Genomic DNA, 72,089 nt, shown 5'->3' with positions numbered 1-72,089 from the left:
ATTCCTAAAATACGTGGAGGTGTATATATATATATATTACGATGCTTACGGAACTATATTTTCAGTTCTACACTTGGAAAACTAAGAGAAACTTAAAGAGAAAATGCTAGTTAACAAACCCGTTTTTGGAAGAGATAGTGGTTAGTAATATTGGTATAACGTCTTGTGTATAGCTTCGTTTCGGGTGATTCAATATGTTTTGGAAAGGTATTTCATGGTTCTATAACTTTCCTTTAGACTCCAAAATCCATTTTTACTTGTATCAGCTCAAAAAAGGGTGATGAAGTGTAGAGGAGGTATTGCCCAGATTTTAGTTTTGGAAATCTTACACGGACTGTTGTTGGTGTTTTGGTCATATATTTTCGTACAAAATTGCTGTAGGGGTAATTCAAAATTGTTTGAGACCTTGATACACATTTCTATAACTTTCATTGAGGACACAAATCCTGTTTCCCTCAATTATCCCTCCGAAACTAAGCGACAAATAAGACAGTGGGCTGTCCAGATTTCACATTTTGGATAGTTTTGGCGAGTTTGACAAGTTTAACATAAGGTAAGACCTTTCCTTTTAAATTGGAGTTTATGGTATTGTTATATGGTGTATTATACCCCTTGTATGCAGCTGGAAGTTTAGGAACGTCGTAGAAATGCTGGATGTTCGAAATAAACTAAATTGGAATAACTATAGTTAAATTGTCATCGAAGGATAGTGTTGTTCGTGTGAGGTGCTTCTGCAGGGGTTTGATGTGTTGTTGCAGGGCCTAAATATGTTCTAATGTGGGTTAGGGTGCTTCTAGTTGAATCAACACGACCTCTCATTGCGTATAATGAAAGGCGTTACAAAATAAAGGCTAGACGCCCTATTGTGCTACCGTATTTTTGAATAAGTCATTTGGAGTTTATGTTGTATATTGTTGGTCTGAATTGATGCAGGTTGTTGTTGGTTGTCTGTAGGTCTTAGGGACCTAATTGGAAATTTGGATAGGGCACATTATAGGGGAGGTGCTGCCCAATTTTTGTCGACGCCTTAGCAAATAACAGAACTAGTTGGGGAAATGACTAAGGAAATAGATTCCATTAATACTAAGATGTAACCTAGGGTACTGGAAAGTAAAAGGCGTTGATATTCATACTACTTTCATGTTGAATAGGTTCAAAGGACGGCGAGGCAAACAGGATAAGGAATAATTCAGACAAGGTATGTAAATCTTTCTCTTGGCATGTTTTGGTATAAGTTCGTACAACTATCTTTCTTTCCTTTTGGCAATGTTTAGCCTTAAGTGGATTGTTTATGAAGTGCGGGGATAATTCCATTCCCAGGATACCAAGTACGCCTCATAACCCCTATCCAATGTTTAGTATTAGAGTTCCTGTGAAGATTAAGTGTTGCCTAGTAGGGCTTCTATATGTAAGAATATAATGTATGGGATGCTATCTCTCATTCCCAATGAGATGTATTTGATACAAAAATGAGATTACGATTCCATAGTGGTTCACCGCGCCCCATGAAGGGCCGGGTACGAAATATGTATATGAAGATCACCTGAACGAAAGTACAGACTATATAGAGCTTATTCTCTTTCTTCTTTTTGGCATGTCCTTGATTTAGTTGTAAGTTGAATCTGATCTGAACTCCGAGGCAACTCCATTCTGAAACATCTCTTAATTACTTCTAAATATTGAATTCCTATAATAGTCGAACTGTTTCTTTGGAACTCTTAAGTGAATAGTCTTACTTTGGTATATATCTAGGAACCTCGAGATAAATTAGTGTAGCCCCTAATGGCATTTAGAGGGCGGCTAGAATGACTATACTGTTACTCAAATTCTTAGACAATAACTTAGTCCTCTTATATAGTTGAGTCTTGGATAATGATTTAAACTGTGTTTGGTTTCTCACTACTCTACTTGTGTATACTGTAACACTTCTTCTCCGAGTCCCAAGCCGGTTAACCAATTTGTGCAATTCACTGCATTATTCACCCAGTCCCTCGCTAGAGGACCGGCATCTGTATGTATATATATGATGGCCTAGGGCCTGATATTGATACTATGATAATGGCCTAGGGCCTGGTACTGATACTATGATGATGGCCTAGGGCCTGATACTGATACTACATATATGATTCACCGAACCCCTGCCGGGGCCGGCTATATTGAAAATTTGAGCATGCATGTTCTTCTGATTCATAGAGTACTGGTACATGTTCCTGATTTGACATTTTATACCCTGCTTATCTACTTCAGATATGCTTCCAGTTGTATCATGTTATGTTTTACATACTCAGTACATATGTCGTACTGACCCCCTTTCTCAGGGGGCTGCGTTCATGCCTGCAGGTACAGATACAGGTTTTGGGAGTCCGTCAGCTTAGGATTCTATGCAGCTTAGTTGGGAGAGGCTCCATTGTATTGGGGCCTAGTTTTGGTATTGTCCACTGATGTATAGAATTGTTTTGTCCATTCGGGGATACAGCGGGGGCCCTATCCCGCCATATGTTGTTGTTTATATTCTTAGAGGTCTGCAAACATGTATATGTAGGTTGTATATGTCAGTTTGACTAAGCTGGGTCTATGTGAGATATGATATATGTTATTATGTTATGGCAGCCTTGTCGGCTTGCTCGCCCTATCATGTTGTGATATAAAAGAAAAGGGCTACAACTTTATGAAAATATTATCGCCCAATAGGGCTCTGTTATATAATATTATTTTATTTACAGTTCAATTTGATCACAACTGGTAGTTGGGTATATGGGGGGTCTAGATCGGACTCCAGTCATGGCCTACGGGGTTGGGTCGTAACAATAAGCAATATGGCACAGGATGAATGACCAATGTAATAAGAACATGGATGAGACTTAAAAAGCATTTGAAATCATGGTAAAAACAAATGGTCAATGCATCATAAAGTTTCATAGTGAAACTTACATTATTCATATAATATGTGTGGGATAAGACCTTTAACCAACAACTAAGATCATGTGAGCCATAACATGAAATTCGATGTAACTCCCACATTGAGAAGAGAGAGGCTACTTGCTGAGGTAGACTCCGTGAGAACATCATGAACTTCATAAGCTATATAAAAAGTGAGTACATCCCAAATGACTCTAATATGTCAAGTAGAAAAAAGAGTACATCCTCGATGCCTCGCAAATCTCAAAATGATCCAAGTGGTATGAATTCCACTAAAAGATAAATTTAGTGGTAAAATGGGAAACAATACTGCTTTCTCAAAAAATAATGATAAAAACCAATGCATGCACCGAGATTGTATCACAAAACTCATGAGAATGAACAACCAATGCAATGCATGCCATCACCAATATCAAAACAACACATTCAAAGTACATACAGTATGAAACAAGAAGCACCTTATTTCCAGAGCACATAAACTAACCTGGGATCCAACTAGTCCTCGATCAAGGCCTCAAGCCCAAAATACTCCAACCATCTCAATAACAATAGTATAATATGGAACATCTCTACTTTGGAAAAGAAAGGAATTATAAAGAGTCAACAATCGAAGGAGTAACTTAAGAACCTCCACAACTACCTAAAGATAACATTGCAAGGACCAAAGTACCACTAACTCCATTCTACGGCGATAATAAGCATCAAAGAATTCAAGGTCTAACCATAAGATAAGGATTCCATCACAATTATAGGCGCAGTAGGTCCAAGACTCATAAATCCCAATACAACCTCATGCCCTCCGCACTAGCGAATGGAACCAAATCTAAAGATGTTCTCATGAGAAGCCTCTATAATAACTAAGGATCAACCATGTCACGCCTGTCATGCCTCAAGCTTGGGTGAGGAGGACTGGCACTTGGTGCCTTAACAATAAAAGAGATTTTAGCCTTACATACCTTGTGTCCCGACTAGAACTATGTAGTAACATTATTCAACCTTTCCTTTAAGGTTTTAATATACAATAACATCAAATAATATAACTTATATCAGTAGCTAACCAACAAGCTTGGATCACTTTAACTTACCAAAATAGTAGCCGGGTAGCATACTCATAACCCCAATACTAAAAGGGTGATCTTTTCACACAGTCCCTTCTCATCCTGTCTAAAGATAAAATAACCTTTTTATGAGGTATCCTGAAACTCAAGCTTCACAACAACCAAAAAGTAAATAGATAAATAACAAGTAGCCAGCCTGCACAACCCTAAGGCTAGCCAATATATATATATATATATATATATATATATATCAAGGAATGGACCGCTACGACATTATATCAAACACCTAGCATGCATAACCCTTTAAAATTTTTCAAAAATAATGTGTCAACACCCAATTGCCCCATAAATAAAAACAGTACTTTTAATATCATATATAGGTATAAGAAAAATGTCCTTTACCACCAATGAGCCCAATTATCCACCCAATACTGCTCCAAACTTCACCAAATGTAGGCAACCCCAAACGTTTCTATAATAATCAATAAGACTTGGAATCACGATTGCCAATCATTGTCCCATAAGTCTACGCATTAAACATACTTTGAAAACCCTTATAACCTCATATAAAATAGTAGGAGGAGAAATAATTATTGCTTTACATAGAGAGAAACTTCTAGCCCTCTTTCCATGAATTTCTAATAAGATAACTTGTCTCTAACACCCAAGAATAGGATTGTCTATTAAGATTTTACTCTTCTACTCTTCAGAAGAAAATAAAATCACTTAGGAACTAGGGGAGACTATAGAGGGACCTTGGCTGCAAGCTCTTGATCTCTCGTCTTCAATCTCCTTGTAGTAACCTTCAAATTTCTTGAAACTAAGAGAAGAGGCAGACTGTTTTTGGTGAGAACACCTTATGAACTAAGAGGGAGAGAGAAAGAGATATTCTTGATTGGTTATGGTCTGTTGGAGAGAATTTCTTTAAGTGAGAGCATGAAAGAAAAAGAGAATGAAGAAAATATGATCGTTGGTCCCTTTTGAATGACCTCCACAACCCTTACTTACTTCCACATGAAGAACCCTTTTCAAAATTATCTAAAGTGGATCCCCTTCACATGGTCTTATGTATTATAATGTAGGATTTATCCAATTTGGTTATGGACCACTTTTAGAAGTATTTCCCCTTAGCTTTCATGTGTAAGCAAATAGGTGAAACACATAGGTCAAGCCAATAGGTGAATCACATATGTGAAGCTAGTAGGTGAAGCTAGTTGGTGAAGCACACAGGTTAAGCTAGTAGGTCATTTACTTGATTCAAATTTTTATTTCTACCCAAATCTGATCACTTTATTATTCACTTAACTCATTGTATAAATACATGGCCCCTTGGTCTTTATACTCAATTACAACCTTATTCTCCTAAGTCCTAATAGGTTAATCGATGTGAACTTAGTCATACACGCGATGGGAGACATGAGATATTACAAACCAACACCCATTCTATGATACTAATCAGACCGACTACTATAAAGCATCGATCAACAACTCAAAAGGAATTTAACAGTACTAGACTATGGAATAAGAAAGGAATTACCAACTGAAACTAAGGATTTCCTAATACTAAACTAGCCCAAATCTCATATGAGAGTCAATAAATAGGGATAATGAAGAAAATCCTAAACTCATCACATACACTCCTAAAACACATAAAATATTCGATCAACAACTCAAAAGCAGGGGATAACATATCATATGAGAAATCTGTACCTGTACCTTGTGAATCATAAAAGCATGCATGTTCAAATTATATCATATAGCCGGCCTATAAGGGGTCCGGTGGATACATCTGTAATATCATCACAACCTAGTGCCATCATCATCTTATTACCACACATCGTCATATAAATATATACACACGTATCCTGGCCCTCTAGTGAGAGACTCGAGGAATAAGGCAGTGAACTGCGCACGAGAACATACCCCAGCCCGGAACTCAGTGAAAGATATGTCACTGTATACACGAGTAGAGTAATGAGCAACTATATGCAATTTAAATCATTATCGAAGACTCGACCGTAGAAGCAAATTAAACTATCGTCTGAGAATCAAGATTGTTTTGTAATCACCTTAAATGCCCTCTAAATGCCATTAGGGCTATACTAGTTAGTGTTTTGGGGTCCTTAGACACGTACTAAGGTAATGCTAACCGCTTAAGGACTCCAGAATATATGTTTTCATATAGTCCTTACAACTAGGAGCCCGTATATTCATTAAGTCCTTAGTATAGATAAGGTTCAAGGAAAGTAGCTTAACTGTTATAAAAGTTCATTACCCAGAAGTGAATAATAGACACTTAGGAATGGAATTACTTCAGAGATCGCATCATTGTTTACTTACCTCTACGACATGCCAAAAGAAGAGAAAGAATAGGCTTTACATACCTCTTATGGATTCTCCGTAATCGTCCATGTCGTTGTCCTCGAAACCTATTTAACACGGAAGTAAGGCAAGTATTAACAACCTTAGACTTTTCAGCAACTTAGACTACCCACGAGTATTCATAGAACTCGTCCCCTCGCTCGCACCCTCAACTAGTTCCTTAACTAGTTAAGAAGTTAACGAAAATCGGACAGCACCTCCCCTATAATGTGCCCTATCCGAATCCACAACCATATCCTTAGCACCTGAAGCTAACGAACTATATAACCAGCAGCCCATACATATACATATTACGACAACATTATACAATATAAACCCCCCAACAATTCACTCTAAACTAAGATACCAAAACTAGAGTTTTTAATCTTTCTTTCGCGAATTCTTTAATTGCAAAGCGGAGGGTCGTGTGGCTGAAACCAGCAGCCCCTCACGCCCTTATCAACATATATTTCAGCACCACAGCACCTTACCACACGATCAGCAGTCACGCCCTACAAGCGCAACGTATTATTCGATTCACAATTAACTATAGGATTCCAATTTTGCTTATTTCGAACACCGAACTTTTCAAACCTTTCCCCCAACTTCCAGCAGCTCCTAAGGTGTGTAATACACCCTAAATTAACATCATAAACTTCAAATTAGAGGGGAAGAACTTACCTTTCCCGAAATTGGCTAAAACTAGTCAAAATTGTGTCTCGGAACTTTTTTAGCGCAAAGTAACGCCGTGGCAGCTTGCTATCCGATTTTTGGCTGCACCGAATTAAAGTTTTATACTACTAATACTTCCATATCATCGTAGTATATGCTAATTAATTAATTTACGGAACGAAAAATGGGACTTACCTATTTTTCTCCCAAAGCCATCGCAATTTTCTCTCCTTAGCTTTAGGTTTTTTTTTGTTCACGTTGCTTGCTGGAAATTTGATGAATAAATTGAAGTTTGAGATACATATCACTTATATGGATGGTCCCAAGGGGTGACACGTGTCCATCCCCTATTGGGCCACCGTGTCAAAGCACTCCATGTGGGGCTGCCACGTGGAAGTGGGGCCCACCCCCCAAACAGGTGGGTCACCTACTTGACCCCAAGCAGGTGGGTCACCTGCTTGCTTAGGGGCTGCCATGTGTCACCCTCCCATTGGCTGCCCCGTAAATTTTTTTTCTCCTCCTCGTGGGTTCGTAATCTCGTCCTAGTTTTAGAGCCTATGTCGTCCGTTCTACGCAAGCTTGGTGTGTATTCAAATAGCTTAGGTGTATAAAACTTCTAAGTTAGGGGCATACATTGGTAAATCGAGTCCTACGACTCATTACTTAGCCTCCTACTTCTTCCGACTACTCTTGATCTTATGTCCAATATTCCCTACTATGGGGTGTCACATTCTCCCTTCTTAGAATTGTTTAATGGTGTCGTAATTAGGCGGCTCACATGATAGCTTTTAAGTAACTTTAGGAACCTTTCGAGTTCAAGAATGTGGGGTGTAACAAACACCTAATCTAAGGCTCAAGCTACCATACCTAATTTTGCTATTCCAATCTAAAGGGAGCTATGCTGTCTGAATCGATGTCGGAGTAAAATCATGGCCTAATGGCCTCAACTATCACAAGTCTATGGCAAGACTAGTCTAAGCCTAGACTAAGGACAACATGCTCATAATCTATAGAAACTAGTCATAAACAGGGCTATCAGGTGTGGATGATCAATGTAAAACTACACATATGCTTAGAAGTTCCGAACTTCCCCGAAATAAACCTAAGGCATGGTTTCTAAACATCTAAGCATGGTTGATGGCTATCCACCTCAATTTCCAACAATTCCATAAGCAATCACATAGTCAAGCTCAATCTATAGAAAGGGAAGGCGTAGCTTAGCCATACGCCGATCACGCATGCTCTAAATCACAACATAGATTTCCCCTTCCTAACAGCCTTCAAATGCTTCCACTCTATCAAAATATCTACACAAATTTAAAACAGTCATTCTGACATTAAAATTACTAAATTCGAAGATGGACCAATTCTAGAGTAAAAAATTAGAATGTGGGAGCTGGTCTAGTAATCCCTGAATTGAATCCATGAAAAGTTCCCATTTACTGCCCCAAACTTGTGTTCCAAAATGGAACACAATTCCGGGCTCTAAATAGTGGAAAATCAAGAATGCAATATTTTCACAAATTAGGCTTAAAACTCAACAAAGGCAGTAGGTATACAAGATATTTTACCTCAAATGAGGGTTCTCCACAACTTTCCAAGGCCCCCAACACCTTCTATTAGAAATTACACACACTTTAGCCTTTGAATCACCCAAATCTGCCAAGGTACGAGAGAGATATGAATGTTTGAACTTAGAGAACTAAACTGAAAGTTGGAGTTTGAAATAACTCCCTGGTGTCGCAAAAGAGACCACGAAGTTTGCTTAAGTGACCCCCACCAAGAGGCGGACATCACTTTCGCACCACCAGGTCGCTTAAATGATCTGTTGCTTTAGCGTCGCCTGCCCATAGAGGCTTGGTCACTTTAGCGAATAAAATAGACATAGCTAGTGCAAAGGAGTTTTGGCATTGTCTAAATCTGTGATAGGGTGCTCGGGATTCATTCAAAATTCCACGCGCGCAAATAATATATGCTATCCCATAAATTTTGAAATTTTAGAATCAATGACACATTTGAAATTTCCATACATTTTCATTTTAATGAAAAGTGGGCTCCATAGATAAATGCCATTTTTATCATCGAGATTAACTTGAAGCCTTGGGAAGCGCACGAAGGGTCATTCTAGACCTAACTCAATATCCCAGAAGTAATCTCACTAATAGAATTTTCATCCGAGTGTGTTTTTCAAGAATGTTGACCAAAGTCAATCTTAGGCCAAATTTCAAAGGCTTAAACAACAAATGGCCTCAAACTCATACCGAATACCTTGATACTTATGTCGACCATGCTACTTGCATAATTTGGCCATTCTGAAGCTGATAAAACTGTTAGAATTCCATTCATAAGTCATTTACTTTATGTTATGATTGATGTCAACTTTTCATGTTTCAAAAGCTCTAAAATATAAAAAGGGGCCTAATACCCAAACGAACGACCAGACAACCTAATAGACAGTGCCAGCAAGTTATAAATGACTTGAGATAGCTACAGGATTGCTCTAAATGATAAAAATAAGGCATTAAGGTAAAAATGACTTAGTTGGTAATTACAACACCCAATTGTAAAAAGGACTATCTTCTATGAAAGTAAGAGTCAAGAAGTACCTGAAGGCTCAAATAAGCTAGGGAATTGCTCCAACATCTCTTGATTGGTCTACTAGGTAGCCTCCTCAACTAGACGGTGTCTCCAATGGGACTTAACAACATAATGAATCTTGATCGTAGATGTCTAACATTTTTTTCTAGATGGTCGTTAGCTCCTCTACAAAAGTGATACAATCATCCAACTCAACTAAATCATATTGGAGCATACGAGACTCATACTAGAGCATACTGTCATAATATCGATACATGGAAAATAGATTAATAGATGACAATGCTGGAGGCAAAGCTAACTCACAGGTAACCTCATCAACTAACTCATAGGTAACCTCATCAACTGTCCTCAATCTCTCAAAAGGTCAGACCAACATAATGGGGGCTCAACATTCCCCACCTCAGAAATCTCATTATGCTTTTTAGGGGTAATACTCGAAGGTATACTCTTTCACCAATGACAAATCTAAATGATCGATGTATATGATCACCCTCACATGATATAAAGCCTTCTAAATCAAATCTATATCACGTGGCCTCGACTCTATAGACTCAAACGAATAAACCAGAGAGCGACAATGTCTATCATATAAGTCCTCGAATGGGGCCATATGAATAGTAGAGTGATGACTTTTGTTGTAGCCAAACTCTGCCAAAGGTAAGAACTGGTCCTATTGACCCCCAAAATCCAAAACATAGGCTTGTAAAATATCCTCAAGAACTTGAATAGTGCGTTCCAACTATTCCTATAAATTTCTCCAAAAGCTAGATGTGAAATATGAGCCATGGTCTGAGATAGTTGAAATATGTACACCATGAAGATAAGCTACCTCTCGGATGTAGATACGAGCAAATCTCTCGGCACTGAAGAAAGTATGAATCAGGAAAAAATGTGCTGACTTGGTCAATCGATCAATGGTAACCCAAATACTACCAATACCTCTAGAAGTATGAGGCAAGTCCACAATGAAGTCTCTAGTGATATACTCCCATTTCCACTTAGAAATAGGTAATCTCTTAAATTTGCAGCCTGACAAAAAATGCTCGACCTTCACCTACTAAGAACTCAAATAATGAGATACATAGTCTATATTTTTCTCCGCATACTTCTCCACTAGTAATGCTTCCTCAAGTCACGATACATCTTAGCTGTGCCCGAATGAATAGAGTATCTAAAATCATGGGCCTCACCAAGGAATGACTGAATTTAACCCCCAACTCTCGGTACACACAAATGACAATCAAATCTCAAAACCCCATCTAGATCTAAGGTAGCTTGACTGATTTCACCTCTTAAAAATCTACGTCAAAGTGCTCTCAACTCCCCATTCTCGAACTGTCGACCATGGATTCAATCTAATAGAGTGGACTGAACTCCCACATAAGATAGCACAACCCTAGAGTTTGAAATATCAAGTTTAATCATTTAGTTGGCTAAGTGTAAGAACCCAGAATTTGGAAAATAGGAAAATGAGGATCAAAACATGAAATTTCTGAAACCTACAATTTTTAACGCAGATGATGACCATGGAAAGTCATCACAGGCTGTGGTACGCACCACGCCTTGTGGTAAGACACCGTGGTGGTGATTCAGGAACTTAGTCCTACAGGGTGAGGTCCACAACAAGGGACCACAGACCGTGGTGAGCACCACAGGTCGTGAAGCCCTTTGTGTTGACCACTCCCCTAATATCTCAAAAAAAAATCCCAAGGCAAGGACCAAGCCCTACCACCACAGGCCATGTATCCCTTCACGCGTCATGGTAGGTTCTATTGTACTCACTCCTACAGACCAACCTGCAGGTCTTGCATCAACACCATGGTCCACATACTATGATGCACTCCACGTACGTTGAAGGGTTCCATGGAGAAAGTTCTGAAACTCTTCTCTACAATTCCCAAGATTCAAGTTTTAGACAATCTTCATGGATACCACCACGGGCTGTGATGAGCATCACAGACTGTGATAGATCCTTCATGGTGAGTCCAGTTAAATAAAGGTTAATTCCTTATCATTCATTAATGTATATAGATATTTTTGGGACTAGATTCATTACGAAATTCATCCTAAATACTCCTAAGTATATTTCATTCCCTTGTTAACTCACCAAACAACTTTAAGACTTTTCTCTCAAGGTTCCTTCAAGAGTTCATCTTCGTCATCTAATTTTGCTAGGGTTTCTCCAACAATAAGTCTCTTTTTTAACTTTCAAGGTTAAATTGATTAAAGGTATATATGTGTCACGATCCAATCCCGTAGGCCACGACTAAAATCTGACCCAGACTCTCGTATACATAACTATCAAATATAAGGTTTGTACACAAAAACCTATCAAATATAAAGATTGCACACAAGAACCTTGGTGGGTGATTATATTTTCATATACATATCGCCTCTTTCATTTGCGTCATATCAGGAAAGGGCACACAAGCCAACAAGACTGCTATAACAAACTAACATTTACAACACGCCATATAGGCCCAGCTGCAACAACCTTATAACCAACCTACATACATATGTCTACAGACCTCTAAGAATATCAATGGTAACATATGGTGGAATAGGGCCCCCATCATACCCCAAAATAGAAAAGTATGTACAACAGTGGTTCAGTGACAAAAGCTTAGCTCCGACACAATAGAGCTCTTCCCAAGCTTGCTGGGTGGAGTCCTAAGCTAGTGGATCCCCAACACGTATGTCTGTACATGCGGGCATGAAATGCAGCCTCCCGAAGAAAAGGAGGGTCAATACAATATATGTACTGAGTATATAAGGCATAACTTAGTATAAATGAGAGCACATCTGCCATAAGGCTTAGGAGATAAGTATGTTATATAAGAAACCACTATACCTGGACCTATACTTGGGGAATCATCAAAGTATGCATGCTCATATCGTACAATATAGTCGGCCCTTTCAGGGACTCAGTGAATCATATATCTATAGGACCATCATAGGGGCTGGTATCATCATCACCTTATCACACCACATCATTATATTTATACATACGTACCCGACCCTCTAGTGAGGGACACAGTGAGTCAATGTAGTAAACTGTGCATGATTACATACCCGGCCTGGGACTCGGTGAAAGAAGTGTTACAGTATTTACTAGTGGAGTAGCGAGTAACTATATGCAATTTAAATCATTATCAGAGACTCGACAGTATAAGAATACTAAGCTATCGTTTGAGGACTAGAGTAGTAGTGTAGTCATCTCAAGTGCCCTTTAACTGTCATTAGGGGCTATATCAATTAGAATCTCGGGGACCCTAGCCATGTATTAAAGTAAGGCCAGACACCTAAGGACTCAAGATCACATGTTTTCATATAGTCCTTAAGACTAGGAGCCCGCATACTCATTATTTCCTTAACATATAGAATGTTCAAGGAAAGTAGTTCAACTATTATAAAAGTTCGATATCCAGAAGTGAATAAGAGAGACTTAGGAATGGAATCACCTCAGCAATCGTATAATCTTTTACTTATATCTAGGAAATGTCAAACAAGAGAAAGTATAGGCTTTACATACTTTACTTTTCGTCATGTAGAAGACTTACAAGGAAATAACTCAACTATTGCATGAGTTCTAACATCACGAAGTGAATAAGCTTTATGAATCATACTCGGGGTTCTATGAATGGAATTATCCTCACATTTCATATTCAAACCACTTAAGCCTAATACATACAAACCACTTAAGACTAAGACATGCCAAAAGAAAACAAAGATAGCTTTACATACCTCTTATCGATTGCTTTTAACCCAGCATGTCTCATCGTCCTTTGAACCTATTTAACATGAAGGTAATACTAATATTAATAACCTTTAACTTTCCAAATTCTAAATCCATAACCAAGAATACATAGGAATCAATTCCTTATTCGCCTTTCTCGGCTAGTCTATAAGTTAGTTAAGAAGTTAACGGAATTCGGGCAGCATCTCCTCTATAACTCGCCCTATCCGAACTTCCAATTAACCCCCAAACCTTAGCATCCATATTAACCACAACAAACAGCAGCCAATACACAATTACACCACCTCAACATTACACAAAACAAGTCCCAAACAGCCTGCTCAAACTACGACTCCAAAATACAGTTTTCAATCTTTATTTCGTAAAATCTCAACCACACGAAATGGGAAGTGATGTGGCTGAAACCAGAAGAACTTATATGTATATTTAGACATGTTTCCATCCTTGAAACACTACAAAACAACTCCCAATTCAACACCACAATAACAACGACACTAGCCAAACTTTAACCCGTTAGAATATCGTCAAAACAGCCCCTATATGGCCTGCAACATCCTTCAGCTGTAACGTACATATTTTCACGTCTTCAGCTCATATTTACGCATGCATAACATGCTTAAATATTTACCAAAATGTGGGAGAAGAGAATCAAGCCATACCTTGCCAAAAATCAACTTCGGAACCTCCTTAACATGCTGAAAGTTTGTGGGCTGTTCGCATCACTTCTTTGCTTCCCCAAATAGTTATTTTGCATTGTTAAACACCATTATTTAATCATATAAAACCTTAAATAATTAATTCACGGAGCGAAATCGAGGCTTACCTTGGACGCCATGCTTGGCCGTAGCTCTCCCTCTCTAGTTCTAGGGTTTTCTCTATTTTTTCCCAAGCTTAAAGATGAAGAATGAAAACATTCAGCAACTTACATATATATATATATATATATATATATACCCTTTTTAAGAGGGTGACATATGGCATACCCTTAGGTGTTACACATGGCATCCCCCTAGGGCGCCATCTCAGCCCATGCAACCACTCACATACTGCCACATGGTAGTGGGGTCCACCTCAAGAAAGTGAGTCAGCTACTTGGTCCAAGTAGGTGCATCACCTACTTATTCCAAATAGGTGCATCACCTACTTGATTCAAAGTAGGTGCTACACCTCCTTTCGCCTCTTCTGTAGGTTCGTAATCTCATCTTACTTTAAGAACCTATATAATCCTTGCTACTTAAGCTCGATGTGTACTCAAGTAGCTCTAGTATGTAAGACATCCAAGTTGTTAGCTTATGCGAGTAAGTTGAGTCCTACGACTTGTTATTTGGCCTTCAACTCTTTTCTAATCCTTATAACCCTACTTCCAACCTTCATACTTATGGCGCATCACTTTCTCCCTTTTTTAGAGTTATTTGATAACATTATAGATTACCTGGGTCACGTGACAACTGTTAAGAAGTTTAAGAAAGCTTTTCAACGTACAAAAGTATGGGTCATAACAATAGGGATTGATCCATGGGTCCCTTTCACCCATGGAGTCCTAATATTTCTACCCAAAATCTCATGAATTTCATTGGGTCTATAACCCTAGTTTTATGAATTGCATTGTGTTGTTTTAATTATGTTTTAAACTTATTGTGAATGATCATTATAAGTATGTTTTTACATTAATTACATAATTTCAAGTTGAATTATGAATGACCATCCATGAAGCTATTTCACATGATGATTTACATGAATTATGTAAGATCAGGTAAGTCGGAAGGTTGGAACCAATGATCAAAACTCTCAAATCTTGAATTGGACCTAAGTTCATGACTGTCTCTACGAGTCATGGAAGTTTACATGACCTGTACAAACAAGTCATGGAGGGAGTTGTTATGGTTAGTTGGGACCAATATTAAAGGGAAGTATTAAGACTCACTATTAGGGTCTATTCTCCAATAGGCGACTCATAGAAAGTTTTTGTAGGATGACTTCTGAGGCCTCGTTCATGGAATTACTCCAGGACAAGTGTACGACTTGCAGGATGGGTCATAGAAGGTATGACGGGTCGTAAGAACCAACCATCACAAAACTTTAGAGACATATTTTTTTACAGCTTTTGGGACCTGCAGGACGGACGAAGTTGACAAGTCGTGATGAAGATTACGGGTCTAGAAACTGCCCATTTGAAAACTTTAGAGACTCAATTTTTAGGCCTTTTTCTCAGACCTGCATGACGAGTTGTTTTGATAACTCGTCATTTTTTGGATGACCCATAAGAGTTTGTTCTTAGATCCAAATTTCCAGATTTAATAAGGGGTAATTGTATTTTCTAAAGTTCAGTTCAGTGAACCTATACACTTTTATGGACATGTTCAAAGTCTTTAACTATTCAATTCTTCAAATTCTCCTTCTATTCAATTCATTCTCTCAAAATTTCTAAGGTAAGAACAAAATCTCTTAAAGTTTCTTCTTTAAGCAAAAAGCTAGTGTTTCCAATTCTCTACAAGGTTTCCTCTTCAATCCTTAGTGGATTCGAGCAAGGTATGAGAGGATTTATTCATGGACTCTTTTGACCCATGAAGCCCTTAATATTTCTCAAGTTTTCATTCAATTTACAATTGATTATGAACCCTAGTTTTGATGAATTGCATTGGGATGATTTGTTTTCATTTTTAAATGTTATCAATGATCTTTATATGCATATTCTCATATGAATTGCATGATTTCTAGTTGAATCATAGATGTCCAATAAAGCTATATTTTTAAGCTATGATTATGAAGGTAAGATGAGTTTATGGGTTGCTCATGAGTTAAATGATTTTCAATAAAAGTTTTATATGGGTTAAGTTTGAGATTTATGATTCTAAAGTTAGAGTTATGATGATGATTAGAGTTATGATCAAAAGATGATCTAAAGATGGTGATAAGGATAATTCATACTAAAATTGTGGATTATTATGAATTACGAAGTAGGTGAGCTATTCCTAATATGTTTTAAAGGTCGATTGAAAGGTAGATGCTATCTTTCCTTACTATGTTATGATTAAGTTTTAATGAGTTTCCGTTGGGATATTGACTTATCTTCGAGAAGACTTCTAGGAGGGGTTCGGTCGGATAATGCAATTGTTTATCCAAGGGAATCCTAGTAGCAATCTAAAGTCCCAAACTATGTTTTCCACGTAGGTTTCCTTCATTCCCCAGCTAGTTGATCCACATAGCTCAGTTGAGTTGAGTTATCATTGGAGTACGCTCTGGCATGGTAGCCTCCCCTATTTCGATGTAGGAGTCATCAGCCTATCTCAATGTAGGAGTCATCAAATTTTATGTAATAGCTTGCATTGTCTTAGTTGTTGGTTAAATGTCCTATTCCACAAAAGTTCAAGTTAAATCTATAAGATGTTAAGTTAAAAGTTGGAAGTTAAAGTTCTAATGATATGCATTGACCATGCGTTCCTCATGTTTTAAGTTGCTTTTAAATTATATTCATGTTCATTATGATGGGTAATGCATCCTATGGCATATAGATTATGTTCTTCACTTATTCATTAATACCTCATATACTTAGTACATTCAAATGTACTAACTCATATTTTGCCTACATTTTCTCATAATGGAGGGACGGACGACATTCACGATCACCCTACTTGTGGCTACAGATTTGCTTTAGATTTTAAAGAAGTTAGTGAGTCCTCATTCTATTGAGGATAAGTATTTTATTCATGTTATTATTGTTTATAGTTTCTTCTATTATTAGGGTAAGCTAGGATCTTTTCGTAAGACCCCATCTAAGACTAGACTAGAGGTATATTTTGAAAATACTCATTGGTGTAGTCCAGATTGGACGTTTGTAGAGTTGATTTCCCTTAGTCCCATTCCCTACTTAATGATTACTTTCTCTCATATTTATGTTGTTCTTTACCTTATGTATGTTATGTATGCAAGATGGATTATGGTTGTAGTCCCTCGCATCCCAATCATCGTGTTACGACTAGGCCTTTGGTCTAGTCGTGAAAAATTTAGTATCAAAGCACAAGGTTTAGAAGAGTCCTACAGAGTCTAACATGCCACATTAAGTAGACTCTTATTCATTGATGTGAAGCATGCCACATCCATGAATAGGAGGCTGCAAAATGTCTTAGGAAGAAGTCAAATTTATTTCATGATCTATGTCATGTTGTAGAGTGGTTAAGTCTTTTCCCTCTAACGCTTGTTCTTTGCAATTTTCAGAATATGCCTCCACGAAGATACTCCGTTAGAAAAAAAGTGGTTGAAGAGGCACAACAAGCTCCGATTGACTGTATGAATGATTAAGTTTTTAATGTCGAGTTTTGAGCGACCTTTCAATTGCTTGCTCAAACCATTACGACTCAATAAATTGTGAGGTGGTTGCTCCCATGAATCTGAATGCTAGTACGATGGTAACAAGAGTTTGAAATTTAATGAGGATGAATCCTCCATAATTTTGGGGTTCTAAAATTAATGAGGATCCCCAAGAGTTTGTAGATAGCATCTGTAAGATTGTTGAGATCATGAGAATTATCCTGGTTAAAAGGGTGGAGTTGGCTATGTACCAATTGAGGGATGTTTCTCAAATTTGGTTTGATCAATGAAAAAGTGAGAGGCCTAGAGAGATGGAGCCCGTGAATTGGGATGAGTTCAAAGGGGTATTTCTTGATCGCTTCTTTCTATTAGAGTTGAGAGAGGCAAAAGTTCAAAAGTTTATCAACCTTAAGCAAGATGGTATGAGTGTGAGGGAGTATGCCCTCAAGTTTGCTCAATTGTCAAAATATGCTCCATTCATGGTTGTCGACTCAAGAGCTTGTATGAGCAAGGTCATATCGGGTGTGTTAGACATGGTTGCAATGGAATGCTAAATGGAGATGTTGATTTAGGAGATGGATATATCTAGACTCATGACCTATGCGGAACAAGTAGAAAGTGAGAAGATAAAGGTAAAGAATAGGAAGTCTCAGAGGCCAAGAATCAGTGAGAGTGAACTCTCTCATGTTAAGTTTGGAAATGGTAGACGTTTTCATTTTTTCCAAAGGTACTATGACCAAGTGTCTTCTAATGCAAGTACTCCATATTTTGACAAAGATAAGGTGACCAACCCTAAACCTCAAGAAGGTTCTCCTATAGGCCAAGTTACTCCCGCATGCAAGACATGTAATAGGAACCACAAGGGTGAATGTTTAGCCAGATTGAATGTGTGCTATCAGTGTGGTAAGATGGGTTATTATGCTAAGAAATGCTAGGTCAAATATGGTTGTCCTCAAGGCTAAGTTGCTCAAGGTGGAGTTAACCAAAGTGTAGTCAACAAAAAAATAGGTTCTATGCCCTCCTTGGTAGGCAAGAGGTGGAGGAGACTCTCAATGTTGTTACTGGTATGTTATGGTTCTTTTGCTATGATTCTTATGCTTTGCCTTATCCGAGTGCAACTTTATATTTTATTTCCCCTTATGTGTCCATGAGATTTGATGTTAGTCTTGAGATATTGCTAGAACCTCTCTCTATTTATACTCCTTTAGGCGAGTCGGTTGTGGCTAAAAGAGTCTATAGAAGTTATCTTGTTATGGTTTTCCATAAAGGTAACCTATGTGACCTAGTTGAGCTTGAGATGACCGATTTTGATATTATTCTTGGAATGGATTAACTATATGCATGTTATGTTTCAACTTTTGAATGACCCGGTCCTAGAACGGAAGGGTAGTAACTCCATTTTTAAAGGTCAATTCATTTCATACATTAAAGTTCAGAAGATGATTTCCAATGGCTGTATTTATCATCTTATAAGGGTTAAGAATGAGGATTCTGAAGCCCCTATCCTATATTCGGTCTCCCTTGCAAAAGAAGTTTTTGGATGTGTTTCTCGATGATTTACCAGGTGTTTCTTCCGAATAGGAGATTGATTTTGGTATAGACCTTCTTCTAAATACTCAACCTATTTCTATACCTCCTTATCGGATTGCTCTAGCGAAGTTAAAGGATTGGAAGGATCAATTGAAGGAATTATTAGACAAAAGTTTTATTAGGCCAAGTATTTTTCTATGGGGTGCTCCCGTACTATTTGTTAGAAAGAAGGATGGTTCACTACGTATGTGCATAGATTGTCGGTAATTGAATAAGGTTGTCACGACCCAACCCCGTAGGCCGCGACTGGGGTCCGATCTGGACCCCCCGTACATATATCTATTAGCTGAGGTCACATTGAATCATAAATAAGACAATATCATGTAACAGAGCCCCACTGGGCGATAACATTTTCATAAACCTGTAGCCCTTTTCATTTGTACCACAACCCAATAGGGCACGCAAGCCGACAAGGCTGCCATAACATAATAACATATATCATATATCATGTAGACTCAGCTTAATCAAACTGACATACACAACCTACATATACATGTCTGCAGACCTCTAAACATATAAATGACAACATATGGCGGGACAGGGCCCCCGCCGTACCCCTGAATGGATAAAACAATTTCTATACATCCGTGGACAGCATCAAAAACTAGGTTCCGATACAATGGAGCCTCTTCCAGCTGAGCTGCATGGAATCCTAAGCTGACGGACTCCCAAAATCTGTATTTGTACCTGCGGGCATGAACGCAGCCCCCCGAGAAAGGAGGTCAGTACGATATGTGTACTGAGTATGTAAAACATAATATAATACAACTGGAAACATATCTGAGATAGAGAATCAGGGGATAAGATATCAATTCAGAAACCTATACCTGTACTTTATGAATTACAAAAACATGCATGTTCGAGTCATATCATATAGCCGGCCCTTTCGGGGGTCCGGTGAATCATCTCTGTAAAATCATCTCTGTAAAACCATCATGGCCCCAGTGCCATCACCACCTTATTACAACACATCATCATATATTTATACACGTATCCTGGCCCTCTATTGAGGGACTCAGTGAATAATGCAGTGAACTGTGCACGAGAACATATCCTGGCCCGGGACTCAATGAAAGAAGTGTTACGGTATACACGAGTAGAGTAGTGAGTAACTATATGCAATTTAAATCATTATCAGAGACTCGATAGAATAAGAAAGTTAAACTTTTATTTGAGAACCCGAGTAACGGTGTAGTCATCTCGAGTGTCCTCTAAATGCCATTATGGGTTGTCTCAATTATAATCTCGGGGCTCCTAGACATGTACTAAAGTAAAGCCAAATCGCTTATGGAACCAGAAATATTTATTAACATATAGTCTATAAGACTTGGAGCCTGTACATTTGTTACCTTTTTAACATATAAAAGTTTCCATGGAAATAGTTCGATTATTATAAAAGCCAACCTCATAAGCTCGCAATATATTTTCTAGCAGTTGATAGTATGCTCAGTCTATTCAGAAGCCCGAGGTAAATGCGGTATGAAGGTCTGTCTGTGCTCCCGACCTTTTCTTGGACTGAGGTCCAAACGTTAATCATATTTGAAGTTCCTCTATCTGAGATATTAGTTGGGGAACTTCACGGAATCTTACTACTTCCTTGTCAAATAGCTTCACCTAGTTCCAATTGCATAGGTGGTCTTGCTTGGAAGCAAAGGGGTTGATTCGTTAGTCTTCTCGCAATAACCCGCATAGCACCCTACTCTTGAAAAGTTTAGAATAGGTGCGTGGTGACGTTGATAATTTGGGAATCCTTAGCTTCGTATAGTTTTTCTCGACTTTCTTTAGAACTTTAACTGGCCTATATAGTTATTCTGTGGTTTTCCACTCGTTAACTGGTTCTATGTTGAAGAACTGTGGCATTCAAGTGCGTCGTCAATTAGCAATTAGCTAATCCTTCTTATTTTGCTTAAACGCTTGTTACAATTGCCTTAACGTATCTTATAATACTCTGGGTACATAATCTCATATCGTTTCTCCATCACTAGTTTAGATTCCTCCGAAATAAAATTCTTCGAGTGAAAAGGGAGCCCCTTATTGACGAAATGAAGGGTACCTCTTACAATTTTAATTTAGCATAATACGGGTACTCGGTATCAATTTCCAAGACATGTTATAAAGGTACGTTTTATTCCCTTTTCCCTGTTCTAGGAAAATTTCGGCAGAGTTTCCTCTACAGTCCTTACTATCTCAAAACCTGCACGCAGAAAATACCAACAATGCCTCACAAGGCCAACATATATATATTCATATCATATCACAGCCGCACAGGGCTTTCAATGTCATCTCATATCGCAGCCATACAGGGCTTTCAACGTCAACAATAATATAAAAATACCGGACTTACCTCATATGTCTAACTTCAAACTGCATCTGTTGCACTTTCTGTCTGCTTTCCTTTCAGGTTTCAACTTTATATTTCAATACCTTACCTGACGAATATCTTTCGTGGCTTTACTTTACTTACCTACATGCTTTATAACTTTCTATATCGTCAATTACTTTTTTCTGTTGGTGTCATCCTTCTGTTAAGATCCAAGGTTAGTATAAGGAATTTTTCCTATGACTCGGATCTAAAGCACGATCTCAGATGTAGAAGAAATGTAACATCCTAAATGTCCTATAGCTTCCTGTTTATAGATGTGGCGCGCAACACATCGATAACCAAGACTCTATTAGACACGGTCTGCAGACACTTCGAGGACGAACTGCTCTGATACCACTTCTGTCACAACCCAACCCCGTAGGCCGCGACTGGGGTCCGACCTGGACCCCCCGTACATATATCTATTAGCTGAGGTCACATTGAATCATAAATAAGACAATATCATATAACAGAGCCCCACTGGGCGATAACATTTTCATAAACCTGTAGCCCTTTTCATTTGTACCACAACCCGCTAGGGCACGCAAGCCGACAAGGCTGCCATAACATAATAACATATATCATATATCATGTAGACTCAGCTTAATCAAACTGACATACACAACCCACATATACATGTCTGCATACCTCTAAACATATAAATGACAACATATGGCGGGATAGGGCCCCCGCCGTACCCCTGAATAGATAAAACAATTTCTATACATCCGTGAACAGCATCAAAAACTAGGCTCCGATACAATGGAGCCTCTTCCAGCTGAGCTTCATGGAATCCTAAGCTGACGGACTCCCAAAATCTGTATCTGTACCTGCGGGCATGAACGCAGCCCCCCGAGAAAGGGGGTCAGTACGATATGTGTACTGAGTATGTAAAACATAATATAATACAACTGGAAACATATCTGAGATAGAGAATCAGGGGATAAGATATCAATTCAGAAACCTGTACCTGTACTTTATGAATTACAAAAACATGCATGTTCGAGTCATATCATATAGCCGGCCCTTTTGGGGGTCCGGTGAATCATCTCTATAAAATCATCTCTGTAAAACCATCATGGCCCCAGTGCCATCACCACGTTATTACAACACATCATCATATATTTATACATGTATCCTGGCCCTCTATTGAGGGACTCAGTGAATAATGCAGTGAACTGTGCACGAGAACATATCCTGGCCCGGGACTCAATGAAAGAAGTGTTACGGTATACACGAGTAGAGTAGTGAGTAACTATATGCAATTTAAATCGTTATCAGAGACTCGACAGAATAAGAAAGTTAAACTTTTATTTGAGAACCCGAGTAACGGTGTAGTCATCTCGAGTGTCCTCTAAATGCCATTATGGGTTGTCTCAATTATAATCTCGGGGCTCCTAGACATGTACTAAAGTAAAGCCAAATCGCTTATGGAACCAGAAACATTTATTAACATATAGTCTATAAGACTTGGAGCCTGTACATTTGTTACCTTTTTAACATATAAAAGTTTCCATGGAAATAGTTCGATTATTATAAAAGTTCGATATTCAGACGTAAATAAGAGATGCTAAGAATGGAGTTACCCCGGAACTCATATCATTTTTAACCTACAACTAAGACATGCCAGAAGAAGAAAGAGAATAAACTATATATGGTCTGTACTTTCCTTTATGGGATCTGCATACACATATTTCATACCCGGCCCATCATGGGGCTCGGTGAATCATTATGGCATCATAATCTCACTTTCGTACCAAATACGTATCAAAGGAAATGAGAGATAGCTTTCCACCTACTAGTGTTTAACACATAGGAGCCTTACTAGGCAATACTCAATTCTTGCAGAAATTCCAATACTAAGCAGTGGATATGGGTTATGAGGCATACTTGGAGTTTTGGGAATGGAATTATCCCCACATTCCACGCACACTTCACTTAAGGCTAAAACTTGCCAAAAGGAAAGAAAGATAGCTGTACGAGCCTATACCAAAACATGCCAAGAGAAAGCTTTACATACCTTTTGGGAGTTACCCTTTATCCTGCTCGTCTCGTCGTCTTCCGAACCTATTCAATATGAAAGTAATACGAATATCAACTACTCTTAACTTTCCAGCATCTTGGATTATGCCTTAATGTTAATGGAATCTATTGCCTTAGTTGTTTCCTCGACTAGTCCTTTAGTTTGTTAAGGCGTTAACGAAAATTGGGCAGCACCTCCCCTATAATGTGCCCTATCCGAATTTCCAATTAGGTCCCTAAGACCTACATCCAACCAACAACAACAACCTGCAGCAATTCATACCAACAATATACAACATACACTCCAAACGACCTATTCCAAAAATACGATATCTCAATAGGGCGTCTAGCCTTTATTTTGTGACGCCTTTAATTATACATAACGAGGGGTCATGTGGATTCTACCAGAAGCACCCTAACCCACATTAGGACATATTTAGGCCCTGCAACAACAAGCCACACCCCTGCAGAGCAACTCACAGGAACAACACTTTGTTTCGACAACAATTCAACTATAACGACTACAAATTAGTTTATTCCGAACGCCAAGTATTTCTAAGCCATTTTCATATTTCCAGCCACCAATAGGGCGTGTAACATGATCCATCAGAACACATAAATCTCAAATTTAAAGAAGAAACCTTACCTTACGTTAAACTTGTCAAACTCGCCAAAACTATCCAAAATGTGAAATCTGGACAGCTTACTGTTTTACCTTGTCGCTTCGTTTCGAAGGGGTAATGGAGGGAAACAGGATTTACGCCCTTCATAAAAGTTATAGACATATGTCTTAGGGTCGCAAACAATTTCTAATCATCCCTACATCAATTTTGTACAAAAATATATGACCAAAATACTTACAGCTGTCCGTGTAGAATTTCCAAAACCAAATTTGAGCAGTACCTCCTCTACACTTCATCACCACTTTTCAAGCAGATACAATTATAACTGGATTTTGGAGTCTGAATGAAAGTTATAGAACCACAAAATACCTTTCCAAAACATATTAAATCACTCGAAACGAATCTGTACACAAGAAGTTATACCAATATTACTAACCACTGTCCCTTCCAAAAACGGGTTTATTAATTAACGTTTTCTCTTATTTTCTCTTCCAAATTCCAATTGCAAAGCTGGAGTTTTACTTCCATGAAGGTCTTAAAATACATATATACGTATCCACGTACTTAAGGTACACCGTATATAATTAATTCACGGAAGAAAATTGAAGAACTTACCCTTAAATTCTTCCAGACATGGCTGCCTTTCCCTTCTTCATTTTTCACGTTTTCTCTCCATGTTTTGGACTGATTTTCTGGCTAGGAATGAACTAATTAGTCACAATATACATATATATAGGGTGGCTATGGGGGTGACACATGTCATCCCCCTAGGGTGACACGTTTCCAGCAGTGATTGGTCCACCATATCTATGCAACCAGTTAGGGGCTGCCACGTCCAGCCGTGATTGGTCCACCATATCTATGCAACCAGTTAGGGGCTGCCACGTCCAGCCGTGATTGGTCCATCCAAAGTAGATGAGTCACCTGCCTGCTTGCCACCTGCTTGCTTCACTTTCGTAAGTTCGGAAACTAGTTTTTGCTCCCTCTCGTAGGTTCGTAATCTCGTCTTATTTTAAGAGCCTATGTAATCCGTGCTACATAAGTTTGGTATGTAATCAAGTAACTCACGTATGTAAGATTTCTAAATTAGTAGCTTGCGTAGATAAGTCGAGTCCTACGACTCGTTACTTGGCCTCCTATTCCTTCCGGATTCTTATATGATTCCCCTTCCAACCTTCTCTACTACGGGGTATCACATCCTCCCTTCGTTGGAGTCATTTGATAGTGTCGTAGCATATCCGGTTCATATGGTAATGTCCAAGGAACTTATGAAACATTCTGAGTTTAAAAGGGTGAGGTGTAACAAAGGTAACCATTAAAAATAAATATCCAATTCCGAGAATAGATGACTTGTTTGATCAATTGCAAGGGTCAAGTTAGTTCTCCAATATAGACTTTTATTTTGGTTATCACCAATTAAGGGTGAGGGAGTGTGACATTTCCAAAATAGCATTTTGGACAAGGTATGACCATTATGAGTTTCTAGTAATGTTGATTGGGTTGACTAATGCTCCTGCGACTTTCATGGACTTAATGAATAGGATGTTCAAACAATACCTAGATATATTTGTGATTGTATTCATCGACGACATTTTGGTTTACTCTCGAAATGAGGAAAAGTATGCAAGTCACTTGAGGATTGTGTTGCAAACTCTAAGAGACAAAGAACTATTTTCAATGTTCAACAAATATGAGATTTGGTTAAGGGAGGTGGCCTTTCTTGGTCATATTGTGTCCGATGAAGGTATTATGGTTGATCATAAGAAAATTGAAGCGGTTAAGAATTTCCCTAAACCATTATTTCCTTTGGATATTAGGAGTTTCTCAGGCCTAGCCATATACTATAGGAGATTTGTCATAGGGTTTTTATCTATCTCATCACCTTTGATCAAGTTGACTCAAAATAAGTTGAAGTTTCAATGGTCGGCATGATGTGAAAAGAGTTTCCAAGAATTAAAGGATCATCTCACTACCGCTCCTATCTTGACCTTATCGGAAGGGTCTGATGGTTTCGTGGTGTAATGTGATGCCTCAAGGGTTGTTCTTGGTTGTGTATTGATGCAACATGGTAAGGTAATAGCCTATGCTTCTAGGCAACTTAAGGTGCATGGACAAAACTATCCAACCCATGATCTTCAACTAGCGGTGGTTGTGTTTGCCTTGAAGATTTGGATACACTATCTTTATGATGTCCATTTGGATTTGTTCACTGATCATAAGAGTTAACAATATGTGTTTAAGAAAAAATATTTAAACCTTCGGCAAAGAAGATTGCTTGAATTGTTGAAGGATTGTGATATGAGTATGTTGTATCATCCGAGCAAAGCTAATATGGTTGTCGATGCACTAAGAAGATAGTCCATGAGTAGTGTGGCACATGATGAGGAAGATAAAAGAGAATTGATTAAAGATGTTCATAGGTTGGCATGTTTAGGTGTGCATTTGGTTGAATCCAATGATGGAGGTGTTCTTCTTTATGATGGTTCAGAATCGTCTTTTGTAGTGGATGTCAAGTCCAAGCAAGACCAAGATCCAATGTTGGTTGAGTTAACGAATTCGGTTGCCGAAAAAGCCATTGAGTCTTTTTCCCAAGGGGGAAATGGTGTGCTACGTTGCCAAGGCCATTTGTGTGTACCTAAGGTTGATGGGTTGAGAGAGTTGATATTAAATGATGCACATAGTTCCCAATACTCGATTCATTCGGGTTTCACCAAGATGTATCTTGATTTGAGGGAAGTGTATTAGTGGAATGGAGCACATAAAGGAGTTTGTAGCTACGTGTCCTGTTACACCCCGCACTTTTGAGCTCGGAACATCTTCTTAAGTTCCTTAAACACTATCATGTGAGCCAGATAAGCTACGACACTATCAAACAACTCTAAGGAAAGAAGATTGTGATACCTCGCGAGAAGGGAGGTTGGAGATAGGTTTATAAGAATCTGGAAAGAGTTGGAGACCGAATAATGAGTCGTGGTACTCCATTTACTTACGTAAGCCATCAACTTGGATGTTTTACATACTTAAACTAGTTGAGTACATACTAAGCTTGCGTAGTACGGATTACATAGGCTCTTAAAATAAGACGAGAGGACAAACCTACGAAAGGGAGGAGAAACTAGTTTTCGAACTTATCAAAGCGAAGCAAGCAGGTGACAAGCAGGTAGGTGACACACCTAGGTGGGACCCACACTTCCACGTGGCAGCATGTGATTGGTGGCATGTAATGACGTGGCTGCCTAAGGTTGTGACACGTGTCACCCTTAGAGGATGACACGTGTCACCTTCCAAAAGGATATATATATGTGTAAAGTGCTGAAATTTATCACATTTCAGCCTTCTCTCTTCAAAAACACTTGAGAGAAAAACCAAGAACAAAAGAGAGTATAGCTACGAGTTTGGTGGCCAAGAAAGGTAAGGCCCGATTTCTTTCCGTGAATTAATTATTTAAGGTATCCTATGGTGATATGACGGTGTTTAACAACATAAAATTTATCGATAGGGAAAAGAGGAGATTTTGTTCTTGTTAACAGACCCGTTTTTGAAAATACCACTGTTAGTAAAACAAGTATAACTCCTTCTGTATAGCTCCGTTTCAAGTGATTAAAGATGTTTTCGAAAGATATTACATAGGGCTACAACTTTCACGTAGACGCTACAACCCAGTTTTGCTTTTCTCTACTCCAAAAATGGTGGTGAAGCTTGGGGGAGCTGCTGCCCAGATTTCGTTCTGGGAAATCCTACACAGACTGCTGTTGATATTTTGGGCATATCTCTTTGTAAAAAATTTCTGTAGGTATGATTCGAAATGGTATGCTACCTTGAGACACATGTCTATAACTTTCATTGAGAACACAAATCCTGTTTCCGTCAATTAGCCCTTCGAAACTTAGGGACAATACGAGACAGTAATCTTCCCAGAATTCACGTTTTGACAACTTTGGTGAATTTTGACCAATTTCGGGTGAGGTAAGGTCTTACCTTCTAATTTGAAGTTTATGGTGTTGTTATAAGGTGTATTAAACACCTTTTAGGCTGCTGGAAGTGTAAAAATGTCATAGAAATGTTTAACGTTCGAAGCAATCCAAATTGTAGTCGTTGTAGTCGAATTGTTGTCGAAGTGAAGTGTTGTTAGTGTGAGTGGTTGCTGCAGGGGTGTGAGGTGTGGTTGCAGGGCCTAAATGTGTTTTAAAGTGGTTTATGGTGCTGATGGTTGCAGCCACATGACCCTCCGCTTTGCAATTAAAGAATTCACGAAAGAAAGATTAAAAACTCTAGTTTTGGTATCATAGTTTCGAGTGAATTATTGGAAGTTCATATTGAGTAATTTTGTCATAATATGTATATGTATGGGCTTCTGGTTGCATTGTTGGTTGGCTGCAGGCTATAAGGACATGGTTGGGATTTCGGATAGGGCACATTATAGGGGAGGTGCTGCCCGATTAACATCCTAACTAGTTAAGGAACTAGTCGAGAAGGCGAGCGAAGGGATGAATGTTATAAATACTCATGGGTAGTCTAAGTTGCTGAAAAGTACAAGGTTGTTAATACTTACATTACTTCCATGTTAAATAGGTTTCGAGGACAACGATGTGGACGTGATTAAGAGAAGTCCATACAAGGTATGTGAAGCTTTCTTTTGGCATGTTTTTGGAATTAGTATGTAGAACTATCTTTCTTTTCTTCTGGCATGTCTTAGATGTAAGTTATAAATTATATGTATATGATATGTGGGATTCAATCCATTCATAAATCCCTGAGTATAAGTCGAAACTCTTATTTACTTCTTGATGTTAGAACTCCTGCAATAGCTGAGTTGTTGCCCTTAAGTCTTTTATGTGATGAAAACTAGTACATGTAAAGCCTATTTCTTCTTTCCTTTGGAATGGCTTAACTTTAAGTGAAATGGTATATGATATAGGTTTAGAGGTAATTCTATTTATGAGCTCTGATTGTAACTCGTGACTTGTAGTCACTCCTGAACATTAAAAGTCTGAAAGTAGTCAAACTACTATTCTTGAGCCTTCTATATAATGAATAGTAAGTAGAGGTACTAGCTCCTCTTTTTAGAGGCTCTGAAATGATAAATGCCGTTGATTGCATGAGTTGAGTCTTTGACTAGATAAATTGTGTTTCTGATTGCATAGACTATATTTCTGATTGCATAAATTATGTGGCATTATTTGATGCATGTTTGTGATCCCTGAAGCCCCAACTGATATAAGCTCTAATGACATCTAAAGGGATACCTCGGATAATTACTCCCCAGTCTTCAGGTGATGGTTCACTTGACTGTTTCATCGAGTCTTAGATAATGACTTAGTTGCATATGGTTTCTCACTACTCTACTCGTGCATACTGTAATCCATCCTTCCTCGAGTCCCACGATGGGCCGGGATATGTTATCGTGCACAGTGTTACTGCTTCTTTCACCGCGTCCCGGGCCGGATGTGTATAGTTACACTCACGAGGAGACGATGCCGTACGTGAGGTATGATATATGTTATATGCTATGATGATACGATTATTCACCGAGTCCCGGGCCGGCTGTAATATGATAGTATATGTGGTGAAATAAGGAAGGAACACTGAGTCCCTCCTTAGAGGGCCGGGTACATATGTATATTATGATGGTACGCTATAGACGTACACCACTCCATTCACCGAGTCCCTCACTAAAGGGCCGGATACTTTATGTAGGTATGCATATGAGATTAAAGCAATACATTGTGACCCTAAGCCCCGCAGTGAACCAGGTGTGATACGATGATATACATGATGAGATGATACCGTATACGATGGTATGATACCGTATACGATGATATGATGAAATAAAATGCATTATGATATGATGATATGTCATAAGGAAGAAGTGATTATAACACCGAGTTCACTAGAGGGCCGGGCAGAGTATATGATGATGTGTATGATTTACGTGTCCTGAGGTGTAGGTACAGTAATTCATTTAGTTATTATACTTGTCCCCTGCATCCCTATTTCAGTTATGATCTCAGTTACGATGGGTTATGCTTTACATACTCAGTACATATATCGTACTGACCCCCCCTTTTTCTTGGGGGCTGCGTTTCATGCCCGCAGGTACAGATGTTTATTCTAGAGATCCATCATTATAGGAGTTCCTCTCAGCTGTGTCGGAAGTGCTTCACTGTTCTGGAGCCTAAATTTTGATGCTGGTCACTTAATGTATATATTTATACATTCAGGGGTACGGCGGGGGCCTTGTTCCGCCATATGTTGTTGTTACTATTCTTAGAGGTCTGTGGACCAATGTATATGTGGGTTGTTTATAAGTTTGTTTCGACTGTTCCTATATGTCATGTTGTAAATGTTTTTATATTATGGCAGCCTCATCGGAGCGTGCCCTTTCATGATATGACATGAATGGAAGAGGCTACAGGAACATGAAAAAGTTTTAACTCATTGGGGTTTTTGCGAGTAGTATCCCCTTGTTCATAGTTCAGTATGACTATAACAGATAGGTAGGTATAAGGGGGTCCAGGTCGGACCCCAGTCGCGGCCCACGGGGTTGGGTCGTGACAAAAGTGGTATCAGAGTAGTTCGTCCTTGGAATGTCTACAGACTGTGTCTAGTAGAGTCTTGTTTATCGATGTGTTGTGCACCACATCTATAGACAGGAGGCTACAGGATATTTAGGATGTTACTTTCTTTCATATCTAAGATCGTGCGATAGAGACGAGCTATAGGAAATGAAATTCCTCATACTAACCTGCGATTTTAGCAGGAAGACAACGCCGATAGAAGAAAGTAACTGACAATATTGGATGTTATGAAGCACGCAGGTAAGCAAAGGCACGAAAGCCCTATGTCAGGTAAGGTATTGAAATGCGATTGACAGATACAATTGAAAAGTTAAAGGAAAGGTAAACAGGAAAGTATAACAGGTGTAGCTCGAGTGGATATAACAGGTAAGTTCATTTCCATACTGTTAATTATGGACGCCCTGTGCGGCTGTGATATGAGATGATATGACTATATATGTGTGCCCTGTGTGGCTGAGATGTTATACAATATGAATGTATATATGTGTGCCCTGTGAGGCATTGTTGGTATTTTCTGCGTGCAGGTGTTGAGATAGTAAGAAATACAGAGGAAACTCTGCCCAAATTTTCCTAGAAATAAGAAGAGAATGAGATACAGGGCTATAGTATGTCTTGAAAGGTTGTCCTCGCAACAATGATGAGATTTGACTAAACAAGTATGGCTGACCTCGATAAATAAGTTAATTGCTGAGTTAATGGCAATAGAAACTAGGAGGACGATACTGGAATAATAGAATAAGTTAGAAAGGAACTATAAGCCAAAGAAAATGACTCAGAGAGGACTGATAGATCGATATAAAATGAGATAGTAAGGCATTGTCTAAATTGATACATAGGGATAAACTATGGCAAGTGATAGTTGAAGGAAGTAACAGTATGGTTAAGACAAGAGTAAGACAAGAGTACAAAGGGAAAAGAATTGTGACGGATATAAAGTGTTAATAAGATAGCTTGTGAGATATTAAGGACAAGACTAGCTAAAAAGGGTAAGTAACCCATAGTAAGAATCGTGAAGAAAGTCAAGCGGTATTATACTATGGGTCTGAATGCGAACAAGGTACCAGGTGAACATAAAAAAAACCATTATTAGAATAAGCAAAACTTAGTAAGGAATTAACTAGAGGGTATGATGTGGTCCATGTAAATGGAATGTAAAGATAGGTGTGGAACGAAAAAGCAAGCTATGGAACAAATAAGGAAGATTTATCAAGTTCCATAAGGAAAGTTTCGAATAAAGGTTATATGATGACGAAAAGGATGGCTAGTGCAAGGAAATAAAGGGTAATATGGGATTCCTTACGCCCAACAAAAAATGGAAATGAGTTGAAGGAATAATACAGAAGTTCTAATAGAGGCACTCAGGATAGATGCGATTAATTAAGTATAAGTATCGAACAAAAAGAGACATAGACAGTTACGAACTGGAGGTATAGTACGATGAAAAAGTATTAAGACAAGGCCACTACTACCACGAAGTTGATGTGGTTTTAAGCAGGATTAGAAATGAGCCTTAGGCACATGACAAAGGTGCAAGCTCAGGAGGCGTAAAGAAGTATGGTGTACACGTGACCCCACTCTAATGATTAGTGGTATCCACTGGAATAAAGTTAGTATAATAACGAAGCTAGAAACATGAGTCATTAAAGTATAAGTACACTCGAGTGGGGAATGTGCACCAATTATGAGCCCTCGCTAATTACTGATTAGGATGAATGGAATGTGGCTTTGAATGCACTGCTACATTATGGATACTACTCGAGTATCAATCATTAGATGAGATTCGATTCGAGATATTCCAAATATTACAGCACCCTACGATTGTGCTAGGGTTTCCTAGAAAGGCAACCTAACGTGGGGATGATTTAACAAAAGATGTAGATATGGTGCAACCCGTTAAATATGTTGGAATAGAATCATTCGTGTGTAAATAGCTGAAGATATACGGAGAATGACATAGGTACACCCTAAAAGGGGGGAAGTGGACAAAAGAAGTACAAGCGTAAGAGAAAATCAACTAATGCTATCGTATGTAAGTGGAAATGCTTAAACTTCAAACGAGACCCCATAAGGGATGGGCGTGATCATACTCACACTAATGCACCAGATTTCGTCAAAACACCAAAGTTAAGCGTGCTCGAATGAGAGTAGCACTGGGATGGGTGACCCTCTGGGAAGTGAGAAAGAGAACAAAACAAGTATGACAAAAAGAGATTATAAAGGCGTGTTGGTACAACGACACATATAGAACAGAGTAAGCCAAGAGCAGAAAAGATTATGACTGAAATACAATGCACCTCGTGAAAATGGCACAAGAATAGTTGTGCAACCTATGAATATTGGCATACTAAGAGCGAGGTCAAATGATTACTCGATAAAAAAAAGTCAGTAATAACAATGTGATTGCCATATTTAGAATCTATTCAGGAAAAGTGTAAGATGGTTCAAGGCAGAACTATTCAGATATGATCGGTATTAAGGACACGAGCCATAGTGGAGCCCTGACCTCGACTAAAGGAGGTAAGCCACTAGTATAGCAACGCTAAGGAATTTTATGGACTGCTCTATGTCCGTACACATGTTTATGTAATGATTACAATATGATGTATGGTAAGAAAACTGGAGAAAAGATCTGAGTAAAAGAGAAAGATAGCATACCTAAGGTATTACAAGTTGGATTAAGAGGAGTTGTACAATAGCTTAAGTTAAAAGAAGCATCAACAGTCTGATAGCCTATCTCAGGGAATGGAAACCCCGACTCAGAGGTGGAAAGCATTTAATATGTATTATAGTACGAGCTGACCTCGCATTCTAAGGAATTGGGAGTTCATACGGGCTATGGTAGATGGGCTGACAGAATCAACCTGTTCCCCTCCAGTTAGAAAGGCATATTCAGCTGAGGGTTTTGCGAAATGACATAGTAGGGAAACAATAAGATTTCACGGAGTCCCCACATATATTATCTCAGATAGAAATGTTCAATTTACAGCTAACTGCTGGAAATCATTTCGAAAGCGATTGAGGAACCCAAATGAATCTTAGTATGACATTTTGCCCTTCGATTAAGGGACAGGCCCAGATGTGATCCACTAAATTATTGATGAAGTAAAGCTTATTCCGGGACAAGATATCAATTAGCAGCCTAAAGTCAGCAAGAAGGGGATACATTGATCCTTCGCAGGGCATTTTTAGAATAGATAAAGCTGCCTATGAGTGAGACCCACCGTCCGATTTGAAACAATACATTCAGTTTTCACAGATCAGTGCTCTGTAAGAATGGGAACGACGCTCCCAGAATATTTCCCGTGGAGGAGGTCCACGTAACAGGGAGTTATCCTACGAGGGGAAACCTATCTCCATTCGGGATCAGTAGATTAAACGGGTTGTGAACGAAGGACATAGTTTCCGTCAAGGTACTATGGCAGAATAAGAATCGTGAAGACATAAACTGGGAGGTTGAAAAGGGCATGAAACACAAGTGTCCATACCTATTCCCGATGTCTACGGATAGACCCAGTCTTGGAACTTGTATATTAATTAGTTGGACGAAAATGTATGCCATTCTAGTAGAAAGGCATTTCCCTATGATCCGTATAAAGTCTTAAGGAAAGTTTTATTCAACATTCGGGGACGAATGTTCTAAAGGGGGGAAGGATGTTACACCCCGCACTTTTGAGCTCGGAACATCTTCTTAAGTTCCTTAAACACTATCATGTGAGCCGGATAAGCTACGACACTATCAAACAACTCTAAGGAAAGAAGATTGTGATACCTCGCGAGAAGGGAGGTTGGAGATAGGTTTATAAGAATCTGGAAAGAGTTGGAGACCGAATAATGAGTCGTGGTACTCCATTTACTTACGTAAGCCACCAACTTGGATGTTGTACATACTTAAACTAGTTGAGTACATACTAAGCTTGCGTAGTACGGATTACATAGGCTCTTAAAATAAGACGAGAGGACAAACCTACGAAAGGGAGGAGAAACTAGTTTTCGAACTTATCAAAGCGAAGCAAGCAGGTGACAAGCAGGTAGGTGACACACCTAGGTGGGACCCACACTTCCACGTGGCAGCATGTGATTGGTGGCATGTAATGACGTGGCTGCCTAAGGTTGTGACACATGTCACCCTTAGAGGATGACACGGGTCACCTTCCAAAAGGATATATATATGTGTAAAGTGCTGAAATTTATCACATTTCAGCCTTCTCTCTTCAAAAACACTTGAGAGAAAAACCAAGAACAAAAGAGAGTATAGCTACGGGTTTGGTGGCCAAGAAAGGTAAGGCCCGATTTCTTTCCGTGAATTAATTATTTAAGGTATCCTATGGTGATATGATGGTGTTTAACAACATAAAATTTATCGTTAGGGAAAAGAGAAGATTTTGTTCTTGTTAACAGACCCGTTTTTGAAAATACCACTGTTAGTAAAACAAGTATAACTCCTTCTGTATAGCTCCGTTTCAAGTGATTAAATATGTTTGCGAAAGATATTACATAGGGATACAACTTTCACGTAGACGCTACAACCCAGTTTTGCTTTTCTCTACTCCAAAAATGGTGGTGAAGCTTGGGGGAGCTGCTGCCCAGATTTCGTTCTGGGAAATCCTACACAGACTACTGTTGATATTTTGGGCATATCTCTTTGTACAAAATTGCTGTAGGTCTGATTCGAAATGTTATGCGACCTTGATACACATGTCTATAACTTTCATTGAGAACACAAATCCTGTTTCCGTCAATTAGCCCTTCGAAACTAAGGGACAATACGAGACAGTAATCTGCCCAGAATTCACGTTTTGACAACTTTGGTGAATTTTGACCAATTTCGGGTGAGGTAAGGTCTTACCTTCTAATTTGAAGTTTATGGTGTTGTTATAAGGTGTATTAAACACCTTTTAGGCTGCTGGAAGTGTAAAAATGTCATAGCAATGTTTAACGTTCGAAGCAATCCAAATTGTAGTCGTTGTAGTCGAATTGTTGTCGAAGTGAAGTGTTGTTAGTGTGAGTGGTTGCTTCAGGGGTGTGAGGTGTGGTTGCAGGGCCTAAATGTGTTTTAAAGTGGTTTATGGTGCTGCTGGTTGCAGCCACATGACCCTCCGCTTTGCAATTAAAGAATTCACGAAAGAAAGATTAAAAACTCTAGTTTTGGTATCTTAGTTTCGAGTGAATTATTGGAAGTTCATATTGAGTAATTTTGTCATAATATGTATATGTATGGGCTGCTGGTTGCATTGTTGGTTGGCTTCAGGCTCTAAGGACATGGTTGGGATTTCGGATAGGGCACATTATAGGGGAGGTGCTGCCCGATTTTCGTTAACATCCTAACTAGTTAAGGAACTAGTCTAGAAGGCGAGCGAAGGGATGAATGTTATAAATACTCATGGGTAGTCTAAGTTGCTTAAAAGTCCAAGGTTGTTAATACTTACATTACTTCCATGTTAAATAGGTTTCGAGGACAATGATGTGGACGTGATTAAGAGAAGTTCATACAAGGTATGTGAAGCTTTCTTTTGGCATGTTTTTGGAATTAGTATGTAGAACTATCTTTCTTTTCTTCTGGCATGTCTTAGATGTAAGTTATAAATTATATGTATATGATATGTGGGATTCAATCCATTCATAAATCCCTGAGTATAAGTCGAAACTCTTATTTACTTCTTGATGTTAGAACTCCTGCAATAGCTGAGTTGTTGCCCTTAAGTCTTTTATGTGATGAAAACTAGTACATGTAAAACCTATTTCTTCTTTCCTTTGGAATGGCTTAACTTTAAGTGAAATGGTATATGATATAGGTTTAGAGGTAATTCCATTTATGAGCTCTGATTGTAACTCGTGACTTGTAGTCACTCCTGAACATTAAAAGTCTGAAAGTAGTCAAACTACTATTCTTGAGCCTGCTATATAATGAATAGTAAGTAGAGGTACTAGCTCCTCTTTTTAGAGGCTCTGAAATGATAAATGCCGTTGATTGCATGAGTTGAGTCTTTGACTAGATAAATTGTGTTTCTGATTACATAGACTATATTTCTGATTGCATAAATTATATGGCATTATTTGATGCATGTTTGTGATCCCTGAAGCCCCAACTGATATAAGCTCTAATGACATCTAAAGGGATACCTCGGATAATTACTCCCCAGTCTTCAGGTGATGGTTCACTTGACTGTTTCATCGAGTCTTAGATAATGACTTAGTTGCATATGGTTTCTCACTACTCTACTCGTGCATACTGTAATCCATCCTTCCTCGAGTCCCACGATGGGCCGGGATATGTTATCATGCACAGTGTTACTGCTTTTTTTACCGCGTCTCGGGCCGGATGTGTATAGTTCCACGCACGAGGAGACGATGTCGTACGTGAGGTATGATATATGTTATATGCTATGACGATATGATTATTCACTGAGTCCCGGGCCGGCTGTAATATGATAGTATATGTGGTGAAATAAGGAAAGAACACTGAGTCCCTTCTTAGAGGGCCGGGTACATATGTATATTATGATGGTACGCTATAGACGTACACCACTCCATTCACCGAGTCCCTCACTAAAGGGCTGGATACTTTATGTAGGTATGCATATGAGATTAAAGCAATACATTGTGACCCTAAGCCCCGCAGTGAACCAGGTGAGATACGATGATATACATGATGAGATGATACCGTATACGATGGTATGATACCGTATACGATGATATGATGAAATGAAATGCATTATGATATGATGATATGTGATTATGAAGAAGTGATTATAACACCGAGTTCACTAGAGGGCCGGGCACAGCATATGATGATGTGTATGATTTACGTGTCCTGAGGTGCAGGTACAGTAATTCATTTAGTTATTATACTTGTCCCCTGCATCCCTATTTCAGTTATGATCTCAGTTACGATGGGTTATGCTTTACATACTCAGTACATATATCATACTGACCCCCTCTTTTTCTTGGGGGGCTGCATTTCATGCCCACAGGTACAGATGTTTATTTTGGAGATCCATCAGTATAGGAGTTCCTCTCAGCTGTGTTGGAAGTGCTTCACTGTTCTGGAGCCTAAATTTTGATGCTGGTCACTTAATGTATATATTTGTACATTCAGGGGTACGGCGGGGGCCTTGTTCCGCCATATGTTGTTGTTACTATTCTTAGAGGTCTGTGGACATATATATATATGGGTTGTTTATAAGTTTGTTTTAACTGTGCCTATATGTCATGTTGTAAATGTTTTTATATTATGGCAGCCTCATCGGCGCATGCCCTTTAATGATATGACATGAATGGAAGAGGCTACAGGAACATGAAAAAGTTTTAATTCATTGGGGTTTTTGCAAGTAGTATCCCCTTGTTCATAGTTCAGTATGACTATAACAGATAGGTAGTTATAAGGGGGTCCAGGTCGGACCCCAGTCGCGGCCCACGGGGTTGGGTCGTGACATGTCCAAATTGCCAACAAGTTAAAGTTGAGCATCAAAGACCGGGAGGTCTAGCCCAAGATATTAAAATCCTACTGGGAAATTGGAAGATGGATTTTGTAACGGGTTTGCCTCGTACTGAGTAGCAACATGATTCTAATTGGGTTATTGTAGATCGGATGACCAAGTTGGCTTATTTTCTACTAGTTAAGACTTCCTATGATGTCAAAGATTATGCTAAGTTATATGTACGTGAGTTGGTAAGACTTCATGGTGTGCCCTTGTCCATTATATCGAATTGAGGTACATATTTCACTTTAGACTTTTGGAGGTTGTTTCAAAAGATTCTTGGTACAAAGGTTAAGTTAAGTACTGCTTTTCACCCTCAAACCGACGGTCAAGCCGAAATAACAATCCAAACTTTAAAGGATAGGTTAAGGACGTGTGTTATTGATTTTAAAGGAAGTTGGGATGAACATTTTCTATTGATTGAGTTTGACTATATTAATATTTATCACTCTAGCATCCAAATGGCTCTTTTCGAAGCATTGTATAGGAGGAGATGTAGATTCCTGGTGGGGTGGTTTGAAGTTTGTGAGATAGCCTTGATTGGTCTAGATTTGGTTATCGATGCTACGGAGAAGGTAATACTTATAAGGGAGAGGTTGAACATGGCTCAAAGTTGTCAAAACTCCAATTCCGATGTTAGGAAAAGAGAGTTTGAATTTGAAGTGGATGATTGGGTTTATTTAAAGTTTTCACCTATGAAGGTTGTAATGCATTTTGGCAAGAAAGGGAAATTAAGTCCAAGATACATTGGACCTTACAAGGTATTGAGACGTGTTGGCAAAGTGTCTTATAAGTTAGATTTGCCATTTGAGTTATCTATGGTTCACCCAGTATTCCATGTGTCTATGTTGAGGAAGTTCTGGGTGATCCAACCTCTATTGTGCACTTGAAAGATTAAGTGTTGAGTAGAATTTAATTGATGAGCAAGTTCCGGTAGAAATCTTACACCGACAAATTAAGAAGTTAAGAAACAAAGAAGTTGTTTCCGTCAAAGTGTTATGAAGGAATCAACAAATAGAAAATGCTACTTGGGAGGCGAAGGTGGATATGATGAAATGATACCCGTACCTCTTTCCCTCTACTCAATCCTAAAGTAGTAAGTTGTTCTTATTCGAGATAAATTGAACTCTTACATATTCAGTTCATCCAATCTCATTCATATGCATGCATGTTCATGAAAAAGTTGATTTCAAAGTTATGATTTTATCTTAAGTTTAAGATTTCATGTTCCATGCCTTTTAAGATGTCATCACGTTCATGTTGGATTGCTAGTCCTTTTTTTTTCATGTCCTCCCTATGATAAGTTAAATCTCATTCTAGGATGAATGCTTCCAAGGAGGAGATATTGTAAGACCCCATTTGTCGGAAGGTTGGAACCAAGGAGAAAAATTCTCAAATCTTGAACTATACCCAAGTTCACGATTGTCTCTACGAGTCATCAAAGTTTACACGACCCGTAGAAACAAGTAATGGAGGGAGTCGTTATGGTTAGTTGGGAGTAACCTTAAAGGGAGGTCGTACAACTCACTATTATAGTCTGTTTTCCAGTAGATGACCCGTAGAAAGTTTACGTATGATGACTTCTGACGCCTCGTTCAAGGAATTCCTCAGTGCCAAGTACACGGCTTGCAGGACGGGTCGTAGAAGTATGACTGATCATAAGAAACACCCCTCACAAAACTTCAAATACTTGGGATATTTGCATATTTTGGGACCTAGAGGATGGATGAAGTTGACAAGCCATGATGAAGATTAGGGGTCGTAGAAATTGCTCGTTTGTAAACTTCAGAGACTCAATTTTTAGGCATTTTTCTCAGCCCTACAGGATGAGTCATTTTGACGACTCTTCATTGTTTGGATGACCTATAAGGAGTTGGTTCATAGATCCAAATTTTTAGATTTAATGAGGGGTAATTATGTCTTTTTTAAATTTCCCTCCTATTCAATTCATTCTCTCAAAATTCCTAAGGGAAGAACAAAATCTCTCAAGGTTTCTTCTTCAAGCAAAAAGATAGGGTTTCCAGATTTCAACAAAGTTTCATCTTCGATCCTTAGTGGATTCAAGCAAAGTATGTAGGGATTGATTCATAGGCTCTTTTCACCCATGAATTCCCAAAGATTTCTCATGTTTTCATTCAATTTACAATTGATTATGAACCCTAGTTTTGATGAATTTCATTGGGAAGACTTGATTTTATTTTTAAATATTATCAATGATCTTTATATGCATGTTCTCATATTAATTGCATGATTTTAAGTTGAATTATACATGTCCATGTATAAAGCTATATTTTCAAGCTATGATTATGAAGTTAAGATGAGTTTATGAGTTGATTATGAGTTAAATAATTTTCAATAAAAGATTTATATGAGTTAAAGTTGAGATTCATGATTCTAAAGTTAAAGTTATGATGATTATCAGAGTTAAGATCAAAAGATATTTTACAGATGGTGATAAGGACAATTTTCACCGAAGTTATGGATTCTTATGAATCACCAAATAGATGAGCTATTTCTAATATGGTTTAAAGGTGGATTTATAGGCATTTACTATCTTTCCCTACTATGTTATGATTATGTTTTAATGAGTTTTTGTTGGGATATTATCTAAACACCAAGAGGACTTCTGTGTGGGGTTCGGTCGGATAATAAAGTTTGTTATCCTAGTAGAAACCTAAAGTCCCAAACTACATTGCCCATGTAGGTTGCTTTCATGGCCTAGCTAGTCGATCCATATAGATCAGTTGAGTTGAGTTGAGTTACTTTAGTTGTATGCTCTCATACTGTAGCCTCCCCTATTTCAATGTAGGAGTCATTAGCTTGTCTCAATGCAGTAGTCATCAGATTCCATGTAATAGTTTGCATGGTCTTACTTGTCGGTTAAATGTCCTATCCCACACAAGTTCAAGTTAATGGTATGAGATATCAAGTTATGTGTTGGAAGTGAAAGTTCTTATGATATGCATTGACCATGAGTTCCATATGTTTTAAGTTGCTTTTAAACTATATTCATATTCATTATGATTGGCTATGCATCCTATGGCATATTGATTACATTCTTTACTTGTTCATGAATACCTCACATACTTAATACATTAAAACTTACTAACACATATTTTCCCTACATTGTCTCATAATGTAGGGACTGACGACACTCAAGATCACCCTACTCATGGCTAGAGATTTGCTATAGATTTCAAAGAAGTTGGTGAGTCCTTATTCTATCAAAGACAAGACTTTTATTCATGTTTCTATTGTTTATACTTTCTTCTATTGTTATGGTAAGCTAGGAGCTTTTCCTAAGCCCCCGTCAAAGACTAGACTAGAGGCATGTTTAGACAATACTCATTGGTGTAGTCCAGATTTAATGTTTATAGAGTTGTTTTCTTAGTCCCATTCCCCACTTAATGATTAGTTTCACTCATCTTTATGTTTTTCTTTACCTAATGTATGTGATTTATGCTTAGATGGATTATGGTTGGGGTCCCTTACATCCCAATCACCATTTAGGTCATGACAAATTATGACTATGAAGTTTAATGATTTCAAAGTATTCTCATGGTTTTTACTCAATTGATTATGCACATGAGTTTTACTCTAAATTCAAGTACATATTAGGATTATGATTTACAATTATGTTCAAGCTATGAATTCTATGAAAGATTTGAAGAAAAGTGACTTAGGATTAAGACCCCAAAAATGTGAAAGGTCCTAAACTAAGAACCAAGGAAGAATTCTTAGAAAGTTTTAGAAAACTGGCTCAGAAGCCGACCACGGAAGGCTTCATGGAACGTTGCTCCCTAAACAGCGCTGCGACCTTCTCCTCTCCTCTCTCTACTCCTTTCCGGCGATGACTAGAATCTTGTTCTTCTTTATCAATGATGTGACACCTAAATAGTCAAAAACAAATTAATGCCACCTCTCCACATCCCTTCTCTCCCGATAGCCTACTCCATCTCTGGTGAAGTCTCACCGATGAGATGATCCCTCCTCACCACCATGCAATTAGGTGACCCCGTTTCCCTCTCCTTTACTCCCTCCCTCTACATATCTCTCATCTTCCTCACCCTCTTCCACTTACTACTCTGGTTAGAACCCAACACCCTTATTATCCTCTCTCTTTATTGTCAGTCCACCGATAAAGACAAAGAGAAGCATCGGCATACCTCTTCTTCACTTTTCTACTTTTTTTTCTTCCCTACAATCATGAATCGAAAGTGGATGTAGATTAGAAGCTGTTGTGATGAATGAAATGTTTGATTGATATCAGATTTTGAGTATCGCAATAGAGTCATAACAAGTTATGCTAGGTTTGATTCTTTTACTTTTATTGCCTACTGCTTCATTTACACCACATTTAGATTTAATTTTTATGTATAAAATATCAATTGTGTGCTTAAGTCTCATTTCATGCATGAGTTGAGTCTTAGCAGCTTGGTTGTGAGATTGTTATATGTGGAGTCTGTCGATTCTTATTATCACAGTGTTTCTTTAAGCCTTTAGGACATTCTTCGGCGTGTCTTCTTTATATGATAATATTGCCTTTCTCAAATTACTTTAAGCCTTTAGGACATTCTTGAGCATGTCTTCTTTATATGCTAACATTGCCTTGCTCGAAATAATAATGTAGGCGATTTGATTGTCTATGGAAGGTATGTGTTATGCACTAAATCAATTTGATGATTGTACTCACTAGTTTTTGGTAAACATTCTGCATATTTGTGGACCCTAGCATATCTCACTCTCTTAATTTATGTTGCTTCTCATTGTACTTAGTTTAATTATAGTATGATTTGTCTTATTTTATTGATGTACTTGATTTTGAGGAAATATTTATAGTAATTAGCGTATCACTGTTTGATCTGTAATAGTGAAACAACCTTAGATATTTATTGTCAATCCTAGTATACTAACTGATTCATTGTAATTACTATAAACTTATTGTGATATTTTGGCTCATTGCTTTCTTTTCCTAGTTTGGACAACCTTCTTTCACTGAGAAAATATGGTAAAATCTATATCTTGCTGTTTTCCAGTCTAAGTTTTCCTTTATGGTTTTGATGAATTCACTTATTTAGTTATGATGATAATTTTTCTTGATTTATGCATTTTTATTGACTGAATATATCTTTGCTAAAAAGAAGTCCTTGATTTGTGGGATAAATATTTTCCACCTTATGGAAATATGATTGACCATAGCCCCTTTAGCTATATAATTAGTGCTTCTTTCTCATCCTTGCTCATGTTTTTCAACATTGAACTTCACTGACTAGACATACATCAGATGTTTACACTAAAAAATCCCATATGATTCCTTCCTTTTTGCATCACTTTAAAAACCTTTCTCTCTTAAATGAAAATTAGAAGAAATTTATTTCTTTATGGTCCCGTTCTCCATTAATTAAAAAGATTTAGCTACTTTGTCCTTATATCATCCATTACACAAGCACATGTCACAAACTGATTTATTAGTTCATGATAGAACCTACTCAAACCCACCAGTAGGTAAGACTAAACCACATTATAGAGCCAGAAGTAACGGGCTATCAAGTGGAAGATAGTCAAAAGGAGAAAGAAAAACAATAACAGTAAGAAGAAGAAAGAGAGCAACACAATAATATACAAAGAACTACCCTAAGAACTGACATCAGTCAGTAATCGAGCATCTAAATAAAAATAGGAGTACAAGGCTTTTAAAATACAAATGTAAGTACAAAACTATTTGAAAGAAAGTTCAGACTAATCCTAGCACACAATAGATGGAACTCGGCAGCTCTTGATGCCAAAAACTCACCCATACTCCAAATCAACTACTACTTCGCACTTATCCAAATCAACGGCGATAGACCTACTATGATATGAAGGATGTAGAAGTGTAGTATGTGCACCAACTAATGGTAGTCAGTAGGCATAGGCCGACTTTGCTCCATAGATAAAGAAAGTATAGATAACATACAACATGGTAAATACAACACAAGTTACTAATCGGTAACTAATATAGGGTAGTATAGGAAATAAGACAAGAAGATAAGACACATGGATGAAGGTAATGAACCTTCAGGTCATTTTTAAATTTAAGCATTCATTTTTTCGTTTAGAGCATTCCTGTAGCAATTCCAAGTCATTTATGACTTTCTGGCATTGATTGTTCAGTCGTTTGGCCATTCCTTTGGGTTTTAGGCCTGTTTCCCAGTTTTGGAGCTTTTATAACTTGAAAAGTTGACTTTGGTCATAACTTTAGGAAAACAACCTCACAACAGAATTTTGACAGTTTCATCAGCTCCAAATTATCCAAATTAGGCGAGTATCATAGTCGACAAGAGTACTGAAAAAAACAGTACGAGTTTAGGACCATTTGGCATTTTTGCATTTGAAATTTAGCCTATAGTTGTCTTGGGTCAGCATTATTGAAAAACGCACTCATATAAAAATTCTAATAGAATGGTTAGCTTCGAAATGTGGAGTTTGGTCTAAAATGACCCTTCGTTCACTTCTCGAGGCTTTCGGTCTAATCTTGAGGCCTATTGTGGAAATTGGCTCAAAATATAACTTGAGTGTGGGACCTACTTTTTATTAAAATGACCTCGTATGGGAATTTTGAATGTGCAATTGAGTCTAAAACGTCAAATTTCCTGGGTTAAAATTTCTCATCTACGCATATGGGATTCAGAAAGAATCCCAAGCACCTCATTGGATGTTTTGGCATGCTAAGCTCTTTCTGGCATGAGCTGTGTCTTGTGTCATCTCTTAAGTGCCCCCTAGTCGCTAAAGCGAGTACCACTAAAGAGGTCAGGATCTTGCTAAAGCAACTAGCCCACTTGGGGCAGGTGTCGATTAAGCGACAACCATGTAGCTAAAACGACTTAAGCAACCAGGCATTGTTAAAGTGATGCTCGCCTTTTAGTTGGGTGTCGCTTAAGCAATCACTAGGCAGTCACTTTTGTGACACCCGAGGGTCGTTTTTAAGACCCATTTCTAGATTTTATATCAATTTCAAACTTTTTTTTTCTGTTTCAATTCTTGGGCGAGTTGGGTGATTCAAAAGGTTAACCTCCATATATTTTTGAGGGGAAACCAATGGTGTATTTAGTGCATCCACCAGAATGCCTCCTTGGTTCGGGACGAAGCCAAGCCGATACATACGATAGGCGAAGGAAAGACCCCCATTTCATAGCGCCTAGGGAAAGCAAGTTTGATCGAGGATTGGAGAGAAGAGGTGGAAGAAAGGGCTCGGGATAGATTTTGGAGTCTTTGTGCGAGCCGTATGCGGTGAGAGTCGTACGTACAGTAACAAGGGTTAGAGTTAGGAGTTGAGGTGTCCTTTGAGGTAATTTCTCCTTTTTCCTATGTTTCTAGTGTTCTTGAGCTTTGTAGTTGATAATGAATACATGTTAGGTTTTGGGCCTGTTTTGATGTGTGAATTGTGTTCCTTTTTAGAACATGAGCTGGGGGTAGTAGTTGGAGCCAATTCTTGGAGTCAATTCCATGAGTTATAGAGTAGGTCCTACTATTCTCGCTTTTGACTTCGAAATTAGCCTGTCTTTGAATGTGATAATTTTAGTGTTATAATGAACATATTAACATTATGATTCTATTATTGATAGAGTGCAACATTTGGAGGCCGCTCAGAAGGGAAAAGCTTTGGTTTCATAAGTTGGAGTGTGCGCAGTTAGTCTACAGTAGGCTACGATTTTCCCCATATAAGATTGAGCATGTGTAGGCAATTGTATATCAAACTATTTGAGTGAGAGCGGTTTGGGTGTCGAGCATGCTAAATTCCTAGAATTCATGTCGTAGGCACTATTTTGGGAAACTGTTGGACTGTTTAAGCATAATTCTCTCTATTATCGTTCATTCGTGCCTTGTGTGGTATGCTTTGCCTGTGGTTATATTTTTTGAAGCATATTGCGCCTTAGAATTTCTCTTAAGTCATTTCGGATGGTTAGCTCCTTGTAGCTTGATATAACAGACTTGATTCTACCTTATGTAGGAAGTAACACAGCTTGTGGCCTTACCTGCAGATTGCCTTATTCTCTTATAGTTCTGGTATCAATTGGTTCTTAATTTTAGCAGACTTTTCAATAATTCTGGTTGTATATGTCTTAGGAGAGAAATATATACTAATGGCACTTGGTTTGGGAGTACTCCTTGTGACACTTGGTTGGTTGCTGATTCTAATTTGGTTCAAACCCTTGACTACAGATACCGGGTTCAAGTCCGTGGTCTAGCTTACTTGTGTTAGGTTCCTTGGCTACAGATACCTGGTTGAAGTCTGTGGTCTAGCTTACTTATGTTCAAGCTCCTTATCTAAAGTTACCCAATTGAAATTCGAGGTTTACCTTACCCGTGTTCTGCCCCTTATCTACAGTTACCCGATTTCAAAATGTGGTCAAGCTTACCCGTGTTGACATTAGTTAGGGTTACCCGGTTGAAGTCCATGGTCCATCTTACACATGGTTCAATTCTTAATTTCCTTATGAATCTTTGGTTCAAGTATTCATATATGTTACACCCCATACTTTTGTACCTTGGAACGCGTTCTTAAGCCTCTTGAAAAGCTCTTAAGTTTCATGGAAGGATCGTAAGCCTCTTAAGTTTTTTAAGGTTTCCTAAAGTTTCTTAAAGCTTCTAAAGCTTCTTAAGACTTCTTAAGAATTCTTAAGCTTCTTAAGAGTTGCCATGTGATCCGGATAATCTATAATGCTATCAAAAAACTCTAAGGAAAGGAGAATGCGATATCCTATAGTAGAGAAGATTGAAAATAGAGTTATAAGAATCTAGAAGAAGTTGGAGACTAAAAGATGAGTCATAGAACATGACTTATTTACGTAAGCTACCCACTTGGAAATCTTACATTCTTAAACTACTAGAGTACATACCAAGCTTACGTAGCAAGGATTACATAGGTTCGTAAATTAAGATGAGATTATGAACCCACGAGGGAGAAAAGAGAGTGTCACATTGGCAGCAGCTGGAGCAAGAGTGGTGGAACCCACATGCCACGTGGCAGCCTGTGATTGGAGGAAAGGGTGTGTTGGCCCAATAAGGGCTTGACATATGTCACTACTTAGGGGTTGAAATGTGTCACCCCCTTAGGTGTCCTACATGTATATGTCTTATGAATTATTAAATTTCCATACTTTTCTATAAAATTCAAGAACAAGAAAGAAGAGAAGAGAAGAAACTAGAGAGGGAGAGAGCCTTGGTTTTGGTAGGAAAAAAAGGTGAGTTCTTCGATTTCGCTCTGTGAATTGATTATATAGGGTGTACCATGATGTTATGAAGGTGTTATTAATGAAAATTAATGGTTTGTAGCAGCCGAAACCATTAGCAAACAGCCATAAAATTTTAGGCGCGCTAAAGGAACTTTCGAGGCATGTTTCGACGAGTTTGACGAGTTTTGGGAAAGGTAATGGATTCTTTTTTAAATAGGAGTTTATGATATTGTTATGAGGTATATTACATGTCTTAAATAATGTTGGAAGTAGAAAAACTACATAAGGATGTTTGACGTTAGAAACAAACTAAATTGAAGTAGTTGTAGCTAAATCGAAGTCGGTGGTGCTGCGGGTGCAGATGGTTGGGTTGCGTGTTGCAGGGCTTTTAAGTGTTTTAAAAATGGTTTTTATTCTTCTGGTTTCAGCCACATGACCCTCCGTTTGGTATGGTTAAATATTTTGTGAAATAAAGATTAAAAACTCTATTTTCGTATCGTAGTTTTGAGCTAGTTGTTTGGAGTTGTATTGTATAATGTTGAGGTGGTTTACTTGTATATATGCTGCTGGTTGTTGTTGTTGGTATGGTTGTTGACATTGTGGCCGAGTTGAAACCTCGGGGATATTGAAGTTACAGGAGAAATACTGCTCGATTTTCTTTAGCATCAGAACTAGTAACAAACTAGTCGAGGGTAATGAATAAGGAAATGACTCCTATTAGTACTTGGTTGTAGAGTGGGATATTGTAAAGTGAAAGGATATTAATATTAGTATTTTTTTTCATGTCAAATAGGTTAAGAAGGTATCAAGGCAATCCGGATTTCAATTAATCCCGAAAAAGGTATGTGAAGCTTTCTCTTGGCATGTCTTTGGCATAAGTATGTGAAGCTATCCTTCTTTTCTTTTGGCATGTCTTATCCTTAAGTGATTGATATACGAAATATGGGGATAATTCCATTCATATAACTCCAAGTATGACTCATACGCCTTATTCACTTCTCGATGGTAGAATTCCTATACTAGTTGAGTTATTGCCTCTCAAGGATTCTATATGATGGAGAGTAGTAAGTATGTGAAGTTATCTCCTTTCTCTTGGCATGTTTTGGCATAAGTATGTAGAGCTACCCTTCTTTCCTCTTGATATGTCTTTAACATAAGTGTGGTGCTATGATGGTAAGGTAATGCAATAATAAGGTTATGATACTGAGCCCATGACGGGCCAGGTACGATATATGTAATGATGACTTCTTGAGGAAAAGTAGAGACTAGGTAAAACTTATTCTTTCTCTTCCTTTGGCATATCCTAATTGTAAGTAAAATGTGATATGAGCTCTGGGGTAACTACACTTTTAAGTCCTAAATATAATCTGTATCTCTTATTCACTTTTGAATGTCAAACTCTTATAGTAAGTTAAACTACTTTCCTTGAACTCCATAGGTTAAGAAGTACTAGATTCATAAGCTCCTAGTCCTAAGGACTATGTGGCAATGGGTATCCCTGATTCTATGAACTTTTAGTATTACTTTAGTACTTGTCTAGGGTCCCCGAGATCCTAAGTGATATAGGCCTCAACGGAATTTAGAAGGCACTCGAGATGGCTACACTACTATTCTGGTCCTCGAATGATAGCTTAATCTTCTTACAATATTGAGTCTCTGATAATGATTTAGATTATATATGGTTACTCACTACTTGATTCGTGTATACCATAATACATCTTTCACCGAGTCCCAGGCCGGCTATAATATAATTATTATTATATGATATGTGGATCGAACCGAACTTTCCTTGGCATTACTATATGATACATGGATCGTACCTAATGTTCCTCCACATTACTATATGATATATGGATCAGACCGAATGTTTCTCGGTATTACTATATGATTTGAGGATCGAGCCATCGTTCCTTAATATTATTATATAATGTGCGGATCGGGCCTTACGTTCCTTGGTATGTACTTACTCTATACATGGATCGGGTTATACATTCCACAATGTTAATAATATATATGTGTATATGATGATGGAATGATATAGATGGTACACCAACTCCCCAAAATAGGTCAGGCACGGTACGTAATGGTAATATGTATGACTCTCTTTTATACGATGCGAGTACGGTAAATGGTTAAATGTTATACTTGCCCCCTGTATCCCTACGCCATCTATAATTTCCTTATGATGTCTATGATTTACATACTTAGTACATATGTCATACTGACTCCCTCTTTTTTGGGGGGGAGGGGGGCTGTGTTCATGCCCGAAGGTACAGATACACACTTTGGGGATCCATCAGCGTAGGAGTTCCACTCAGTAGTTCAGAAGCATTCCATTGTATCGGAGCCTAGTTTTGGTATTAACCTTTGATGTATATATTTATTTATTCATGGGTACGGCAGGGGCCCTATCCCACCTTATATTACTGTTCCTACTTTTAGTTGTATGTGGACATGTATGTGGGTTGTGTATGGGTTGTATATACATGTATGTACAGTGGTGCCTATGATAAGCCTCGCTGGCTTATATGTTATCCTACCTGTTGATGTGCTATAAATTAAACAGGGGACAGTTTTACTTACAAATAGTAGGGATATACGCGAATGCCCAGTTTGGGCACCCGTCATGGCCTACGGGTTTGGGTCGTGACAATATACTCTTAAATTTAGGTTGAGGAACTAGAATTTAAGAATGGTACGGTTCAAGTTTGAGAAATGGTCATATTATTAGAATCCTTTCATCTCCGTTCATTTTACTTCAGCTTTTATTTGCTCTTATTGGGCTTATGGGGGTCAGTTAAGGTTGTTACCTTATACTTGTACATGAGCGTACCCATTGGGTTTATGGCAGCCAGATGGATTTAGCTAGATTCTTTCTCCTTATTTATTAAGTATGCTTGTGTACATACCTACTTTTACTTCTTTCCCTGTCTTCGGATGAGATCATTTACTCATACTTCAATTTACTTTTGCTTACCTTGCTCAGTCGCTCTATGATGCCTGCTGGTACATATTGTTTTGGTACACATACTACACTCTGCATCTATTTTTGTGTTGTAGGTCCAAGTACTAGTTACCGATATTAATTCAAGCTAGCTACAGTCGTGATTAGAGATGAGGGTGAACAAATCATGTCCTTGATTTACCTGTCTCTCTCTGTTTATACAATTTACCTATCTTTTTCTATTTGAGACAACTCTATTTTTGTGGTTCACTTTTGATACTTGTACTCTTTTATTAGTAAATCTGTACATCTGACTTTCAGTTTTTGGGAGGGATCTTTTTGATTGTATATATGTTATTGCTTCTGCCCATTCGTGTATGCTCCCATTATTTCTTTACTATTTTAGAGCGTATTGGTAGTCTTCTATCCTAACATCCCATTCATTACTCATAGTTCTAGAATATTGGTTGGCTTACTTATTAGTGGGTCGTCGTAGGCGCAAACATAAACTGAGAAATCATGTCATCACAAGTTTGTATCAGAGCCCTAGGTTCATCGATCTTACTTGTATAGAGCTAACGTCTAGTAGAGTCCTACAGATTAATGAGGAGACATCCGTGACTTATCTTTGGAAGGCTATAGGATGTCTTTAGGAATTTTTCTCTTTTATATCGCTGACATGCAGGGTGTGTCTAGTTTGTTTCTGGAAATCTTACTTGTTCTATTCTTTTACAAGATGGCTCGCACACATGCTTGAGGTAGAAGCCAACCTTGGGGTTATGCAAGGGCTGTAGCACCAGCATGACATCGAGAGTAGACTCTAGAGCTGGAGTTGCAGCCACCAGTAGCTCCATTACATCAGCAAATGGTGGGTACAAGACTAGCCCAGTCATCGCCTGAGCTAGTTGCAGCTCCATACTTAAGGGTGATGTTCGCCCAGATTTTGGCTCCTATTTGGGGTATGCAACAAGCCCTAGCTCTGGTAGCTCCAGCGACATAGCTAGAACCTGTACTAGAGGCACTAGTTTTTCAGTAGCCATCGGCACCCACCGCTCAACCGGATGATTTGGAGGGTGTAATGCCGCTTTGAGAGCAAAATATTCTTAGGGTATTCCTTACACTATCACCGCTAAGGGTTTCTAGGGCTATGGATGAGGATGCCTATGAGTTTCTACTCACTTGCTAAGAGCGGCTGTATAGCTTGGGTCTAATAGAGTCAAGAGGAGTCGACTTCACTGCATACCAATAGATGGTCCCGCCCATTAGTAGTGGTGTACATACCTAGAGACCAGGCCATCTAGGTCCCCACCAGTGAAGTGGGATGAATTTTTAGAGGCCTTCTTGGCCTAGTTTATTCCGAATAGCATCAAAGATTATCTCTGAGATCAGTCTTCATGATTGGAGCAGGGTTCCATGATCGTATCGAAGTAAGAGGCTGGATTCCCTGAACTTTACAAATATGCTACCATGATCTTACCTATAGAAGAGGAGAGAGTTCAGTGCTTCGTTAGAGGATTGAGGCTCCAATTGAATATCGAGACGCAACCCTTAGTCTCAGTGAGCCTCTCATTTCTGGAGGTGGTAGACCATGCCTGCATGCTCATATAGATCATTTGCGAGGCCCAAAGGGGCGGCGAGAAGAGATATAGGTAGGAAGATAGCCATGATGGGCACCGCTTTAGACCCAGTGAGTCCTATAATAGATCTCGCCAGAGATTTCAACTGGGTCAGTCCAACTGCCCTTTTTATGCCTCTTTTTAGACTTCAGAGGGTGATCAACACTATCCATTTGGCTCTAATACTAGTCCGAGTAATGGCCGAGGTGATTCACAAATGAGTTATTTTGGTTGAGGTAGACGACCTCCAATTTTTAACCAATATTCTTAGGGGTTCGATGAGTACAAGAAGCTAAATCACTTTTCTTATAAGTTCCATCACCGTAGGCTAGCATTACCAGCTCAATAGGCAAATAGACCTATGTCAGCACCAGCACCTCCAATTAGAGGAAGATGCTAGGGCCAGGATTGCATGGGTGGTCATTAGGTAGCACGAGGAGCTCTCCAGGGAGGAAGGTCAAGAGCCAGAGTCGATGCATAGGGTAGAGGAGCCCAGGTCCACTTTAATGTAACTCTAGCGAGAGGGGAGGCTGAGGCCTCGAATGATGTAGTCATAGGTACAATTTTATTATGCCATCAACCAGCATCCTCTTTATTTGATCTCGACTCCACAAATTCTTGTAAATCTATATATTGTGCCCTCAACTGAGTATGATCCCGGATCGCTTAGTTGAGCCATTACATGTTTTGACTCTAGTAAGCGATTCTTTAGTAGTGGATTAGGTCTTTAGATCTTGTGTGGTGACTATCTAGGGATGTGACACTGGGCTTGATCTAATTTTTCTTGATATGGTGGATTTTTATTTGATTCTTAGCATAGACGAGCTATACCCTCACCTTGTTGTCTTGGATTGCTTTATCAAAACCGTTACCTTAGCCATGTTTGGTATTCCACTGGTGGTGTGGCGGGGATTTTGCAGCTGCATACTGGTTGGGTGATTTTCTTTGTTCGGGCTCGGAGTCTAATGGCCACCGAGTGTTTTACATAATTGTCTTGTGTTAGAGATGTGAGTAGGGAGGGACCTATAGTTGATTCAGTACCTATAGTTCGGGAGTCTGTAGATTTATTTCCTCCTGACCTACCTGACTTTCCTCCTAACGCGATATTGACTTTGCTATTGATGTAGAGCCGGGTAATCATCCTATTTCCATCCCACCATACCATATGGCCGTCGTAGAGCTCAAGGAGCTCAGTGTTCAGCCTCAAGATCTCTTGGATAAGAGATTCATTCAGCCAAGTGTATCACATTAGGGTACCCTAGTCTTGTTTATTGAAGAAGGTGACTATGAAGAACCGTTACCCCATGCCTAGGATTGATGACCTATTCGACTAGCTTCAAGCTATCATGATGTTTTCTAAGATCGATTTGAGATCTTTCTACCACTAGTAAAGGATTAGGGTAGCAGACATCCCTAAGACCATATTTAGGACTCGTTACGGCCACTATGAGTTCCTAGTGATATTTTTTGGGTTGACTAATTCTCCTGCCGTGTTCATGGACTTGATGACCCTAGTGTTTAGGCCGTACTTGGACTCATTTATCATAGTCTTTATCGATGACATTCTAGTATACTCGTGGAGCCAGGAGGAGTATTTTAGAGTAGTGCTCCAAACTTTGAGAAACAACGACTTTATGCCAAGTTCTCAAAGTGTATATTTTGGCTTGAGTCTGTAGAATTCTTGGGGCACGTGGTGTCCAAGGATGGAATTATAGTAGATCCAGTGAAGATTGAGGTTATTCTTTATTCATCTAGGCCTACCTCGGTGACTAAGATTCATAGCTTCGCCAGATTGGTAAGGTACTACAAGTGTTTTGTTGAGGTTTTTTCTACTATAGAATCACCTTTGACTAGGTTGATTCATCAGGATGTCCTATTTTTGTGGTCGTAGGAGTGTGAGAGGATCTTTCTGAGGCTTAAGGAATTTCTTACCACTTCTCCTATATTGACTCTTCCAGTTTAGGGTGAGGGATTCACCATTTATATTAATGCATCCGATGTTGGTTTGGGTTGTGTACTTATGCATTAGGACTAGATTATTGCTTATGCATCGAGGTAGCTTAAGCTGCATGAGCATAGTTAACCTAGTCATAACTTAGAGCTAGCAGCGTTAGTATTTGCACTTAAGATTTGAAGGCACTACCTGTATGGTGTTGGATGCAAGATTTATACTGATTAGAAGAGACTTCGGTATATTATGAGCCAAAGGGTCTTAATTTGAGGCAGTGGCGCTGGATTGAGCTCCTCAAGGACTATGACCTCTCTATTCTCTACCATTCGAGTAAGACAAATGTAGTAGCAGACTCCTTAAGTTAGAAAGTGGTGAGTATGGGTAGTTTATCCTGTCTTTCTACTATAGAGCGACCATTAGCTTTTAACATCCATTTCTTAGCTAACTGGGTGATTCAACTTGACTTCTTTGATTCCTAGTGTATGTTAGGTTATGTGTGAGCTCATTCATCACTATTGGACCAGATTCACAGCCATCAGTTTGAGGATGAGAAGTTAGTTGCACTGTGAGATCAGGTTTTAGGAGGATATGTCTGCCTGGCTACCTTAGATTCAGATAGGGTTTTAAGGTTTGGTGGCCATCTCTATGTTCTGAGAGTTGGGGGTTTAATTTAGATGTTCTTTAGTGAGGCTCATGACTCCAGATATTCTATCCATTCAGGCCCTGCTAAGATGTATCATGACTTAAGGCAGCACTACTGGTGGAGCAGCATAAGGAGAGATATTATGGATTATATGTTGCATTGTTTGAGTTTTTAGCAGGTTAAGGCCGAGTATTTAAGGCCTGGTGGCAAGATTTAGATATTACCCATTCTTGAGTGGGAATAGGAGAGGATCACCACAGATTTCACCATAGTCTTGATAGCATCTGGCTCATCGTGGATTGATTGAAAAGTTAGCACAATTTCTTCCTGTTTATACTCTCTATAATTCTAAGGGTTATCCTGTATCTATATTCAGGAGGTGGTTCACCTTCATGGTGTGCCTATTTCTATCATCTCAGACTGGGGCTCACAGTTCACATCTAGCTTTTGGAGTACTTTTAAGGAGTATTTAGGTACCCGTGTTGATCTTAGAATAACTTTCGACATGCAAACTGATGGTTAGATAGAGCGTACTATACAGGTTCTCGAGAACTTATTGCATGCTTGTGTTATGGATTTTGGAGTTAAGTGGGATAAATATTTGCCATAGGGGGAGTTTGCATATAACAATAGCTACCACTCCAATATTCAGATGACCATATTTGAGGCCTTATATGGTAGGCATTGTCTCTCTCTAGTTGGATGGTTTAAGTCTACGGAGCCCAGGCCATGCAGTACAAAATTGATGTAGGAGGCCTTAAATCATGTGAGTGTGATCCAGGATAGGCTTAGGACAGCTCAGAGTAGACACCGGAGCTATGCGGATCGTAAGCATCGATCGTTGAGATTTGCCATTGGTGACAATGTATTCCTCCATGTATTTTCCATGAAGGGCATGATGAGATTTAGGAGACAGGGTAAGCTTAGCCCTAGGTATGTTGGCCCTTTTGAGATATTGAGGACAGTTGGCGAGGTGGCATATGAGTTAGCTTTGACCTTGAACTTTTCATCTATTCATCTAGTTGTTCATGGTTTGATGTTGTACCAGTATGTGACAGACAAGCTCCATGTTCTTCAGGATGACGCGGTTGACTTGGATGATCGTTTGAGCATATTGAGGAGCCGATTGCTATTTTGGTTAGAGATGTCAAGCACTTGCATTCTAGAGCCATTCTTAGGGTTAAGGTCCATTGAAGGTATCATTCAATTGAGGAGGCTACTTGTGAGACCGATCATGAGATAAGGGCACTATTCCCTACTTATTTAAGCCTTCAGGTACTTCTTGACTCTTAGTTTTGTGGAACAAAGTTCTTTTAATAGTTGATGTTATAATGACCCTCTAGGTCATTTTTAAAATTAAGCATTAATTCCATTATTTATAATGTTCCTATAGCGACCCAAGTCAATTATGACTTGCTGGCACTGATTATCCGATCGCCTGGTAGTTTATTAGGGTTTAAAGCCCATTTCCCTATTTTGGAGATTTTATAACATGAAAAATTAACTTCAATCAAAACTTTAAGAAAATGACCTCAAAATGAAATTTTGACATTTTCATCAGCTTTGGAATAGCCAAATTAGGCTAGTAGTATGGTCACCATGAGTACCGAGGCAACATGTACGAGTTTAGGAACATTTGGCGCATTTACCTTTGAAATTTGGCCTATAGTGGACTTATGCTAAGATTCTTAGAAAATGTGCTTGGATGAAAATTCTGATAGTGCAGCTTTGGAATATCGAGTTTGGTTTAGAACGACCCTTCATTCGCTTTCTGAGGCTACTTGTCAAATCCCGAGGCTCGTTGTGAAAATTAGCTCAAAATGGCACTTGGGTGTGGGACCTACTTTTTGTTAAAATAACCTCGTATGTGAATTTTGAATGTGCCATTGAGTTCGTAAGGTACAATTTGGTGGGGTAACATATCTTATTTGGGCAAACGGGGTTCCAAAGGAATCCCGAGCACCTTGTTTTCTCTTTAAATTCTTGGGTGATTTGGGCAATTCAAAAGGCTAGCTTCCATAGATTTTCGAGGGGAACCCAGTGGTGTGTTTAGAATTAGAAGTTGAAAATGAATGCATGTTAGGATTGGGGCCTGTTTGATGTATGAATTGTGTTTGTTTTTGGAACATGAGCTACGAGTAGTAGTTGGATCCTATTCTCTGAGTCATTTTTGTGGGTTACGAAGCAAGTCCCACAATTCCCTATTTTTTATTTTGAATATGGCTAGTGTCATAATGAACATATTAATATTGTAATTTTATTATTGATAGCGTGACAGCATTTGAAGGTTGTTCGAAAGGGAAAAGCTTCGGTTTCTTGAGTTGGAGGGCATGTGGTTGGCCTATATATAGGCTACGGTTTTCCCCTCATGAGAATGAGCATGTTTAGGAAATTTTATATTTAATTATATGAGTTGGAAGGGCTGGGGTATCGAGCGTGTTAAATTTCTAGAATTCATGTCCTAGGCTATATTTTGGGAAACTATTGGATTGTTTAAGCATGATTCTTGCTATTATCATTCATCCTCGGCTTGTGTGGTATGCTTTGCCTGTGGTTATATGTTTGGAAGCATGTCAGGCCTTCGTCTAGGCTTAGTCTAGTGATTGCCTTAGACTTGCACAATTTTGGTACCTTTGGCCTTAGAATTTCTCCGATGCCGTTTTGGATTGTTAGCTCCCTGTACACTCATATAGCAGACTTGAGTCTGATAGTCTGAGCCTTAGCTAGGCAGTAATACAGCTTGTGACCTTACCCCCATATTGCGTATTCTCTAATCGGTCCAGTATCAATTGGTTCTTGATTTTGGGAGACTTTGCGATAATTCTGGTAGTAAATGGTTCGGGAAGGAATGATGTACTGATGGAACTCAATTTGGGGTTACTCCCCATGACGCTCGATTGGTCAGTGATTCTAATTCGGTTTGAACCCTTAGCTATAACCCGGTTCAAGCCCGTTGTCTAGCTTACTTGTGTCTGGTTTCTTGGCTACAATTACCTGATAGAAGTATGTGGTCAAGCTTCCTTGTGTTCAGGTTCCTTAGCTATAGTTACTCGGTTGAACTCCGAGGTCTAGCTTACCAGTGTTCGACCCCTTGGCTATAGTTACTGTATTAAAGTCTGTGGTCTAGCTTACTCATGTAGACTCATTGGCTATAATTATGGGTAGAAGTCTGTGGTCCACCTTACACGTGGTTTAATTCCTGATTTCCTGATGAATCTTCGATTTAAATCTTCATCTTCTCTCATCTTTGGGTTGAGGAATTAGTGTTTGGGAATGGTTTGGTTCAAGTTTGGGAAACATTGATATTATTAGAATCCTTTTGTCTCCATCTATTTTATTTTAGCCTTTCTTTGCTCCTGTTAGGCTTATCGAGGTCCATTCAGCTTGTTACCTTATATACTTGTGCACAAGCGTACCCATCGGGTTTATGGAAGCCTGATGGATATAGCTAGATTCTTTCTCCTTGTTTGGTAAGTACACTCATGTACATACCTATATTTACTTCTTGCACTATGTTTGGTTGTGTTCATTTACTCACACTTCAGTTTACCTTTGCTTACCTTTCTCAGTCATGTTACACCCTATACTTTTGAACCTTGAAATGTGTTCCTGGTCTTCTAGAAAGTGGCCAGGGGATCCCCACTGTCCAGACACTATCAAATGACTCTAAGGAGGGGAGAGTATGATACCCCGTAGTAGAGAAGGTTAGAAATAGAGTCATAAAAATCCGGAAGGAATTGGAGGCCAAGAAGGGAATCATACTTCTTGATTTACCTACATAAGCCACTAATTTAGAAGTCTTATACACTTAAGCTAGTTGAGGATATACCAAGCTTGTGAAGCACAGATTACATAGGCTCTTGAAATGAGACGAGATGAAGATCCTACGAAAGGGAGCAAAACTAGTTTCCGAACATACGAATGTGAAGCAAGCAGGTGACAAGCAAGAAGGTGACAAGCAAGCAGGTAACTCACCTATTTGAGGTGGACCCCGCTGCCATATGGCAGCATATGATTGGCCATAGGGGTTGAGGTGACACCCTAGGAGGCTGCCATGTGGCACATTCTAAAGAAGGGTATATATATGTGTTAGGTGACTCTTAGTCACATTTCTCATCCAAATCTTCAGCCAAAAGAAAGGGAAAAAATGTGAAGAAAAAAAGGAGAGAAAACATTGGAAGAAAAAGAAGGGCAGCAATGGTTTTGAGAAATTACAGGTAAGTTCTTCAATTTTTCTCCGTGAATTAATTATCTACGGTGTTCCTCAATAACATGGAGATGTATATATGGATCTTATGATGTCTGTGGAATTATTTCTTCAGCTTTACACCTAGAAAAGTAAGAAAGAAGGAGAGAAAAATGTTGGAGGGCAAGGGAAGGAGCTACGGGTTTGGGGGCTGCCAAGGTAAGCCTCCGAGTTTTGTTCCGTAAATTAATTATTTGAGATGTCCCACAATTATATAATAGTGTTTGATAACAAAAAATTCCAATTTGGGGCAGTGGATAAGAGACATAAACAGTCCGCTTAATTTTAGCACGTTTGAAGAAGTTTCGAGTTGCAATTTGTCAGTTTTGGTCAATTTCGGGTTAGGTAAGGTTTCTCCTCTTAATTAGGATTTTATGGTATTTTTAGGAGTCAGATAATCTTTGATTTATTTTAGATGTTTTCAAAATATTATTCCTTTATTATTCATACTTAACTTCTCAGATTTTGCATAAAATGTGTTTAGATGATTTATTTTATTTAAATGATTTTGATGTTGTAATGACCCTCCAAGTCAATTCCTTTATTTTTTTATCTTTTAAACGTTTAGAGCTTTTTTATAGTGATTCCAAGTAATTTATGACTTGTTGGGACTAACAGTTTGGTCGTCTGGTCATTATTTGGATTTTGTGCCTCTTTTCCTATTTTGGAGCTCTTGAATTTTGAACAATTGACGTCTCTCAAAACTCTAGGAAAATGACATTAGAATAGAATTATAAGGGTTTCATTAGCTCTGAAATGGTAATTTTAGGTTAGTGGCATAGTTGGCTCGCTTCCCGACTCCTTCGGTGCAAGTTTGAGCCATTAGGTGTTTTAGGCTTTAAGCCTTGGCCTAAGTTTGACTTTGGTCAATATTCTTAGTAAACATGCTTGAATTTAAATTTTGTCAACTCGGTTAGCTTCAAATTGTAGAGTTTTATCTAGAATGACCTTTTGTGCGCTTCCTGAGGCTTCTAGTCTCATTTGAGGCCCCTTGTAGAATTGGCTAAAAATGATGCTCGGGTGTGAGACCTATGTTTTATCGAGATAACCTCAGATTAATATTTCAACTATGTCATTGAGTCCAAAACATCAATTTTAGTGGGGTAACTTAGCTTTTTTGCACACTCGGGGTTCCAAACGAATCCTAAGCACCCCATCGGAGATTTGAAAAGTGGCCAAAACAAGCTGATGTGCATCAGCTAGTGCAAGCCCATGTTGGTCTTTTTGTTCAAGCTACTAGGGACATGTTCATGGAATTCATTGGCGTTGGCCTCCACACTCGCGGGCTTGGGGCCGCATTTGTGAAGTCTTGAGGATTGGCCTCAACGTTCGTGGGCCTCTGTCACATTCGCGGCCCCTGTCGCATTCATGGACCCTTGTGGATGGATCTTCCATATTCACGGTGGCTCTACCGCATTAGCGAAGCTTTGGGGAGATGGTCTACACATTCAAAAACCTCTTCCTCTTCGTTCGCGGAGAACAAATTTGTTTGGTCTAAGTTAAAAGACAAACGCGATTAAGATTAGTCTCACTTCGTGTTTTAGTGATTTTTTGAGCTTGGGAGCTCCTCTTTGGGTGATTTCAAGTTATAAGTGTTCATATTGATCATGGCTACACATTAGATTGCTCAGGGGGACGTTAGGGACGTTTTCGTTTAAGGTAATTTCCATCCTAAAGGGACTGCCCTCTCTCTCTTCTTAAGATTTAATGGTGAAATAAGTGCATGGGTTGAACCTTTTAGTAAGATCAAATGAACCTTTTCATGGACAATAGGTATAGTGGAGCCTTAACCTCGACTAAAGGAGGTAAGCCACTAGTATAGCAATGCTAAAGAATTTTCTGGACTGCTCTATGTCCGTACACACGTTTATGTAAGGATTACAATATGATGTATGGTAAAAAAACTGGAGAAAAGATCTGAGTAAAAGAGAAAGATAGCATACCTAAGGTATTACAAGTTAGATTAAGAGGAGTTGTACAATAGCTTAAGTTAAAAGAAGCATCAGCAGTCTTATAGCCTATCTCAGGGAATGGAAACCCCGACTCAGAGGTGGAAAGCAGTTAATATGTATTATAGTACGAGCTGACCTCGCGTTCTAAGGAACTGGGAGTTCATACGGGCTATGGTAGATGGGCTGACAGAATCAACCTGTTCCCCTCCAAGTAGAAAGGCATATTCAGCTGAGGGGTCTGCGAAATGACATAGTAGGGAAACAATAAGATTGCACGGAGTCCCCACATATATTATCTCAGATAGAAAAGTTCAATTTACAGCTAATTGCTGGAAATCATTTCGAAAGGGATTGAGGAACCCAGATGAATCTTAGTATGACATTTGGCCCTTCAATTAAGGGACAGGCCCAGATGTGATCCACTAAATTATTAATGAAGTAAAACTTATTCCGGGACAAGATATCAATTAGCAGCCTAAAGTCAGCAAGAAGGGGATACATTGATCCTTCGTAGGGCATTTTTAGAATAGATAAAGCTTCCTATGAGTGAGACCTACCGTCCGATTTGAAAAAAATACATTCAGTTTTCACAGATCAATGCTCTGTAAGAATGGGAACGACGCTCACAGAATATTTCCCATGGAGGAGGTCCACGTAACAGGGAGTTATCCTACGAGGGGAAACCTATCTCCATCCGGGATCGGCAGATTAAACGGTTTGCGAACTAAGGACATAGCTTCCGTCAAGATACTGTGGCAGAATAAGAATCGTGAAGGCATAACCTGGGAGGTTGAAAAGGACATGAAACATAGGTGTCCGTACCTATTCTCTATATCTACAGATAGCCTCCAGTCTTGGAACTCGTATATTAATTACTTGGATGAAAATGTATGTCATTCCAGTAGAAAGGAGTCTCCTTATGATCTGTATAAAGTCTTAAGGAAAGATTTATTCAACATTCGGGGACGAATGTTCTAAAGGGGGGAAGGATGTTACACCCCGCACTCTTGAGCTCGAAACATCTTCTTAAGTTCCTTAGACACTATCATGTGAGCCGGATAAGCTACGACACTATGAAACAACTCTAAGGAAAGAAGATTGTGATACCTCGCGAGAAGGGAGGTTGGAGATAGAGTCATAAGAATCCGGAAAGAGTTGGAGGCTAAGAAATGAGTCATAGGACTCGATTTACCTACGTAAGACACTAATTTAAGAGTCTTATACACTTAAGTTGCTTAAGGATATACCAAGCTTACGTAGTGTGGATTACATGAGCTCTTAAAGTAAGACGAGATTACGAACCCGCGAGGAAGGGAAAAAGACGACGCGTGGCAGCCAATGGAGAAGCGACACGTGGCAACACCTCAAGCAAGCAGGTGATGCACCTACTTAGGGTCAAGTAGGTGATGCAGCTGCTTGGGGGAGGTGGACCCCGCTGCCACGTGGCAGCCCCTAATTGGCAGCATGACACGGTGGCCAATCATGGCTTGACACGTGTCATCCGTAGGGGCTGACACGTGTCACCACTTGGGACCACCTATATTAGTTGATATGTATCCAAAAATCTTCAGCTTGTTCATCAAAATTTCCAGCAGCAACGTGAACCAAAAGCCCTAAAGCTAAGGAGAGAAAATTGTGACGGCTTTGGGAGAAAAATAGGTAAGTCCCGTTTTCATTCCGTAAATTAATTAATTAGCGTATACTACGATGATATAGAAGTATTAGTAGTAAAAAATTAGGATTTGGTGCAGCAAAAAACGGACAGCAAGCTGCCACGACGTTACAGCACGCTGAAAATATTTTCGAGGCGCGATTTTGGCGAGTTCTAGCCAATTTCGGGAAAGGTAAGTTCTTACCCTATAATTTGAAGTTTATAATGTTAAATTATGGTGTATTACACACCTTAGTACGTGCTGGAAGTTGGGGAAAAGGTTTGAAAAGTTCGGCGTTCGAAATAAACGAATTTAGAATCGCTATAGTTAAGTTGTTGTCGAAATAAGGTGTTGTACGCGTAGGGGCTGATGCTGGTTGTGTTGTGGCGTGTTGAAGGGTCTAAAAGTTATCTAAATTAGGTGAGGGAGCTTCTGGTTGCAGCCACATGACCCTCCGCTTTGCAATTAAAGAATTCGCGAAAGAAAGATTAAAAACTCTAGTTTTGGTATCTTAGTTTCGAGTGAATTGTTGGGGGTTTATATTGTATAATTTTGGTCGTAATATGTATATGTATGGTCTTCTGGTTGCATTGTTGGTTGGCTGCAGGTTCTAAGTACATGGTTGGGAATTCGGATAGGGCACATTATAGGGGAGGTGCTGCCCAATTTTCGTTAACGCCTTAACAAACTAAAGAACTAATCGAGGAAATGATTAAGGGAATAGATTCCATTACCACTAAGGTGTAACCTAAGATGCTGGAAAATTAAGAAGAGTTGATATGCATATTAATCTCCTGTTTAATAGGTTCAAAGGATGACGAGGCGAACAGGATAAAGAGAAGTCCATACAAGGTATGTGAAGCTTTCCTTTGGCGTGTTTTTGGAATAGATATGTAGAACTATTCTTCTTTTCTTTTGGCATGTCTTAGATATAAGTTATGAATGATATGTATACGATATTTGGGATTTAATCCATTCGTAAAGCCCTGAGTATGAGTCGAGACTCTTGTTTACTTCTTGATATTAGAACTCCTATAATAGCTGAGTCATTTCCTTTTAGTCTTCTATAAGATGAAAATTAATATATGTAAAGCCTATTTCTTCTTTCCTTTTGAATGGCTTAACTTCAAGTGAAATGGTATATGATATAGGTTTAGAGGTAATTCCATTTATGAGCTCTGATTGTAACTCGTGACTTGTAGTTACTCCTGAATATTAAGAGTCTGAAAGTAGTCAAATAATTATTCTCAAGACTGCTATACAGCGAATAGTAAGCGTAGATACAAGCTCCTTTCCTTGAAATCTCTGGAATGATCAATGTCACTGATTACATAACTGTGTCTCTGATTGCATAACTGTGTCTTTGATTGCATAAACCATGTTTCTGATTGCATAAGCTATATGGCATTGTCTGGATGCATGTCTGTGATTCTTGAGGCCCCAACTAATGTAAGCCCTAATGACATCTAAAGGGATACCTCGGATAATTACTCCCAGTCTTCAGGTGACGGTTCACTTGACTGTTTCATCGAGTCTTAGATAATGACTTAGTTGCATATGGTTTCTCACTACTCTACTCGTGCATACTGTAACCCATCCTTCCTTGAGTCCCACGATGGGCCGGGATATGTTCTTATGCACAGTGTTACTGCTTCTTTCACCGCATCCCGGGCCGGATGTGTATAGTTCCACGCACGAGGAGACGATGCCGTATGTGAGGTGTGATATATGTTATATGTTATGACGATACGATTATTCACCGAGTCCTGAGCCGGCTGTAATATGATAGTATATGTGGTGAAATAAGGAAGGAACACTGAGTCCCTCCTTAGAGGGCCGGGTACATATATATATTATGATGGTACGCTATAGACGTACACCACTCCATTCACCGAGTCCCTCACTAAAGGGCCGAATACTTTATGTAGGCATGCATATGAGATTAAAGCAATACATTGTGACCCTGAGCCCCGCAGTGAACCGGGTGTGATACGATGATATACATGATGAGATGATACCGTATACGATGGTATGATACCGTATACGATGATATGATGAAATGAAATGCATTATGATATGATGATATGTGATTATGAAGAAGTGATTATAACACCGAGTTCACTAGAGGGCCGGGCACAGCATATGATGATGTGTATGATTTACGTGTACTGTGGTGCAGGTACAGTAATTCATTTAGTTATTATACTTGTCCCCTGCATCCCTATTTTAGTTATGATCTCAGTTACGATGTGTTATGCTTTACATACTCAGTACATATATCGTACTGACCCCCCTTTTCTCGGGGGGCTGCATTTCATGCCCGTAGGTACAGATGTTTATTCTGGAGATCCATCAACATAGGAGTTCCTCTCAGCTGTGTCGGAAGTGCTTCACTGTTCTGGAGCCTAAATTTTGATGCTGGTCACTTAATGTATATATTTGTACATTCAGGGGTACGGTGGGGGCCTTGTTCCGCCATATGTTGTTGTTACTATTCTTAGAGGTCTGTAGACATATGTATATGTGGGTTGTTTGTGAGTTAGTTTCGATGTTGCCTATTCGATATGTTGTGAATGTTCTTGTTATAGCAGCCTTATCGGTTCGCATGCCCTTTCATGATATGATACAAATGAAAGAGGCTACATCTACATGAAAAAGTTTTAACTCATTGGTTTTTTTTGTGATTAGTAACATCTTGTTCATAGTTCAATATGATAGGTAGGTATACGGGGGTCTAGATCGGACCCCAGTCGCGGCCTACGAGGTTGGGTCGTGACAAACCAGCAGCACCATAAACCACTTTAAAACACATTTAGTCCCTGCAACCACACCTCACACCCCTGCAGCAACCACTCACACTAACAACACTTCACTTCGACAACAATTCGACTATAACGACTACAATTTGGATTGCTTCGAACGTTAAACATTGCTATGACATTTTTACACTTCCAGCAGCCTAAAAGGTGTTTAATACACCTTATAACAACACCATAAACTTCAAATTAGAAGGTAAGACCTTACCTCACCCGAAATTGGTCAAAATTCACCAAAGTTGTCAAAACGTGAATTCTGGGTAGGTTACTGTCTCGTATTGTCCCTTAGTTTCGAAGGGCTAATTGACGGAAACAGGATTTGTGTTCTCAATAAAAGTTATAGACATGTGTCTCAAGGTCGCATACCATTTCAAATCAGCCCTACAGCAATTTTTTACAAAGAGATATGCCCAAAATATCAACAGCAGTCTGTGTAGGATTTCCAGAACGAAATCTGGGCAGCAGCTCCCCCAAGCTTCACCACCATTTTTGGAGTAGCGAAAAGCAAAACTGGGTTGTAGCGTCTACATGAAAGTTGTATCCCTATGTAATATCTTTCCAAAACATCTTTAATAACTTAAAAAAGAGCTATACAGAAGGAGTTATACTTGTTTTACTAACAGTGGTATTTTCAAAAACGGATCTGTTAACAAGAACAAAATCTCCTCTTTTCCCTAACGATAAATTTTATGTTGTTAAACACTGTCATATCACCATAGGATACCTTAAATAATTAATTCACGGAAAGAAATCGGGCCTTTCCTTTCTTGGCCACCAAACCCGTAGCTATACTCTCTTTTGTTCTTGGTTTTTCTCTCAAGTGTTTTTGAAGAGAGAAGGCTGAAATGTGATAAATTTCAGCACTTTACACATATATATATCCTTTTGGAAGGTGACACGTGTCATCCTCTAAGGGTGACACGTGTCATAACCTTAGGCAGCCACGTCATTACATGCCACCAATCACATGCTGCCACGTGGAAGTGTGGGTCCCACCTAGGTGTGTCACCTACCTGCTTGTCACCTGCTTGCTTCACTTTAATAAGTTCGAAAACTAGTTTTTCCTCCCTTTCGTAGGTTTGTCCTCTCGTCTTATTTTAAGAGCTCATGTAATCCTCACTACGTAAGCTTGGTATATCCTTAAGAAACTTAAGTGTATAAGACTCTTAACTTAGTGTCTTATGTAGGTAAATCGAGTCCTACGACTCATTTCTTAGCCTCCAACTCTTTCCGGATTCTTATGACTCTATCTCCAACCTCCTTTCTCGCGAGGTATCACAATCTTCTTTCCTTAGAGTTGTTTGATAGTGTCGTAGCTTATCCGACTCACATGATAGTGTCTAAGAAACTTAAGAAGATGTTTCAAGCTCAAGAGTGCGGGGTGTAACACCTATAATGTGCCCTATCCAAATTTCCAATTAGGTCCCTAAGACCTACAACCAACCAATAACAACAACCTGCAGCAATTCATACCAAAAATATACAACATCAACTCCAAATGACTTATTCAAAAATACGATATCACAATAGGGCGTCTAGCCTTTATTTTGTAACGCCTTTAACTATACGAAACGAGGGTTCGTGTGGCTGCAACCAGAAGAATCCACATCCCTTTTAGAATGCATTTAGTCCCTACAACAATACATTACACCCCTGTAGCAACAACTCACTCAAAACTATCAAAACGTGAATTCTGAACAGCTTACTATTTTACCTTGTCACTTCATTTTGAAGGGGTAATGGAGGGAAACAGGATTTACGTCCTTCATGAAAGTTATAGACATATGTCTTAGGGTCGCATAAAATTTTGAATCACTCCTACATCAATTTTTTACAAAAAGATATGCCCAAAATACCAACAGCAATCCGTGTAAGATTTACAAAACCAAAATCTGGGCAGTACCTCCTCTACACTTCATCACCCTTTTTTGAGAAGCTAAAAGAAAAAATGGATTTGAAAGTATAAACGAAAGTTATATAAATATGAAATACCTTTCCAAAATATATTGAATCACGTGAAACGAAGCTATACACAAAAAGTTATACCAATATTCCTAACAATTGTCCCCTCCAAAAATGGGTTTGTTAACTAGTTTTTAATGTTTTCCCTCTTTGTTCGTTCAACTTCCTCTCAAGTTCCAAGAAGAAGAATTAATTCTATAGATATCATAAAATACATATATACACCTCCACATGCTTAGGGAACACCGTAGATAATTAATTCACGGAAGAAAAGTGAAGAACTTACCTTAATTCTTCTTGAACCATGGATGTTGTAGTACTCTCTTTCTCTCACATTTTCTCTCTATGTTTGGCTGATGTTTTTGGACTCCAAATGACTTAAGATTCATTAACAGATATATATATGGTTCCTTAGGAAGTGACACGTGTCAGCCCCTAAGGGTGACACGTGTCAAGCTCTTATTGGGCCACGGATCCACCCTTAGCCTCCAAGGATGCCACGTGTCCTTGGTGGGGCCCACCCCCAAGTAGGTGGGTCACCTACTTGACTCCAAGCAGGTGGGTCACCTTCTGCCACGTGGAACTTCCCTAGGCTGCCATATGGTACCTCCTTTTGCTGCCATGTGTCGCCTTCTTCTCTCCTCGTGGGTTCGTAATCTCGTCTTGTCTTAAGAGCCAATGTAATCCGCACTACATAAGCTTGATATATCCTTAAGAAACTTAAGTGTATAAGACTCTTAACTTAGTGGCTTATGTAGGTAAATCGAGTCCTACGACTCATTACTTGGCCTCAAATTCCTTTCGGATTCTTATGACTCCATTTCCAACCTTCCTTCTCACGAGGTATCACAATCTTCTTTCCTTAGAGTTGTTTGATAGTGTCGTAGCTTATCCGGCTCACATGATAGTGTCTAAGGAACTTCAGAAGACATTCCGAGCTTGAGAGTGCGGGGTGTAACATCCTTCCCCCCTTTAGAACATTCATCCCCGAATGTTGAATAAAACTTCCCTTAAGACTTTATACAAATTGTAGGGAGATTCCTTTCTACTGGAATGACATACATTCTCATCCAAGTAATTAATATACGAGTTCCAGGACTGGGGTTATCTGTAGACATCGAGAATAGGTATGGACACCTGTGTTTCATGTCCTCTTCAACCTCTCAAGTTATGTCTTCACGATACTTATTCCGCCACAGTACCTTGACGGAAGTTATGTCCTTAGTTCGCAACCCATTTAATCTGCTGATCCCAAATGGAAATGGGTTGCCCCTCGTAGGATAACTTCCTGTTACGTGGACCTCCTCTACGGGAAATATTCTGGGAGCGTCGTTCACATTCTTGCAGAGCATTGATCTATGAAAACTGAATGTATTATTTCAAATCGGACGGTAGGTCCCACTCATAGGCAGCTTTAGCTATTCTACAAATGACCTGAGAAGGACTAATATATCTCCTTCTTGCCGACTCTAGGCTTCTAATCGATAGCTTATCCCAGATTAAGCTTTACTTCATCAATAATTTACTGGATCCCTTCTGGGCCTATCCATTAATCGAAGGGAAAAATGTCATACTAAGATTCACCTGTGTTCCCAATCCTTACCGGAATGATCTCTAGCGATTAGCCGTATATTGAACTTCCCCGTCTGAGATAATAGATATGGGAACCCCGTTAAATCTTATTATTTCCTTGCTATGTCATCTCGTGTAACCCTTAGCTGATTATACCTTCCTAATTGGAAGAAAATGGGTTAATTTTGTCAGCTTATCTACCATAACCCATATTAATTTATACTTTCATAGAGTGCGAGGTCAGCCTGTACTATAACCTACATTAATTGCCTTCCATCTCCGTGTTGGGATTCCCATCCCCCATAATAGGCTATTAAGCCTCTGATGCTTCTCTTTGTTTAAGCCATTATACAACTCCTCTTAATTCAACTTGTAACACCTTAGGTATGCTATCTTGCTCTTTTACTCAGATCTTCTTTCTAGTTTTATTACCCCGTATTATACTGTAATGCTTACACAAGCGTGTGTAGGTACATAGAGCCATCAAGAAAATGCTTTAGTGTCGCTATACTAACGGCTTATCTCCTTCGGTCGAGGTCAGGAGAGGTTAGGGATCCGCTATGACTTTTGTCCTTAATACCGATTATATCTTAATAGTTCCGCCTCGAACCACCTTACACTTTTCTTGAATAGATTATAAGTATGGCAGTTACCTTGATATTACTGATTTCTTTTTATCGAGTAATCACTTGATCTTACTCTCGTATGCCAATGCTCGTAGGATGCACAATTATTCTTGTGCCATTTGCACGAAGTGCGTTCCAATTTAGTCATAGTCTTTTCTTTTTGTGTGGCTTACTCTATTCTATATGTGTCATTATACTAACACGCACTTACAATCTCCTTTTGTCATACTTGTTTCGTTCCTATTTTTACTTCCCGGGGGGGTCACCCATCCCCATGCTACTCTCACCCCAACACACTTAACTTCGGAGTTTTGACAGAATCCGAGACATTAGTGCGGGTATGATCGCGTCCATCCCGTATGGGGTCTCATTTGAAGTGTAAGTGTTCCCATTTACATATGATAGCGTCAATTGATTTTCTTTTATGCTTGTACTTCTCTTATCCACTTCCCCCTTTTAGGGTGTACCCATGTCATCCTCCGTTTATTTTCAGCTATTCACACATGAATGATTCTACTCCAACATATTTAACATGCTGCACCATATCTACATGTTCTATTAAATCTTCCATACGTTAGGTTTCCTTTATAGGAAACCCTAGCACAACCGTAGGGTGCTTTAGTATTTGGAATATATCGTATCGAATCTCATCTAATGATTGATACTCAAGTAGTATCCATAATGTAGCAATGTATTCAAAGCCACATTCCATTCATCCCAATTAGTAATTAGTGAGGGCTCATAATTGGTGTAAATTCCCCACTCGAGTGTACTTATACTTTAATGACTCATGTTTCAAGCTTCGTCATTATACTAATTTTTTCCCGTGGATACAACTTATTCTTCTAATAACCTCGTAATGTAGCAGTTGTTCTGCAAATTGACATACCCTCTCCTTGCAGGATCTCACTAACCATCAAGGTGGAGTCACGTATATTAACTTCATTATGCCTTCTGAACTTTCATCTTTGTCATGTGCTTCAGGCTCCCTTCTAATCCTGCTTAAAACCTTATTAACTTCATTGTAATAGGGGCCTTATCTTTTTACTCTTTCATCATACTATACTTTCAATTCATAACTGTCTATCTCCCTTTTTGTTCGGTACTCATACTTAATTAATCACATCTATCTTGAACGCCTATATTATAACTTCTCTATTATTCCTCCAGCTCATTTCCATTTTTGGTTGGGCGCAAGGAATTCCATATTACCCATTATTTCCTTGTACTAGCTATCCTTTTTGTCATCACACAACCTTTATCGAAACTTTCCTTACTAAGCTTTACTTATTCTCACAATGGTTTTTGTTATATTCACCTGGTACCCTGTTCATATTCAGTCCCATAGTATAACACCGCTTGACTTTATTCATAATTCTTACTATGGGCTACCTACCTTTCTTAGCTAGTATTATCCTTAATGTTTCACAAGCTGTCTTATTAACACTTCATATCCATCACAATTCTTTATCCCTCGTACTCTTATCTTAATCATACTATTACTTCCTTCAACTATAACTTGTCATAGTTTATCCCTATGTTGATTCAGGCGATGCCTTAGTATATTTTTTTTATCCCGATCTATCAGTCCTCTTTGAGTCATCTTCTTTGGCTTATAGGTCCTTTCTAACTTCCTTCTACTATTTCAGTATCGACCTCGTAGTTTCTATTGCCATTAACTCAACAATTAACTTATTTCTCGAGGTCAGCCATACTCGTTTAGTCAAATCTCATCATTGTTGCGAGAATAACATTTCAAGACATACTACAACCCTGTACTCATTCTCCTCTTATTTCTAGGAAAATTTGGGCAGAGTTTCCTCTATATTTCTTACTATCTCAACTGCTGCACACAGAAAATACCAATAATGCCTCACAAGGCACACAAATATATATTTGTATCGTATTATATCGCAGCCACCCAGGGCACACATATATATTCATATCATCTCATATCACAGCCACACAGGGCATCCATAATTAGCAGAATGAAAATGGACTTACCTCGTATGTCCCCTCGAACTGCGCCTGTTGCATTTTCTTGTATAATTTTCCTTTCATTTTCCAACTTTATATATCAATTGTATTGCAACACCTTACCTGACATAGGTCCTTCATGCCTTTGCTTACCTGGGTGTTTCGTAACATCCAATATTGTCAGTTACTTTCTTCTATTGGCGTTGTCCTCCTGCTAAAATCGCAGGTTAGTATGAGGAATTTCATTTCCTATGGCTCGGCTCTATCGCACAATCTTAGATATGAAAGAAAGTAACATCCTAAATATCCTGTAGCCTCCTATCTATAGATGTGGTGCACAACACATCGATAAACAAGACTCTACTAGACATGGTCTGTAGACACTCTAAGGACGAACTGCTCTGATACCACTTCTATCACGACCCAATCCCGTAGGCCGCAACTAGGATCTGATCTGGACCCCCATATACCCACCTATCAGTTGTAGTCAAATTGAACCATGAACAAGGTGATACTACTCACACAAAAACCCACTGAGTTAAAACTTTTTCGTGTACGTATGGCCTCCTTTACTCATCTCATAACACATAA

Source organism: Solanum dulcamara, chromosome 11 (assembly GCF_947179165.1).
Source record: "Solanum dulcamara chromosome 11, daSolDulc1.2, whole genome shotgun sequence".
NCBI classification, from domain to species: domain Eukaryota; kingdom Viridiplantae; phylum Streptophyta; class Magnoliopsida; order Solanales; family Solanaceae; genus Solanum; species Solanum dulcamara.
The sequence above is the reverse complement of the archived record's forward strand: the minus strand, read 5'-3'. Positions refer to the sequence as shown.